General features: G+C 40.2%; 6 protein-coding genes and 1 long non-coding RNA gene across 11 annotated transcripts; 3 read left to right on the forward strand and 4 right to left on the reverse strand.

Annotated features, from left to right (window-relative positions):
* Positions 1-268: 268 nt before the first annotated feature.
* LOC144536957 (uncharacterized) lies at positions 269-2,940 on the forward strand. Its single transcript, XR_013503792.1, has 7 exons — positions 269-361; positions 1,350-1,406; positions 1,507-1,570; positions 1,808-1,880; positions 2,373-2,430; positions 2,655-2,709; positions 2,844-2,940. It is a non-coding gene; the product is annotated as an uncharacterized LOC144536957 (long non-coding RNA).
* On the reverse strand, positions 2,934-8,662 carry mcmdc2 (minichromosome maintenance domain containing 2). The gene is made up of 14 exons (XM_078280320.1): positions 8,458-8,662; positions 8,206-8,336; positions 8,063-8,122; positions 7,770-7,965; positions 7,472-7,594; positions 7,256-7,357; positions 5,752-5,880; positions 5,342-5,579; positions 5,037-5,242; positions 4,724-4,890; positions 4,077-4,256; positions 3,816-3,955; positions 3,354-3,463; positions 2,934-3,267 (listed from the first exon to the last, which is right to left on the reverse strand). Exons 1-14 carry the CDS (start codon positions 8,552-8,554, stop codon positions 3,101-3,103), a joined length of 2,046 nt encoding a protein of 681 aa, XP_078136446.1. The 5' UTR covers positions 8,555-8,662; the 3' UTR covers positions 2,934-3,100.
* A 94-nt stretch (positions 8,663-8,756) lies between these two features.
* On the reverse strand, positions 8,757-20,615 carry sgk3 (serum/glucocorticoid regulated kinase family member 3). 3 transcript variants are annotated; one of them, XM_078280318.1, is made up of 17 exons: positions 20,356-20,615; positions 15,448-15,630; positions 15,228-15,311; positions 14,948-15,020; positions 14,725-14,800; positions 14,404-14,479; positions 14,062-14,111; positions 13,773-13,830; positions 13,347-13,430; positions 13,121-13,252; positions 12,481-12,593; positions 11,886-11,922; positions 11,318-11,404; positions 10,914-11,009; positions 10,492-10,647; positions 10,112-10,201; positions 8,757-9,661 (listed from the first exon to the last, which is right to left on the reverse strand). In XM_078280318.1, exons 2-17 carry the CDS (start codon positions 15,541-15,543, stop codon positions 9,491-9,493), a joined length of 1,479 nt encoding a protein of 492 aa, XP_078136444.1. In that variant the 5' UTR covers positions 15,544-15,630; positions 20,356-20,615; the 3' UTR covers positions 8,757-9,490. The 3 variants fall into 3 exon arrangements, with proteins under 3 accessions (XP_078136444.1, XP_078136442.1, XP_078136443.1); XM_078280316.1 differs by having other exon boundaries at positions 20,351-20,615; XM_078280317.1 differs by lacking the exon at positions 20,356-20,615 and adding an exon at positions 17,346-17,502.
* A 3,197-nt stretch (positions 20,616-23,812) lies between these two features.
* On the forward strand, positions 23,813-38,159 carry mybl1 (v-myb avian myeloblastosis viral oncogene homolog-like 1). Of its 3 annotated transcripts, none has more exons than XM_078280987.1 (16): positions 23,813-24,244; positions 27,888-27,987; positions 28,244-28,315; positions 28,603-28,695; positions 30,093-30,313; positions 30,412-30,613; positions 30,699-30,770; positions 31,053-31,163; positions 31,982-32,215; positions 32,307-32,699; positions 32,826-32,965; positions 33,118-33,232; positions 33,393-33,509; positions 34,565-34,669; positions 35,056-35,247; positions 35,375-38,159. In XM_078280987.1, the coding sequence occupies exons 1-16, from the start codon at positions 24,222-24,224 to the stop codon at positions 35,498-35,500; spliced, it is 2,316 nt and encodes a 771-aa protein (XP_078137113.1). In that variant the 5' UTR covers positions 23,813-24,221; the 3' UTR covers positions 35,501-38,159. The 3 variants fall into 3 exon arrangements, with proteins under 3 accessions (XP_078137113.1, XP_078137114.1, XP_078137115.1); XM_078280988.1 differs by having other exon boundaries at positions 32,325-32,699; XM_078280989.1 differs by lacking the exon at positions 31,053-31,163.
* Positions 38,160-40,715: 2,556 nt separating this feature from the next.
* On the reverse strand, positions 40,716-44,076 carry LOC144537456 (uncharacterized). Its single transcript, XM_078281207.1, has 5 exons — positions 44,010-44,076; positions 43,708-43,739; positions 42,995-43,166; positions 42,326-42,398; positions 40,716-41,583 (listed from the first exon to the last, which is right to left on the reverse strand). Exons 1-5 carry the CDS (start codon positions 44,074-44,076, stop codon positions 41,334-41,336), a joined length of 594 nt encoding a protein of 197 aa, XP_078137333.1. The 3' UTR covers positions 40,716-41,333.
* A 2,270-nt stretch (positions 44,077-46,346) lies between these two features.
* rrs1 (ribosome biogenesis regulator 1 homolog) lies at positions 46,347-47,952 on the reverse strand. The gene is made up of 2 exons (XM_078280877.1): positions 47,321-47,952; positions 46,347-47,101 (listed from the first exon to the last, which is right to left on the reverse strand). The coding sequence occupies exons 1-2, from the start codon at positions 47,912-47,914 to the stop codon at positions 46,616-46,618; spliced, it is 1,080 nt and encodes a 359-aa protein (XP_078137003.1). The 5' UTR covers positions 47,915-47,952; the 3' UTR covers positions 46,347-46,615.
* A 12,383-nt stretch (positions 47,953-60,335) lies between these two features.
* Positions 60,336-67,017, forward strand: crhb (corticotropin releasing hormone b). The gene is made up of 3 exons (XM_078280518.1): positions 60,336-60,571; positions 65,590-65,665; positions 66,082-67,017. The coding sequence occupies exon 3, from the start codon at positions 66,102-66,104 to the stop codon at positions 66,609-66,611; it is 510 nt and encodes a 169-aa protein (XP_078136644.1). The 5' UTR covers positions 60,336-60,571; positions 65,590-65,665; positions 66,082-66,101; the 3' UTR covers positions 66,612-67,017.
* Positions 67,018-67,569: the final 552 nt, after the last annotated feature.

The raw sequence follows: 67,569 nt of genomic DNA on the forward strand, positions 1-67,569 counted from the left end.
AAATGATTAGGTCGTTTATTGTGTCTGTTTTATCTAATCTTGTGAATTTCCACTATAGATCACTAATTCGTCACAAACTGGTGCTTTTATGTAATGTAATAATTAGCCATTTTGCTATCTTAAATATGAGCGTCAACTAAACAGGATGTAGCTGGTGCTGACAATATAATTATTGCCCAGCTGTGCACTACATGAGCTTCAGTACGTACTGCGCAGCTCTGCGGCGCATTTAAGAGAGGTCGGATCCGGAAGTCCATCCTCTTACCTTGGAGGAGACACAACGATGAGCAGAGACGAGCGCAGCTCCGCATAACCTGAGAAAAATAAGAAGACTGCGTCATGTTTAGTCTTCATTACAACGGTAGGCAACAGTGGGATGACATTATGTTCCCCCAGCTTTATTGTTTGCATGTGGTAGACGCGTTCTCCAGGCGGATTCGCAATTAGCTCTAAAACACAACCATAGCTTGTTAGCTAGCTAACAGCTAGCTCATGTCTCGGCCACGTGGGGGGGAGAAACTGCTGGTCAATTTGATTTAGAGGAGTCTTCCTCATGGCACAAACCAAACACGTAAGCTTAAGTTACTTAATACCAATTCTATAATATAACGCGCACTTGCCTCAAGTTTAACATTGCAAGTTAATGAGTCTCAGAAGGCGAGCAGCGTAACGCACGTGGATTTAGATGTCGATTCAGTGCAGGGCCTGCTGTGAAGTTACACACGTTAATAGTATGCCATACAAGACTTGTCTTAGCCTATATACAGGCAGCCTGCAGGAAATAAAATGACTAATCGGTGACTTTTATGCAACTTTACAACTGACATTTAGCCATACCTAACGTTACTAGTTAACCGGTTTCGAGGTCTCTCGAGACAGGTCTAACATGCAAGTAATGCAATAAATCATTCTATTAGACAGTTAAACAGAGAAAACGCCCTCCGTGTCACACAGCCCTGACCATATCTGGTTCTGTGCATGGGTCAATGGATGAGCTGCTGGTTAGGGAATTGTCGTCCCATTATTTCACTGGGCCAAGTCATCATGGCTCCCCCTGAGGACGTAAGGTCGTGGCAGAGGTGGTGACCTGCTGTTGAACCTGCGAGGTGTTAGCCAGGCTCCCAAGCTGGGTTCCACAGCTACCCTCTGACCTCCGGGTGATCAGTCATCTGGTCTTGCTGTATTGGCTTTTTCTTAAGTACATCTTATTCATGCAAGCGGAAAATCAATATCACTCCAGAGATTAATTATTTGTGGCTTGGAAGTTACCATGACATACTTGAACAAGTATTGCAATTTTTAAAGATGACTGAAAATGTGCACTAACTTCCAGACCTTCTTGTGTTTAGCTATAGATGTGTGGATGAAGATGGAACATTTTATCTATGATTGGTACACCTGATAAGGTAAGGTTACTTCTAGATATCACTGTTAAAACAAGTTTGCAGGATTGGTAAAATTTGCTTTGAAAGGACTGTGAATGAAGTGGAATCTGTTATATTTCAGATGTCAAGTCACCATTGTCTACCACAGATGGCCAAATATTGGGTTTCACCATGTGGACCTTAAGGTGAGCCCTAAGTATTTGATAACGTTTGGCCTGTGCTTTATTGTAAAGGCCAGTTCTGCTGCTGGAATAGTGATGACTTCACATTTTGCCGTTTACCCATCAGACAATAAAGTGGTGAAACTGTGACTAACTGAATCACCAGCATGAGATCAGCTGGGACTGGCTTTAAAAAAAGCACCAATATGATGTGGATAATGGCATAGACTTTAAAAAGGTTTGTCCTGTTTTTCCTTTCAGCTGCTTCAGAAGTCGCCCTGTGGTCAGGGACATGTACCCGACTTAATCCGTTGTCTCTTGTGCTGATCTGGAGGTGAGTTCCTTGCTACAGTATTGTACTGATTATGCCACTGGGACAACGTTATCATGTTTTTGGTTCACCCACAAGACGTGATAGGTGGTTAAAGTGACAGACTTGAGTAATTAACTTTGTCGTGCTGTAAACTGGACTTTGGAAGGCAGTCCTGCATAGTTTATAAAAAAAAAACCCTGGTTATTCAACTTTCTGTGGCAGAGACATGGCTTGCTTAAATGATTTTCTTAATGTGGAGCACTGGCAACTCTTGCAGCTGGAATAGTGATGAGATTACCTTTTACGCCGTTTACCCATCAGACAAGAGAATGGTGAGATTGTGTCTACTGAATTACCAGCTGCTGCCTTAGTTTCACTCCAATTGCACTGTTGTCCAAAGGATCTGGATTTTTTTTTGCATGCACCACCGTAAAAGGTGTCATGTATGACAGGAAATGTCTCAAATTATGGAATTGCAATATGCAGAACTGAACAATCCACGTTCTCCTACAGATGAGCAGTTGGTGCAGCAGTGGAACAAAAACGCATGGTGTTCGCTTCATCTTATGTGGTATGTAAAGCCCATACTGAACTTATTTGTGTCCCAACTTGTCAAGACTGGCCTGTTTCATGTCCTGATTAAAGTAATGATGAGTTCACCTTTGCCGTTTACCCATCAGACCAAATATGGGTTGCTGAGACTGTGACTAACTGAACTAAAAGACAAGTGGTAAATCACTGGATTTTTTTTTTCTTCACATGTACTGATTATGTATTAAAATATTTCTTGGCAAGGTTACCGGACCAGTTGGCCGATCAGAACGTCTTACGGTGTAGCCTCATTTGAAAGGTACAGAACCCAACCGGTCAAATGTTATTTATGTTGAAATCAGGTTTTAGATGTTTAGACATCATACCCCAAATTTAACAGTCTAACTGCAGTGATTATTTTATTTTTTAATGGTTCTATTTTTGTGTTTACAGTGTTGCTGGAGCTGATGGATCTCCAGTTGGAGGAAATCTGGAGATTTGTCTTTTTTGGGGGGGGGGTGATGCACCATCATTAAACTTATTAAATCAATGTTTCCCTGCATATCTTTTCTGTTGCATTTAGATGTACTGTATCTAGATCCTTAAGATCACCAGTGAGTACAACTGAAGGAAGGAATGGGGGGGTGCATGCTCATGTCATATCAATTGGTTGTGTGATCTTGTGCTACCTGTGTTTTGAACGTTGAGGGCTACTCCTCTGTGATGTATGTCTCTGCTCCCGGTGCGTAGGCATAGATGAAGCGTAGGATATTCTGGTGCAGCTCATCCAAGGTCTTGTCTCTCTTGTGCAAACCATCCACATCTCCCAGGTCACAAGGAAACACTGCGTCAGGTGGAATAGTGAGGGCAGATGTCCCTGTAGGAAGAGGCAGGCATTTCTTGAAACTGTTACTGGCCTTGATTGCTTTAACAACAAATACCCAGGGCCAGGATGCAAATTACCATGCTTGAGAGTGACTGAGTTTTCACAGAGGAGCACAGCAATCACAGCGTCTTCCTCCTGTACTTGTGCTCTGAGACATAACTTGCAGTGGGCCTCAGCCAAAGAGATTCTTCAACAAAAAAACATTTGAGTCAACAATTGCCAGAGTAGCTACATTTATTTTTTTTAAGTTATCAGATTTGTATAAAATTGGGTGGCAACAGATAATTGAAGTAATCAAAACTAACAGGCTATGTAGATGTTTGCAATTTATAGCTTAATTTGACATTATCCTGCAGTAAAACATTTATTTTCAGTTTTAGTTCAACATAAAATGTCTCCAGTGGAAAAGATTTGTAAACATTGTCATAACAAAATTGTGGTTTGGAGGATAGTTCTCCACCTAGTGGATGATTGGACAAGCTTTACACTGGTTTAAGAATGTAAAACGGCTATTAGCATTTTTGCAGTACAGTGCTTACAGTAGTTTGATAGAGGCCACAGACATCTTGACACCCTGACTCTGTGTTCGGACTCTACGGCTGGCCATGTAGTAACCGTGAATGATTTTCTCTGCACCAGGGCTGAGCTCCACTTGTAAAGTCCGTGCATGAGCTACCAGCTGGAAGGCATAGAATTTAGGACAGCAAGTGTAATTTAAGGTTGATGTATAAACACTTATCAAGTCAGTGTATTTTATTAAAGTAATGCCAAGTTCTTGGTAGCAGAACACGTTCGTTAACCTCGTGGTAGTCTTGTGTAGAAAACTCCCAGCAGGATGGGTAGAGGGGTTTTCCAGGCTGCACTGCCTGCTGGAGGGTGTGGATGGTCTGAGCAAGTAGGGCCTGCTCTCCCACCGTATCCCTACACTGAATCACCAGGCCAAAGGCATCTGCCAACTGAACTGGTACGGGACCCATTTCCTGCTCCGAAAGAAGAGACAGGCCATTGGAGAGCTGTCTAATTTCTAACATGCTGTTAACCTGCCAGGACAATATGCCTTTAAGTCAGAAAATAACCTGGAATCTAAGCCATATCTGAAACTTCTATTTGACTGGTTATAGTCTATTGTTAACCTTTCCCCTCCCTGCAAAATAAAAAAAAACAAAGCATTAATTATCCTCAAGGGCCCTGCTGTGAAGTAATGTTTGGGCAGGGCATTTCCTTCAAGAAAAGTAAATAGTTTCATATTCCTGTTAGTTCTCTACAATCTACAAACATCTGTGTTGAGTAAAATGGGACATTTCTTAGTGTTTTGTACCACACAAACTTAAGTTCTGCTAACATATTTTCCAAAAAGTCTCCATTCAGACCTGCTAGTGCACATTCAAACCATGTTTTAACTGAGCTACACAAAAGCAACACAACACCATGTTGAGTTTGAACCCACTGCTGTTCCCAGTAGAGTACAGTCTGCCCTCCCAGACCGTCGAGAGGCATCCGTGGCGTCTGCGAGGGCCCAGAAGCTGCAGTGGACTGGGAAGGAAAGCTGCTGGTCAGCATCCTCACCATACTTCTTCCCTGGGATGAACACAGACACTGTGCAGCTCTCCAGAACTGAGAAACATTCAGAGAGTGGGAGAGCATTGTACAGGTAGACTGGCTTTTTTTGTTCGAGAAAGTATACATAATGTGAACTGCTGACAGAACGCTCTCATTATAACGAATGCCATAATTTATTATTGATGACTTTGGTGCTCTACCTGACTGAATGGCATCCAACCTGTCCTTTTTGTAACAGCCCAGATCTCCCAACATGCAAATGCCACCGGTGGCTAGCAGGGTGGAGCCAGCATGGATGTTAGCAGTGCCTGCTCCGTGTTCGTCCCGGGACAGAGATGCAAACATCTCCCCCGAGGCCTGATGCCTGACCCCTCGACACGCCAAGCTCAGGCTGTACGTCATTAGTCTGGCACAAACACAGGGGTAACGAAGGACTAAATCTCAGGTTTCATATGCAGTGTGTCCACTTAGGACGTGCAAAGTTTGGTCAAGCAGACCACCTTACCTGTCTAGTATGAGAGTGTCAGTGGTGACAACTAGGAGATCCAAGTTGTGATATGTGTCTTTTGCATCTGCTCTAGTCTGCACTAAGCTGAGCAACAAGCTCAGCTTTAGGGTGTTGTATGTGCCTGGAGGAGCTACATCCAACCCAAAGCAGTGAGCCACAATGGCAGAAAACCTCCAGGGAGAACCGGCTGTTGCCTTCAACAGCTCCTGAAAGCTGGCACTGATTTTATGGGGATCTGTAGGTAGAGGTAGAGAGAATTGTAAATGTTTCAATATAGTAATGAAAAAATATGAAAATTGTTTAGATTAATCAGAATATACTGTGTCAAGATGTGCCAAGATTCACGTTATCAGTATGCCTTTGGCTTGGATTTCTGTGGATTTGGAGCAGGACTTAAACTGCCTTACACTCTGGCTCCCACGGTTGGACGCTATTTGCCTCTACACTCCAGGTAATGCTGGGCCACTGGTGCACATGCGCAGGAATGCCTAACACCCTGTAGAGTTGACCGATTCTCATTGAGTTACACAGCTCATCTGTATGAATAGGGAAAACAAAGCAATAACACTCAAAGGGGTTGTTCTGTGCTGTCTGGTGATTATTGTAGAAACATGCATGCCACCTACAAACCACTGCCAAGAGAAACAGAGGGAGGCCTTTAGAACAAAGATTTCTCTGTGTGCGAATTGCACAGCCAGCTAATGAGTGTTCCTTGCACTTATTAACATATGTGTTTAGTAACGGGAACCCAGTGTATTGAATTCCTCTACAGCACTGGGTCAACAGAATATGTTAATCCTGGTGCTGAGATTTGCTAAGCTCCCAGGGGTTCTGGCTGGACAATGTTATTAGAGGGGACAGAAACACTTAATATCCCACCATGAGGCACTGTGTGCGGCTGGCTGCACAAAAAATTATTTATTTGAACTCTCCCCCACTAAGTTTGTGTTCCAAAGTGAGCCTCATTTAGTAAGCCAGAGAAAATGAATGACAAACCTCGATACATCGGACTGTGTGTAAATATAAGCTATTACAACCACATTATTCAGGACTGGGAGTGACTATAATGGATGAGAATGTGATTTTACAAATAATACCCTTTAAAATTTTGAGGGTGTCAATCTAGAGTACAGGATCTACTTTAAGATTTGACTTGCAAATGAAAACTGAGCCTTTTAACCTAGTTAAACTTAAAGTGCTCACTTGTTCTATGCTGTGCAAACAAACTGGTTGATGGTCTCCGCCAGTCTCCATACCAATGTCTTTGCTCTGCATCTTTTAGCTGTCATACAGTATACTGTCAGACCAATCAAATAATCCAGGGGGTATTCATGTCTAACCCTCTAACAGCAAAGGCTTTAGATGATTCAAGTTTGAATCAATGTTGTTTATTTCATAACTATGTTAATGGTTAAGTTAAACAATATCACAGACTCTTAAATGTGACAGGGAAGCCTTTTTATACTCCACCAGAGGGAGATCAACTGATTGTGTGCTGATTAGTTCAGAAGTTGTAAAGGGAAGTAGTCCTGCTTGTGTTCTGCAGCTGTTCTCAAGATTAAAGAGGCTTGAAGATGCCAAAAAAACGCAAATTCAAATCCTGTTTGAAAGATCAGAGGGGAACTTGTAACACTCTGTACTGTTAATGCTATCATTTTGTATTCTTTGTTTTGCTTTGTTGTTGATTATGATGTGCTGTAATACATGCTGCTAGTGCCTACTCTCTCTCAGGTGGAATAGGATTGGAGCTATTAGCTTTGTTTTCTATAACATTTTATGTTGCTACAACAATTAATTTGTTGGCTGGGTGACATTGTAATAGGAGACACAATTATGCAGTTATAGAGTAGGCCTGTGTTTGAGCAACATAAAATCCCATACAATCTGTAAACTTGTCTAATGTAGACCTACCTCTGAGAAACAGGGTGACAGACTGGTACCTGAGTGAGCTTTGCTGATGGGCACTTAGAACACCCAGTGCTTTGACGTGGATCAGCTCCACAAGCTGTTTGTCTGTCTCCACAAAGAAACATTCGCAAAAACACAATCAATGCACGGTTTTCTTTTAACCTTGTGTACCAATTCAGATGTCTCCATTCCAGTGGCATTCAGAGGCATCACTCTCACCTCCCAACACTCTAAACTTCACATCCTCTTTCAGTGGGGAGCTGCAGATCATGCAGGTGAAGTTGTTTCTCAGAGTAGCTGACTCTGTGGCTCCAGGTGCATGGACACGAATGTGGTGAAACCCTAGAGTCGCCATCCAGGGAAATGAAATTAAAAGTGAGTCCAGTTTTAAGTCTGTGAATGATACTTGCCAGAGACATTTTATGTGTGCAAACCCAACTGACTCTGATCTGTCTTTACAGTTAGTCCTACTAGATGCTAAGAGAGGTGACAATGTGTCTTCCTTGCAGTGACTTACCGGTAGAGCAGGAACAGTCATCATTAATGCAGAGGAACCTGGCACCCTGGGTGTATTTCGTAACCCTTGTCATGGCAATGACCAGGCCCTCCATAGAGACAGGCCTCACGGGCCCATACCCGCGAGGAAAACTACAAAGGTCCAATGTGTACTCAGGGAAGGGAGGCAGATGTGTCAACTTCAGAATCACATTCACCTCAAAGGGAACAATCAGATGACACATTGTTTACAGGACTGAGTCAGAACCAGTGGTAAAGAAACAGCTATAGCTAGCTACACCAATTTATTCATACCTGACTCTCTGTGTGTATTTTTTCAACAAGTGAAAGTGTCTTTATGGCCAGGAAGCAAACCTGAATGAGGAATTAGGCAAATGTAGTTAACCTTATAGTAGAATATCACATTTTATTTAAGCTAGCTCATAGTTTTCACTTACAGACTGAAACAACGCTGTTGCTCCTATGGGATCATGCAGAACACGGTCACCCAATACGGGATCCACCTCTATCACATCAGAGGGATTCACACTGATACAAAACCTGTAGACTGCCTCAATTTGTTGGGGGTCTGGAAAGGAGGGGCAAAGGTTAGCAAAGTTGAAATCCTAGCTTGAATGTAGTGATTTTAGCTTGTAAGGGTTAGCTAGCTAGCTAGCTTTCCATTTCCCTCACAGCAGGCCTAACGTTACCGTTGAATGTTTTGCAATCTTCGGCCAGTTTCTGAAGGCCACCACTTCTGTCTAAATAGACCAGAACTGATTCTTTCAACGACAAAATGTCAGCCATTTTAACTTAGTGGTAAGAAAGTAGTACGTTTATTTTTTTTAAGAAAGTAGCTAGTAGCTACTTTGCTAAAGGTAACGTTGGCATGACGACATTCACGTTGCCATGGTGACCACCCAGCAGCTGAAGGACTAGGATGTGGTGCGATAAAATGTAATACAACAAATACATTATTACTATTAAATACACAAACATCTCTGACAACTTTTCTTTGATATTTTTGTTTTATTACTGTGCAGGAATATAAGCCTAGTTAATTGCCAGTCGAAGCAAAGCATTGTGGATTTCTAATTTCTGCAATTATGAATACATGTTATAAGGCAAAGCAAAACAATAAACACAAATACAAAAAATCTAAACAAAAAACGATTCACTAAATATTTAAAGACAGACTGAAAAGTAACTGAAGAAGCAGAAGACATCTTTTTCTTGTACAAATGTGACCTATAAACCAAAATGCTTAATTCAGTGGTCTCTCAAGTAATCCCTATTTCCAGCTTAGTTAAAACGATGATGATACATAAGTGTATTTTTACAGTAATTACATGGATGAACACACTTCCATCAGAGAGTCAAATAGTGTGATTTTAAGTCCAGTGAATTGTTCAAGTATTTTCAGAAAACTGCTAATTGATTTCATTTAAGGGACAAATTTAAGGCTTTTTTAGAAACCACCGGAAATACCAATAATAGAGGATGGCTGTCCTTAGTTCTTAAAAATATCATCTGTTATGTATATATATTTATATAAATACAAATTGGTAAAAAATAAAGATTTTCTGGCAAACTTTGTTCCAACCAAAATCTGTTTTAAGTGCTGTTTTGTCTCAGCTGCATGCTTTGGCTTCATAGAACAAGTTAATTCATTGTATAAATTCTTCCCTTTAGTCAAAAGAAGTTATGATGGTTAAGGCAATCGAAGACCTCATTGGGAATGTTTCATAGGAAAGAGTCATCAGAAGCTGGGGCATAAGAGAAGCCCACAAAGGCGTCGTCGGCCTCCATTACACTGGCGTTGACTATGGAATGGTCTTGAGACCAGCAGACGGAGTTGGGGACCATCTCATCTGTGAACTCAGGATCAAAGTTTTTGATGTCACAGTAAGAGCTCTGTAAAAACATTGGGGAAAGAGGGAATAAAGTCATATTAGCGTTCATGGAACAAATTCGGAACAAACTGCATGTGTGAATTCGTAAAAGGGACTTAATTTGATGGCAAAATACAACAATACAGTTACAACTTGATTTTACAAAGTGCTTTAAAATGGGAAAGAGTCAAATATTCTAAACTTCAAACCAAAAATCAACAAACAAGACTTAAAAGAGAAAACTCCAAAACCTCACTTGAAATTCTAATTCTACTAATTGAAAGTCTATAAAAATGCATTTTCGTGAGGTGGTTGACCTAATTAGGCAACCTCCACTGTTAATTAGAAACGCCTGTGCAATACAGTAGAATCAAATACAAGAGCATTGCAATGAAGTTTTTCGTCTTCAGTTTTTGTTGACAGACTATCAGAGAGGTGTTCATTCAAATCTTTTGTTAAAACAAATATTTACCACATTCGGTATAAATGGGGGAGTGATCTTCTTCTGTTCGAGGTCATCCCAGTTGATGGAGGAGAAGAAGCAGTGTTCTTTTATCTCACTCTGAAAATGTAGAATAAATAACATTCATTTTGTATTTATAAAAACAAAATGCAACTCTGTTCTTTTAAATCAAGGCTGAAGACTTCTTTCTCTTTTACTGATGTTTTAAACTGCCATTTAATGTTTCATGTAAAGCACTTTGAACTGAAAACTTTGAATGGCAGTTCATCTGTAATGTATTTACAGCAATGACGTGATGTACAGCGATCGGCCACACGAGGGAGCCCAAACATGAGGAACGCTGCTGTACATGTAGTGTCTGTATAGGTGTACTATATAATTCCACTCACAAAGTCATCCCTGGAACCCAGTCTGTGTGGGCCGTCTTTCTCCAGCAGGCCCTGGAGGAGAGACCAGGCTGTGCTGGACGCCCCGGGGCGCATCACTAACGGTTTGTGGAGAATGTTTTCATACATTTCATGTGTGTCCCTGCTGTAGAACGGCGGCTAGGATATGAATGGAAAAGAGACAAGTAGAGGCATGTATGTGAGTGTGCAATAAGGCGCTTTGACATTTAGTGCTAAAGCAAATTGGCTGCAGTTGACCAGTACATCACGTTAAAACTAAAAAGGGTTATCCATAATTGTAGTCAAGCCTGCCTACCAAAGAATGAAATAATACTAATCACTGTTAATTGTGTGGTATACTGCAACAAATGAGTACAATGCATTAGGGATATTTGAGGAAAAGTAGGTTCAAAGTTAAAACTCACCAGGCCGAAGAGCATTTCATACAGCACTGACCCCAGACACCACCAGTCCACTGTATTATCATACGGCTGCTTCCTCAGGACTTCTGGGGCTAAGTACTGGTCAGAAGGAGCACACAAACATAATAATATAACATTTGCATCTTGCTTCTGGCTAAAATACACCAACCAAATGTTTATCAACTATTTTTGCTAGTAAAAGCCTATTTTTCTCTCTAGAAAATGTGATTCATATCTCTACACAGACAGCACTATGGCCTCAAGATAGAATACACTCATACAATCATTAACCATACTTTATTCCAAAAAGTCTGTTAATGATTATTACTTTTTGACTTCTTTGGAGCGCTCTGGCGCAAAACTGGTAGTAATTAGACATGTAAACATCCAAATCAATGCTGCCATACCTCAGGTGTTCCACAAAATGTAGTGGTGGTATCTGTCTGGGAAATGCCTTCCTTGCACAATCCAAAGTCCGTCAAAATGATGTGCCCCTTTTAAAGAGAGGACACAGGGACGTTTTTAGACATGTGCCACACAAGCAGCTCATTATCCCCAGGGACTGAGGATTATATTGTTGCACAGGAATGTTGGCTGCAGTGTAGCTCAGTCAGTCCCATTCACCATTCCCTCACTTTCTCAATAAGGCTAGGCAGGAAAATCATTAGTAAGACCTAATCCAATCACACAAATTCTGTCCAGCTGGAACTGGAAATGACACTTGTTCACTGGTGGTACAAATGACTGGACTGGAAAAGAATGAAATTTGTGCTGTACGGTCCCATGTAATAAATCTGCAGCCAGTGTTTAGGCACTGATGTTCCATACACTTAAATAAGTATTGTATTGTCAACATAATATCGAATTTGAATAAAGTAGGTGCTGCGCAATCCAGGTATATTCAGTGTAATTACTGCTAGAGTGGTTGTACATCAATTACACAACAGTGTTTAGTTAAAAAACAGGAAAACTCACTTCATGGTCAAGGAGGATGTTTTCTGGCTTCAAGTCTCTGGACAAAAATGAACACAATTGAATGAATTTAAGTAAATGAGACACATGGCCATAGCCAGCATTTGGAAACACTGAGGGCATAACAATGTATATTTTGTATTATATATATTTATTTAACTATTAAAATATACATTTCCCTAAATTGTATTTCCCTACATGGAGATCTAAATGCTACTTCAAATAGATCTCTACAATGCCAGGAACATAAATCTGGTAAAGAACTCTAAAATAATATCAGAATCAGCCTTAGAAAATAAGTGTAAATTGTGTGTAATTGTAGAATATACTTTTGTTTTCAGGTAGTTCAAGCCCAAACACAGAGAAAATGGTAGCTACCGCCCTGAAGACACATTATCATGTGAGTGAGGCCAACATGTGTCACACACATATGTTCAATTGTATACATTGTAAACTTCATGACAATCAATGTCTGATTTAGTATGTGTATAAACGGCAACTAAAATATTGTCACATTTTTTAGACCTTAGTTATGTTTAGGAGATCTGATTAATAAACTTAACACTAAGCATGCGTTCTTAATAAACCCTCAACGTACCTGTAAACAATGTTGAGAGAGTGCAGATATCCCAGTGCACTTGCCATTTCAGCAATGTAGAATTTTGCTCTGGGCTCTGGAAAGGTCCGCTCTTTTTGAAGATGGAAGAAAAGCTGAAATTAAAATGTTCTGTTAGATTATTGGAATGCATTATATATCCACTGTATTGTGGGAGCATACACCACCATGAGAAAATCGAATAATTAACCATGATGTGACAAAGTTGCAAAATGTATGTATGTATGTAATGCCTTTACAAATGATCTTTATTTAATAAATAACTTGTCTGGTAAGTGTAAATACTGATCTGATTTAATTTACATGTTACTGGTCTTTGTAGTCAACATATTCAGAAGAAAGAGGCAGATTTACTGGGATACTGATAATAGTTATTCACTCTCACATAGTCACACATGACAGCTTTAAAATAGCTGATCACACTTGAAGGAGAAACACAGGAATTCACACTCGGTGTGTTTAGTGTGTGATCTCTAATGGGATTGTTAACAAGCAACAGTGCTGCTTTGACGAATGTCATTCAAGCTATGTAATACATAATTTCCTATATTACTGACATCTCAGCTTTTCTTGAACTTGTGACTAATTTCTGTGTGAGCGCATTATTCACAAAACTACTCACTTCTCCTCCATTGACGAAATCCAAGACGAAGTATAACTTGTCTGTGGTCTGGAAAGAATAATGAAGCCCCACCAGGAAAGGGTGTTTCACATTCTTTAGCAGCACGTTGCGCTCTGCCATGATGTGCTTTTGCTGTTTGGAAGGAGAAGTTTAAATTTATAAGAAGAATTATAATTCACGTTTGCGGGCCCTGAAAATGGATAGTCATATTTGATAGTAAAGTTACCTCTTTTCTGTTGAGAATGACCTTTTTCTGTAAAACCTTGACTGCATAATACTTTTCATCATGTTTTCGTTTTGCAAGGAAAACCTGCATCACAAGGAAAAGAAAGCACGTTGAACACTGTATCAACAGTGTGAACCAGAATGATTCCAGATCTGATTCTCACTTCCTACATGGAAAGGCCCATACACGCAGAACTAAAACTTGTTGCTATCCCAATAGAAAAACATTTCTAAACAAAACAAATGTAACTCAAGTATGAAAAAAATATATATCAGGCAACATGATTCTTTCTACATAATGAAAGTACTACATTGAAGACATACTTTATCTTAACATATTCATAATTTGTGTTTCTACCCGTAAAAGTTCTCGCTCTGGGATGAACACAAAGCCACTGTACTTTCCAGTATTGTGTTGTTCACATACCTTCCCAAAACTCCCCTTTCCTATGACTTTTAAAAAGTCAAAGTCTGTGGGCTTGGCACTGAAATAAAAATGACAGCACATTAATATCAGTGCATGTAAAAATGTATTGTATGTGATTACACAATTGCAAGTTTAATAAAAGCAGCAAGGCAACCTGCTTTGTGCTATAACATTAGATTTCCCTAAAGTGTATTTGAGAAAACATAAGATCAGATTTTTTATCCCGGGGAAAACTGTTAACTGTAATAATTTGCCATAAAACAGTTGACAGTAAACAGGTTGAACATACTGTGGATTTCCAGAGGGTCCCAGGTTAATGTTTCTGGAGGTAGAGTTGTTCTGTTAAACAGCAGAGAAAACATTACCTAGATTAGGCTAAAACTGAGACACACTCAACACTGATTCACTGCTAAGGACAGTTCTTGGATCCAAGAAATCAGTCCTTTATCTGTACTACAATAGTAATCTGTGTTTATTTTAAGCCTAGATAGACTTTCGGAGGTAGAATACCTAACTTCTCCACTATATCTGGGCTATCCAGCACATCAGCTGAAAAGATGTGGTTAGACAGCAGGAAAACAAAAATATACACAAAGAAATACAGATATTGATCCATTGGTCAGTCACTCACTTTGTCGTCTTCGTCCTCAGAGGCATCTGAAAAGTTTTGCATTTTGTCCATCAGTAGAAAGGCGCTCACGTCTGGCCTGTAAAGTTTAAGACGGACCAAGCAGTGAAATAACAGAAATAAAGTCACAAGTTAAGCATGACAAAGCAGAACATACTCCATCTTTTTTTTGTTTTTAAATCTAATTCATGCCAAGTGTGAAGTATGGTTTAACAAATTTGATCTCATTAGATTTTTGGATTCAGATCATTGAAGCCATTCATCGTGATAAAGTCAGCGATGTATTGTAATATAATGACAGTGAGAACACCAATCAAAACTTACTGGTTGCAAAGCTGAGGATGTGAGACAATTCGCTTGATGAACTCATGCAACCCTGCTCTTCTTTGCTTGATGAACTCTTAAAATAAACTTAAAATTAATAATCAAACACTAGGCAAAACAACATGGATTGGGCAAAACAATGAAATATTTTTTTGTTTTTTTAACATCAGGTACTGGGATTCTGATTTGATGTATGTCATACATCAGCCTAGTGAACACTTACCAGGTTCAAAATTGTCCCCAAATATCCTCTTGGCAGGAATTTTCAAGTTCATAGATGGAAACTGTTTCCTTAACTGCATTAAAAGATAAGAGAGCAACAGAGAAAATGATGTTATGGCTGGGAAACATCTATGGTCACAATCATTCCAAATGTCAATGTGAACAGCATGTCACAAAAGCCGGTAAATCAAAAGAATGAAACACTCGTGAACAAGATTATGCTAATGTGTTAGGTAAGGCATATGGTGTAAAATCAAAAAAGACATTGTTCCACCACTCACTGTGTTGTAGAGTTTATCAAACTCTGCATAACGCCTGAAGACAAACCATTCCTGTTGTCCAACATTGACTATCACTTTATAAACCTGAAAAAAATCACAGTATCACATGCTAATATGGTCAATAAATATCATGTTATGCTCATTTTACAAAATGACCTTTGTAGAATACATTTTTACTCAGAACTGTATACTGAACAATGAACTGAATGTTTGTACGTACTGTGTAACGCTTTTTCTTGTCCCTCTGCTCGTTGTGGCAGGGTATGCTGACATTGGGGAGACTGGGTTGCTCCTCCATCTTAAGGGCTGTCGGCATTCAAAGGTGCAAGGTCATAAAGTGATGTGTCCTCCTCAAGATGAGACTTCAAGTATACAACTGGCCCATCGCCATCATGGGTCACTGCTGCAGAGGAGAAAAGAGAACAGACCACTCTGTTATTCAGGAAGTGAAACTGGTGTTCTTCTCCTCTCGACACATTTCAGTCTGCAGCGTTTATGTTGTCTACACATGATATGATACTTTATCCCAGACTATAACTTTGTAAGCGGTTTCTAATTTATTAATTTGATTCCTCACGGTTTTGTCAGTTGCTTGCTTGTAAGGGCATTGCTGGTTAAAAGCATCATCTTGAGGTCCCTGAGCTTTTCTTGGAGAGTGAAGACTGTAGCAAGTGTAACAGGCTACAACAGGAGGGTCAGTGAGCTGCAACATTGCAGTATCTGTGCAGACGCTTCGGCACACGCAGAGACAGAAAGACACACAGACACACACACACACGCACACGCACACACGCACACACACGCATGCACGCACACACGCACGCTCTCATACCCATGCTGCGTCTGTGACATTCTCCCTTGTTCCGGTCAGTAGAAAGGTATTTTTACATAACCTTCCAGGGGTCTTTGAAGCTGGAGTTACACAATAGGTTAAGAGTAAGACCCCCGGAATTTCTCTTCCCCAACGTTTAAAGAGAGAAATAAAGCTTATTGCTGAGGTGCAAATGCAATAGACTCCTCACCCCTGACAACAGTAGCAACCAAAGATGAAGACCTCGGATCCCTGAAGGTGAAGAAGGGGGTCAAGTTCATTACTATTGCAAAAAGTCTAAAAAGTGAATTATCAATTGGAAAAGATGTTATCTCCTGTATTCAACTCACATGAGGACATAATAAAGAACTATTATGTATAGGGAAAATACTAATCTAAATAAAATAGACACACAGAGGCAGATCTCTCTTTTCCTTCACCATGAGTTATGTAAATGTGTTGGTTTCTTTTAGAACAAAGCTCTTTGTCCGCTGCTCTGACTTGTCCATTGTTTTTATCTCAGTGAGGTCAGCCTAGTTTGTTCAGTAGTTTTTGTCTTTCTAACTGCAACCCTTGTTACTCTCACTGTTGTTTAGTCACAACACACAGAAAACTGGCTTTGGGTCAACATTCTCCTTCTGCGTAAGGATCCTGAACGCATCCTGAAGCGATGTCTCATTCTGCTCACGTTGGGGTGAGGGTACAGCAAAAGAGCGTCCCTCTTTAAAATGCATGTGTGCGATCAGAGGGACCTTCATGCCCTCTTCATTCACTAGACTCTTTTTTTCTCTTTTGTTCCGTTCAACTTTCTTTCAATTTCATTTTCACCCACATGCATTACGACAAACCACAAAGAGACCAATGACATAAACATTTCCTTTATCACAATTGTCTTTACTTATATGCTTTAAGTGTTAAAACTAGGGTTTCATTTACCATTATTTTCATTGGAGCAGTCTGTCAATTACTTTCTCAATTAAATCGATAAACTGTTTGGTCTATGAAAATGAAGCCCATCACAATTTTTGAGAGCCCAAGGTGACATGTTAAAATATCTTGTCTTGTTCAACCGAAAGATATTCATTTGATGACATAAAACAAAGAGACACCGACCATTCTCACATTTAAGAAACTGAAAGCAGAGCAGTTTTGGATATTATGCTTGAAAAATGACTTGGAGCTATACATTGATTATCAAAATAGTGGCAGATAAATGTACTGTCAATTGATCAATTCATAATTTAAACTCATGTTAAAACTGTATCTTCACCAGCAACATGTAGATGACAAACGTTGGCTGTATTTACCAGTTCTCCACTCCATGGGGGAAACAGTCAGATCGGTTTGTGTTTTTAAAACCTAGCTTTTAAATACAGAGAGCTGGTGAGGTTGGTACTCCTGTGGCTGGTGCACATAAAAAAACGGTTGGCTATGTCCCTGAGCTGCTACACATCTGTGGATGTTTTCCTGGTTAACTGACTGTACGTCACTGTGTAGGACCCGCTTTTTAACATTCCAGAAATACTTTTGTTCACGGGAGAATTAACCTACAACCATCTAGTACAACTTACATTTTGAGCTGACACTGCTACTCCTTCATATGGAATGCTCCAGCTCACCACACCCGCTCACAGACATTGTCAAGTTTATTTAGAAGAATTGAAAACAAAGCTTGGAAAGGCATACGGAGTATAAAAAGGAACACAATTAATGTTAAGCACATTTCCTAGCTGCAGTTTAAGCCCAGCATGCCCTGCATTTTCACCACAGCATGAATTAACTTGTGCTGACAGGCACAAATACGCTGAACTACTACACAGGATCAAAAATAGCATTCTTCCTGCTTAGCTCAAACACACATCCTTGCATGTGGATATCCTATGAGGATGTTGAACATGTTTTTTTTCTACGTGTGTGGCTGTGTATCATGTGTGACAAGCCATTTTAGCAAGAAAACAAAGCACAAGTCAGCCTACAACGTTAAATCAGATGTGAAAGCTCAATCAGGCATGCATCCACTAATACACACAGAAACACAGACCTTTGCAAGGCGAAATGGTTAGTGAAGATGAAGACACAAAGACCTGAAATAGGAAGGCAACCTATTTCAGAGGACCTGTCAATTACAACCTTTATTATGTAGGACTGCCGCCTCTTAGTCGACTAAGAGAGTCAACTTTATTGTTCTTAACGTATATTATTTCTTTTCTGTCAAGCAATTCTAATTCTATTAGGTTTAGATTCTTCTCTTTTCATAGTCAAAGTTAATATTTAATAATAAGCTATTGCACTGATCAATCCCTACACTGTTCTCTTTTGCTCTACCACCATAGCACACAGTCTACCTTAGCACCTTTAACTCTTTAAATTTCTATGAGTCATTTTTATGTGAGATATATGTGTGCATGCGTTTGTTGTGTTATGTTTGTCTAAGCTACTGGATGCCTAAAATTTCCCTCAGGATGAATAAAGTATCTATCTAACTATCTATCTATCTATCTATCTAATCGGTCGTATTGGTCTTAGTCAACTAAGATTTCTTTAGTAGATTGATTAGTCATTTTTTATGCTTTTTTGATCCTTAATGACTTCTTTCCGAGAAACTTATGAGCACATCTCTGGTAAACACAAGATGTAACAAGGTGCTTTGCATGATTCTTTGTGGAGAAACTCAGTTTCACAGATCTGTCGATTAAATCAACTAATCGATTAGTCGACAAACTCGTATGAGTGTTAGTTGAATAAGGATTTCTTTAGTCGAGGACAGCTCTATTATAATGACCAGGTACGTTTAACTGTAAATAAAAAAGAATACATGTATTAAAAACTGTTTAGGTTCACATCAAATGTTTAAACATTGACGATGCACCTAGATTAAACAGGTTGGACACATGCAAATCGTTACATGTGGGATAAACTGAATAAAATAAACATTATTGTAGTTTAGACGTTTCATATTATAATGCAACAGAGACAGATATCTGATTGAGGAAGTGCAGCTGGTGGAGAAGTGTGAGGGGCATGAACTCAGACAACCCTGGTGCGTGCAACTGACCTCAGCATCTGGACAAATTCCTAACCTGACCTGACTGTCCAGACAGCTCACTTGCAAACTGTGGTGCTGACTTCCTTTTAGAATCAGCTTGTGCACTGACAAAATGACAGGTTCATCAGCCTTAAAAAATTTGAGATCAAAGAATGTTAGACGCTCTATGTGCAAGCCCAAGCAACTTCTCAGCATATCAGGTCTACCAAGATTTGAACTAATGTTGGTTGGTGTTTTTAAACTCCCACACCACAATTTATCACAGATGTAGCTCTCAAATAGTAAAATGCATCTTGCCATCTTGCATAACATGTATTGTTATACAAAACATGTTCTTCATAGCAACATGTTACATCAAGGAACCAGTTGTGAACCTCCTCAACTCACAACAAGTGGAAAGTAAGCAGATTTCTACACAACAAAGTTAAAATATTGTCAACAGGGAACAGAGGAATAAGGATTATCAAGAAAAGCATCCTTCTTGTCACTACAGACTTATTAACTGGGCTATATATAATAGCATCACAGGAGGAAAAACATTCATATACACATCACCCAACTTAGAAATGGTTGTGTGCCACCACTGTCCATACCACACAGCTGAACCAACATCCAATGTGGATGGAAAATCATTTTACAGCATATGAGGTCTGACACATGATTTCTACAGGCAGAGAACAATTATATGGGGGAGTATAACACGTCCATAGAACACAGCATTGGGAAGGCCTCGCCTGTTTAATTTTGGCTTTGAGCCGTTTGGTATGCTAACACCTGAGGCTATGTGTGTTTTGTTTTTTTTAAATCTCAGCATGGACGTGTATTACAGGAAAAGCATACCTTCTCCAACCGAGGAGAGGAGAACAAAATGAGCTGGAGGAGGGAGGAGCTGAACACACACGAATTGAAAGGTTTGACATGCTCTAACAAGCTCCCATATGTAATACAAACTGTAAACAATACAGCAAAAGCTTACAATTACACATATTCTACGTTTCTCGGGTGTGCTACACAGCAACGCTAACTTTGTTTATTACGTTTTGCTTCAGTTGAACTTCTGTTTAGTGTTGTCTTCGAGCAGAAAAAGTTAATATTGTGTAATAGCCAACAGTTATCCTTTACTATTAACGTTTCTTCCTTACAACGTTTTGTTTCTTATATTGTTAACGTTACAGGAGCTTCGTATGCTAGGTTGATTACCCTACAGCTAACCAACGTTACGTTAGCAAAACGAGAACAAGTTAATGTTACGTGAACATCACGTACCTTACAGTATTTTGATGCGGTGTTCATCTATTTCCGTAGGTCCAGTGAGAATGTTTCGCTCTACAGCATTTCATCTGTCAATACAGCGAACATTTCTCCAGTTTTGGTTGTAACAACAGCCCCTAAACTCTCAAAGTGAATGTGTAGTTTCTTGCTGTCCATACGCGTCTGTCAAGTAAGTGAGAGAAGCAGAAAACATCAGTCTTTCCTGGCTGTAGAAAGTTCGAATGAAATTTGTCACGGGACTTCACAACTGCAACCGCTAGCTATCATACTGGACAGAATACACACTGTACTTCCGGTACTGCATTTCAAAACATAACCAGAGAAAACACAAGCGGTAGCTGGTGGAATGTATGTTGCTTGTACATTAACTCAAATACAAAAGTACAATTTTGTAGTCCTTGTGCTTTTTTGTGAGTATTTCCATTTATTGTTATTTTATACTTCTATTCCACTACATTTTAGAGAAAAACAAATAGTACATTTTAGTCCACCACATTTAAACTACAACTGCAGTTACCAGTATAGGAACGTACAACTATTTTATGAATGATGATGCATTAGTTATAATTAGATTCACCACAATCAGCACCACAATGATATGCTACTTACACATTAATATTATCTATCCAATAATTTGATATATAATATAACCTTCACTGCATAATGTGTAGGCCTACTTTAGCTGTTCATATTCTGCAGTTTTACGTTAGGAAGATTTCCTTCTGCTCTGGACAATATGGTTGGATGATATTTACATAAGGAGTAAGTTAAACATAGTGGAAGTCTTATCAAACTTGAGTTTTGTAGCTTTTAGTATTTGTATAAGGAAGATGTTTACCCAAGGAGTAAGTTAAACACAATGGAAGTCTTAACAAATTGAATTAGTTTAGTTTTGTAGTTTGTAGTATTTAAGGAAGACTACAGAAAAAACAAGCTGTTTTAAAAGGTGTTTGATACTTCTCGTATCATACTTGGCCCAATATATATTTACTGTATTAAATCCAGATATTAAGGAAATACTATCTTTTCTGACAACAATGCTAATGCCAGTATTTTCTCCTTTGAAATTTCCGTTTCGTGACGGAATGTCTGTTTATCATGGCTACTAGGGGCGGGTGTTTTCAGCCATTTCAATATTTGTGTACTCACATTGAATTATATAGCTAGAGTACTCGAGTTGGTTACTCGCAAAAACAATTGAGACACAGCCAGTGAAGTGATCCCGACTGGTCCTGGCTAACACTGCCATGCTAACACGCGATAACTGCTAACCTTACCGGAGGACCAAGCAAGCGGGCCACGGCTGTTTACAACCACCTTGACAGACCTATATGACAGAAACCACAAGTTTGACTTCCTCATAATGGAAACATGCAATTTAACTTTGGCAAGCAACCGTGTAGTGTGTTCAGTGGCTGTAGCCGACCAACGGTGAGTAATTTTAAGCCAAGAAAGTGTGTCTGTCAGTCGGATAGAGAGGGCTGTGAGTGTGTAGTGTATTTAGCGATTGTTGCCGTAATTTTAAGATGAGAAAGTGTGTCTGTTAGTCAGGTGGAGAGAACAGCAAGGTTGTGGTGTTTTTAGCGGTTCGTGCCATCATTTTAAGTCAAGATGTGGGACAGTGGTGACCTAAAGGATAAAGATGCGAGCTTGGGACTGGGAGGTTGCCGGTTCAATCCCCAGACCGGCAGGATAAAATCTGGGTGCTTTTGAGCAAGGCCCTTAACCCCAACCTGCTCAGTGGCCAGCAGATAAGACTGTGGTTGTACTGGGCAGCTTCCAGGTATGAATGTGACAGGTTGTTATGACTTGTCAACATAGCCAGCATCTGCGCTGTGGAATAATGTCTGACTATGTGAGACTAGCGTCTAGCAACATTGTTGGATGCTGCGTTCTCAACCTGGCAACCCGTGAACTTCGAGTCTCCAGTATTTTGAATTTGGACTGCAGTAACTATTTTAAACGCTAGCTGTCAGTATTACATATTGCACCTTTAATGTAATTACTTGTTTTGAATTGACATAAGTTGTGCTTTTATTTTTTAGAAGCATAGTAAGTAATTTCCGGCCTTATTGTGGTTGGCTTAGGACAGCTGACCCAGGATTGACAACATTGATAAGTCAAATAGTTAAACAGTGTCACCTACAGGTAAAGACGACATGCCTAATATCAAAAAAATCGTCCACATCATACCTTTACCGCCAGAAAAATAAATGAATGGATTTAGAACTACGGAATACCTTAGAATGATGATACAGTGATTATACAACATTAATTGACAATGAATGAATTACAAGTGACACGTTTGAGATAATATCTCACAATTATTAGGTGGTTCATAATTTTGACCAACGAAAAATAAGAAATATGGTTTTGAACTTCCTGTGTTGAACTCTGTTTAACATTATTAGTAGGCCTAGTCAACATCCAGACGCATTGCACCACATCCCATAAAAATGTCCCGAGTCAACCTACCTGCTTGGAGCTGCGCAGACGAATAACCAGAGATGTTGTGATGAATTAAAACGAATAGTGCACCATATGAACCGTTAATATAGTTTCAAATGTTACATTACGCTCATAATGAACGTAATGTAATATTTGAACAGAACATATTTTCAGTGGTAGCCTAAATATAGTAATTTTGGCCTGATATGCATGAAACCAATACACAGTGCAGATGCCAAAGGTTTGTCCACAAGGTGTCAGCAAAACACAATTTAAAGGAGCTGCAGAGTGCACTGTTAAAATGCAAGACCCATCTGTCAAAGGAAATATTGTATTATTATCTATGTCAGAGTTTGAATGCTGTCCATATCGTCTATAACTTCTGCATGAATCTCAAGATCTCGATCTTCTCAAATATGACCCAATTGTGAATCATTATCATAATTTCCCCTACAAGGAACCACAATCATGTAATGTAAATTCAAAGACCTTAGCCTTTTGAAACAGCATAAGGTGGCATAATCAATGCACAGTGTGCACCATCTGGTAAAAAATAAGCTATATTCCATGTGAGATATCTGCTTCTATGAATATGTGTTGTCAAATATTAACACAGAATAACATCTCAGCACTGTAGATTACATGGACAAAATTAGAGAGAAAATTGTGGGGCTGGGAACCCCCTGAAGGGCCCCCGAAAGTCCCTCACCCCTCTTTGAGCCGCACCACTGCCTTGATGAAAAGATCCATTCTGCTGCAGAAGGTGACAGTACAGTTGTCTGACTTAACGCCCGCCTCCTCAAATTGTCAACCAATTAAACCAACCCTCCTTCAACTTCTAACCAATTACACACGAGGCTCTCCTCATTTCTGCCCTATCAGTTTCGAGTACCGACTTCTCTTTTCACAGCCCAGTTTATAAACCAATCAGGAGCGAGGCCGCCTGCGCAGAGGGCTGGGCGCGAGAATCGGCGGGATGGACAAAAATCATAACGCCAAATGAAATAGAGACCACTGGTAGAGACAAGAAAGGTAGAAACAGCACGGATAGCAGCAAGTAATGCAAGCAACGTTAACGTTTTAGTCTCTTCTACTTAATATCGGCTTTTTATGTTGCGATATTGACTTTTCAGAAACACGTAACAGAAGAAGACAGTGACGTTTTTCTTTGGAAAGATGTTATCGACAGAGAGTAACGTTAAGGCTTTTCCAGAGAGAGCGTAATGTTATGGACTGTACATTAAGTTAGCTCACTGGCTAGCCAAATACTGCTAGCTAGATGCGGCCGCCGTCTCAGAAGAAACCAGCGATGACTTACAGCGATTTCTATGGATAAACCTATGTTAATGTGGAATTTTAGACAGCTGCCAAACCACAGGTTCATCTTTGAAAAGGTTCAATCATTCTACCAACTGTCATGGACAACGTGAAACCACGCAGGTGAGTGAGTGCCAGCAATACTAATGCAGCGCTGTTTGATTATGAAGATTTGTTTGCCACAGTCTCCAGTGCGTCTATGCACCTTTAGTAAAGATAACATCAAATGTGTGATGATACCAGTGTCCTGATCTGTGTCACACTGCTAGTTTCATATTTGAAAGCATGACGTACCCTGCACCTGCACAGTCATACTGTAACGAGGTCCACCAAAGAGATTTATGAATGGTAACGTTAATTGATAAAGAGTACCAGTAATAGATATATGATATTTAATGGTTAATAACTTACCTCGCCCAGTAGCATCAAAATAGGTATGGATAGTGTAGAATATAATCGACACTGTAAGATGAAAATTATAGTTTGTAAATCCCTCTTTTTAAAACATGGGTTGCGCTGTTGTTTTCTTAATAGTGTTGGAATAACACAGTATAGACTGCATAATATGTTTGCTATGCATGGGAGGCGTGCAGCCCATTGTCAAACAGCAGTTATGCAACAGCAGCATCCTTGGACACACATCACTTGAAAGTGACAAGTCAGTCAGATTAGTTAACTTTCAATCAATATAACTGGTAAGATATTGTTTTCTGTTAATCAGAAGACAAAACGTATATATATATACAGCTGCATCATATATATATTAAGTAGGGCTGTCAATCGATTAAAAAATGTTATTAATTTTTCTTACTAATTACATACTCTGTGATTAATTAATCGAAATTAATCGCATACATAATTAACGGTGCTTGAACCGATACTTTTTAAGAAAGTAAAAAAAGAAAAGGAAAAAAAAAAGGGTACTAAACAACAGTTGGTGACATTAAAGAACGGCTTGTTTATTGCTAAGGCCATATGGTCAAAATTAAATGATTTAATAATAATGTATAACAATAACTTATTTCACTAGTAAATTGCTGTTGAACGACAAAAACAACCACCAGATGGGAAAAGGACATTTACAATAACTTCAAATGCACCAGGAGGCTGTAGTTTACCAGTTTCATTGAACGCACCGTCTGTGTTGTTTCTCCGACGGCAGCTGCAGATTGTTACATACCGGTGTTGAATCCTCTACAGTAAAACACAGTCAAACTTTACACTGTTTAGCGTTAGCTGTCAGCATAATCCAGCTACTAGCTAGCGGTAGGCTAACGTTAGCTGCTGTCGAGTATAGGGTTAACTAGCGTGCAGCGATGTTTGTGTTGCCTGTATCATCTTCAGAGCATCAGAGAGAAGCGCAGACATATCAGTGGCACCAGATTTCGGTAGCCAGGGTTGGCAGGAAGAAGATTTTTACAAGTAAATGTTCCAATTAATGATCCAGGCAGCACATTGTCTCCCTCCTTCATTTTACAGTGCAATGGTGGCTAGAACGGCTCCGGGTCAAACGTCAATATGGAATGGATTAATATGCGTTTTAACGTGTTATTTTTCTCAGATTAATTAATCGAAATTAACGCGTTATTTTGACAGCCCTAATATTAAGATTTGCTATCATTTGTTCTTCTTGGAGCACCTTGTTTCTGCCAAATGGAAAAAAAACAATGAGGAAAAAGTACCTAAAAGTTTCAAAAACCCAGTGCCAAAAAGTACCTGAGAAAACAAACAGATGTGTTGGTTTGTGATTAGACTTGATGAGTTACTGGCCTGTTAAATTAAAGTGACCAATGTAGCAGCGCATTGATTATTTACAGTCATCATCAGCAAAGGTGCACATTATTTGCTTAAGTGTTATTATTATTATTCATATTAAAAACACAGTGCTAAAGTTAATTGATTGATTAGTTCATCAACATTGCCAACAAGTTTGATAATCAAGAAATTATTTTAGTCATTTATCCAGCAAAACATTTACTGGTTCCAGCTTATCAAATGTGAGGATTTGCCGCTATTCTCATTTTTATCTCATTGTAAAATAAATCTTTGGGTTTTTGGGTGGACAAAACAAGCTATTTGAAGATGTGACAATAGGCTGTGGGACATTTTGATTAGTATTTTTTCACTATTTTCGGCATTTAAGCTTGAACTAACAATTGAGTTGTTTGTATCTCATCCCTATCACAAATCCCATCCTTGTGTTCCCATCTGGTGAGAGATGGGTGGCTCTTTTCTCTCACAATTAGAACAGCTCAGGGTTTGACCTGTGGAATGCAAATCCTGTATTTTACAATATCCTATGAACTGTTTATGACTGATGAAATATTACTTAATGCAGCAAACTCTGACAATGTAATGTTTGGTACATTGGTGTCTATTTGTTTTACTGCTACTGAGGCCTACAGCTGATACTACATTTCAATATGTTATTTTTCCAAGTGCAAAGAGGTTATATAAGACTGCCTGTTTTTTGTTTTGTTTTTGTTTTTTTAACTTTTTGAACAACTGGACCGTTAGGGCTTTGCATTCCCCTGACCACACCCCAGCGCACCGCCCTCTCCATCTCACACACACTCACACACCTCTGGAGGTGAAAGAGCCTGTTGATGTGGGATCTCCCCTTTCCTCCACCCCTTGTTGCTCCCCTCCTTCCTGTTTAGCCATAGGTCCAGACTCACTTTCCCACTTCTCTTTGCTCTTGAGAGGGAATCAGGCCACGCCAAAATTCAATTGCCATGTTCAAGTTTCCATGCTGAAGAAGACCTTTCATGCACAGTCTGATACAAGACCGTTTGTGTTTAGTTAAGTGTATGCATGATCGGAAAGGTCTGCTTCATAGTAACAGCTCTCAGGAACCAATGACTTAATATCTCCTCTATTATCAAACTCTTCTCCACTACCACAAAGAAAGTGTTGCCCAGCAGCAACTTTTATGGGAACACATAACAGAAGTACAGTGCTACCTGCCAACTTCTTGTGTCAGTAGAGAGGAATTTCATGTGCAGTCATGTATAAGTACAAGTTGTTTATTTACTTTTTATTCTGACAAACCCATTTCTATTCAATCCATCATTATACATTATTTATTTAATTAATCATCTGATTGTTTGTTTACCTATTCACTAATAGCTTATTTGAATCAGCATAGTCAGAATGAAAGCAGAGCAGACTATTGATTAACATTTTGTAAATTTGTAATATTTACAATTATTTCTGTATATATACTTTCTTGCTGTAGTCTAAATTTATATTTATTTAGTCTAAATAAATATCATATATGCTGAATGTTTATATTGGTTACAGTGATTAGTCATCAGTGGCCACATCTTTTTCCACACTTCTTTGGTCATGCATTACAGAAAGGAACCAAAGCTAGTCAACTTGAAAAATTCATTTGAAAAATCTACTCAAAGCTGAGCCTATGTACACGTAATAGTTCATCTTCTTGCACATTTCTCTACTACTCCTTTACCATGAAATAGTGGTAAAGCATATCATTTACAAGCAGAGAGTTTTCCATGTTTATATTTGCCTAAGCATATATTTTTATAACTAATCTGGATACATTTTTACTAAGCATTTGAATACATTCGGTACTGATAGAAAAATAGTGAATCAACTGTATTTAGTTATTTCCATGCAATACCAATACTATATTCATATCACTGTTCCTGCATACAGTCATTGACCTCATAAAGAAAAGTTTTGGCTCCTCTAACAAAATCTTCTTTTACTCCCCTTCTACATTTGCCCTGTGTATTTTTAGCAATGATGAGGATGAAGAGCCACACTCCACAGACCAAGAGAATAAAGAGAAGAGCAAAGATAAAAAGACCCTGTGTAAAGTAAAGTGGTCGCGAGATGAGGTAAGTTTATCAGAGGCACATGTGAGGTCTGGACATAAGGGGTTTTGTAGGTTATATGAGTAAAATGGGGACTTTGTACTGCATGCGATTTGTATTTCATCTTCTTACAAATAAGAACTTGTTTAAGCGTTTGCTCCACAGGGGAACCTTATTAGTCACTGCTGTTATTTTATTAAATACTACCATGAAAGTCGACAGCGTGTTAATGTGGATGATGGAAGTTCCTTAGGAGGTCTCTTTATTCCTCCCTTCTCAGGATGAAAAGCTGAAAAAACTTGTAGAGCAGAATGGAACTGAATCCTGGAAACTAATAGCTAACGTTTTTCCAGTAAGTATGGGATGTAATGTGTCTGCATTCATTGTGTAATACAATCCAGGCAAAACTTATTTGAATATTAAGAGAGTAGTATCTTGCTGCTTTATGCCATATTGGTCCTCTTTCCATTCTAACACTTAATGACCATCCAAACCATTTATAGTAAACTCATAATTAACATCGTTCCTCAATAGGATGTTTTTAGCCGTGATGGTAAGTCATGGGTGCAGAGGCAGCTGTCAGGAGTAGGTGTAACTGTGTAGTGGTGTGGTGTAATGATGTGTTGTGCTCTGTCACAGGGGAGGACAGATGGCCAGTGTCAGCACCGCTGGCAGAAGGTGCTCAACCCAGAGCTGGTGAAAGGACCCTGGACAAAAGAGGAGGATCAAAAGGTAAGAGGAGCTGGGAGTTTCCTGTGCTTGGATATGAAGCAGATGACAAAATTGGTAAATGATAGGGGAGACGAAGAAAAAGAAAAAACAACAAATGCAACAATATGCAATGTATTTTTTACCTTCAGGCTAACAGGGCTGTGCATACTTCCCGCAAAAAACTTTCTTTGCCTTAGCTTCCGTTTCTTTTTTTTTTTTTTGCAAAGTAAATGCTCCACTACGTCATCCCTAATAAAACACAGACTCTCTCAGTCACTAGTTTTGAGCCCAGCCAGCCCTTCTTTGTACAGAGTGAAGCTGTGAAATCTTCCCCAGCTCTAAGATGAACAATGCATTCCTTAAATGGATCACGATTCTTCAAGAATGTAAAGAATGGCGCCTCATTCCTCCAAAATCTTGGCATCATAACAGAAATACAGACCTATCGATAACAGCCTTTGCTGCCAACGATGACATCATAACATTTTTCAGCCTTGACAGAAACAGTAAAACAAACTGTGCTGCTGCTGCCACAGTCAAAGCTTTCTGAACACTGCTGCTGCTGTTGGCTATCAATGAGAAAAGTAGAGCAATGTGATTTCCCTCTTTAGACAAGCTTGTAGTTGAACTTGAATGAATCCAATTAGGGCCCTACTCGAGCCATTAATAAAATAAAAGATATGACAAATACATTTCTTATTACAAAGAAATAAATACAGCCTACTACTACTTACAGCAACTGCAGAGTAACGCGCCATGAGTAGGATGCTGGCGATCATGGACAATGACCGCCACCCACTACACAGCACGTTCATTAAACAGAGGAGCATGTTCAGTGGCAGACTTCTGTCACTGTCATGCTCAACAGACAGGTTGAGGAGGTCCTTTGTCCCCAGGGCCATCCAACTCTTCAATACCACACAAAAGGGGAGGGGAGAAATGGACTTTTAAGCATGAGCCTTATAGTCTTATAGGCTATATTATCCCTCTTACACAATCTGGACTTTGGTCATAACATCTACATCTTATAACTTATTCCCTGTTATATATTGTTCTGTTAATATTTAATAATAAGCTATGGCACTGTTCAATCCCTGCACTGTTCACTTTTGCACTACCATCATTGCACACACTCTACCATAGCACCTTATCATGGTCATTGCATCACATGATCAGTCCATACCAGACCTTTGTAATCACTTCACAAATTGTTAACTATTTAAATTTATGTGAGTGATTTTTATGTATGTGAGATATATGTGTGTATGTGTGTTTGTTGTGTTATGTTTGTCTAAGCTACTGGATGCCTAAAATTTCCCTCGGGATGAATAAAGTATCTATCTATCTATCTATCTATCTATCTATCTATCTATCTATCTATCTATCTAAATATCTTTCCTTTGGTGACATTTGTGCAGGTTATTGACCTGGTACACAAGTATGGCCCCAAGCGTTGGTCTGTGATCGCCAAGCACCTCCAGGGGAGGATTGGAAAGCAGTGCCGTGAACGGTGGCACAACCACCTTAACCCAGAGGTGAAGAAGTCTTCATGGACTCAGGAAGAGGACCGAATCATTTATGAGGCCCACAAACGCCTTGGCAACCGCTGGGCAGAGATCTCCAAGCTTCTTCCTGGACGGTAATATAATCTTGTGCACACATTGCACATCTCCACTTCCAGTTTGAGTCATGAAACAATGTAATTTGCTCAAATATTACTGATCTTCTCTCCAACAGGACGGACAACTCCATCAAGAACCACTGGAACTCCACCATGAGGAGGAAGGTGGAGCATGAAGGGTACCTGCAAGATGGCAGCAAGAGTTTCACCTCCTTTCACGCTGGAGGGAAGAGACGCCACCACAGGTCGTGCCCTCCAACTCCAACAGAGCCCCAGCACTGTGATCACAGTCCCATGCCTATACCGGAACCCAACCAGGTCCACTTCCCTTCCACAGTCCACACCATAAGGTGTTTTGATTTCTTGATTTCTTTTTATTTAAGTATGATTCTTTGCATTTTAGATGGGGGGATATCCTCATGATCCTCACAGACACTTGATGGAAGGTCTTCCCGATAATTCTGGCTTCATATCGGTGAGTCTTTGTGTATTTCTTTGCATGCTATTGGGAAAACTTGTCACACTCTTTATTTTCTGGACTTTCTGTAATTATCTTTGTGATCCCTAACTGTGGACTTCAAATCAAGCACTTGAATGTCCTGTTATTTTCACCTAACATTCGAAATCTCAAATGCTCCCGTAAATAATTTATGTGTTAAATCTGTTTTGTTTTGTTTTGTTTTGTCTGGTTTTCTTAACTTCTTCCTTTTTCCTCCTGTCCTCTCAACCTCTCCTCCCTGACGTTTGTTTATTTCAGCCATCCTGCCTGGATGATCCTGACAGAGAGCAAAGAATTAAGGAGCTTGAGCTGCTGCTTATGTCAGCAGAGAATGAAGTCCAACGACAAGTGCAGTGCAGAGGTCCACGTGTAAGAACACACTCCGAATGTGTGTTTGCATACTTAGCCAGCATAGCCTGCGTGTGTTTGTATCCAACATACACTGTAAAAAGTCATTTTTAACATTAAATGTATTCTCTAATTAAACATTGAGTCTTAAAATCAAATCAAAGTGAGATGACGAGAGACTATTATGAATTTTCTTGAACCAGGTGATGTTTTCTCCTCCTTACACTTAACACTTGTTTATAGAAAATTCTCAAATCCCATCTCCTCAGTGGACTTTTCCTTGCTTTAAGGAAAAGAAGATTTGAAGACTTCCTTAGACCAAATGAACTTTTTGCAGTGTATACATGTGGAAAAGAGAATGGCACACATGTATGCGTGTCTGTATCCTGATTTTCTCTAGTGTTGCTATAGTAACTACCTTCCCCATCTCGCTACTCATTCAGACTGGCCTGTAGCTGTGCTTGGTAGCCACTCTACCTCCCCCCCTCCCCCATTACCATCGTTCCAAACATGAACCCGCTCCTTCATCCCCTCTAGTCCTCACCCCTAGCCCACGCTCAGCCAGCAGTTTGAACCAAGCACTCTCCTCTGTCTCTCCTCTTCCTATGATGTTCCTCCCTTACACTGTTTTCACATTTAATTCACTCCATTCTTGTAATGGGTCATTCTTCACAACAGTGTTTTCCACATGTTTCTTAGTCACAGATCATTTCAAAACTGATGCCAATTTAGAATAATTTTAGTCGACATCTGCCAATTTTCACACCATTTATTCAGACACAAATCTGTTGCTGGAGCCAGAGATGTAACACCAGTATTCTCTCATCCTGCCCCCTTAGAGTTTGGAGCAGTACTGGTCCGACAGTGTGTCGGATGACACATTGACTACAAGTAGCAGCAGCCTAGAGGAGCAGGCGGAGAGAAGGCCCTGGAGGGGCCCTGAGATCCTCCAAGGACCTCCACCACAGCTTCCTGTCTCCCCCAGCAAGTTCCTGGCTGTAGAGGCCAGCACTGTGCTCTCTACCCTGCAGACCATACCAGAATTTGCAGAAACCATGGAGCTCATTGACTCAGTGAGTAACAGAAGGAACACAACAGAGAACAAATACATTTTAGTATGAATATGTTGAACAAAGTCATGAATGTATTAAAGATATCCTGTAGATGTGTTTTGCTCTGCAGGACCCTGTTGCATGGAGCGATGCGGCCAGTTTCGACTTGTCAGAGACAGCGACACCACCCAGGCACAACCAGGCAGGCTACACCACTCTCCTGCAAGAGAGGACGATTGACAATTCAATGGGCTACGCTGTCAACACTCCGACTGCCATCTCTGGTCGCGATAAGAACTGTGCTTCATTTGGTCTGGGCGGTGTCACCTCCCTGACTCCTATCAACTCATCCAAACCCACCCAGGCATCCATTGGGAGGAGGAGGAGAAGAGAGAGGGGGGAACCGTCTCCTTTGTGTGACAGGACCTGCTCCTCCTTCTTGGAAAATATCTCAAATTCTCCCAAGAAAACGCCCACAAAGTCACTGCCATTCACCCCGTCACGAGTAAATGGCATCTGTTTTTCTTTTTCACACACCCTAATCTTCACTTCAACTGACTACTTCCTCCTAGAGTTGAGGTACTGAGGTTGCATTAGTCATGTGGCTAATGTGCCTTTTCTGTTTCCCCAGTTCTGCAACATATCAGGTGCGGAGCATCTGAATCTGGATAACCCCGCCCTCACCTCAACTCCCGTGTGTGGCCAAAGGTGTCTCCTCAACACGCCGCTTCACAAAGAAAGCACACCGAAGCACCAGAAAGAGAATGATGGGTAAATAAATATGTAAAAGTATTCCCACAAGAGCTGGCATGAAAGCCAAAAGTTTGCTATGCTTTGTGGGAATTTTCCAAAATAAATCTTAATTTAATCAGATTATTAGGAGGAGAGTACTCAGTGTGTAATATTCTCTGTCAACTTTATAGTGCGCGGACCCCCAAATTCCGTAAAACTGTCATGATTCCAACCCCGAGGACACCGACTCCCTTCAAAAATGCTTTGGCTGCCCAGGAGAAAATGCATGGGCCACTGAAGATGGAGGTAACAAGTCAAATTTGGCTGTGTGCATTTTACCTGTATGTTTTCACACTTTTATTTATCTTTATTTATGATAACGTTTTCTCAATTATTATTATTTTTTTTACAGTATATGGCTGTACGATCTTGTCGTTGTATTTATGTGTGTGTTTGTGTTTTTCAGCCACAGCCGTTGGCATTTCTAGAAGAAGACATTCGAGAAGTTCTGAAGCAAGAGACTGGCGCAGACATCTTTAACAAAGCAGACGTGCAGCCAGACTACAGAGCATGGAAACATAATGTATGTGTAGCATGTACATTTTCTTTAATTATTGAAATATACTAACCTTCTCTCTGTTATTTGAAGAAACAAATACTTAAAGATACACAAACTTTAAAAGTTTTGACTAACTTCCAATAGTGGGGAAATGGGAGCGAGAGCTGAGCCCTGAGGGCAACGCAATCAATTGGGAGACAGTTTGGGACAACATTTCCCACTGTTCCAAAAACCCAAATCACCAGCAGATCCACTTCAACATATGTCATAGGACATACTGGACTCCCAGAAGAGATGGGTCTCTAAAGTCATTCCTACTCCCTATTGCACCGTCTGTCAACCTGAACAAACTGGAACTTTCCTGCATATGGTCTGGGAGTGTGAACAGGTGCATGAGTTCTGGAATAAAACAACATCAATAATATCTGATGTGATAGGATGTCGAATTCCTACTGACCCGATTGTTTTGTTACTTAACGCCGACTCTAAATTACACCTGTTTGGGAGACCGAGGAAAATTTGGCTAGCCGGCTCAAATGCAACCAAGAAAACCAATGAGATTTAATCATTCTGTCGTGCTACTAGCTAGAGCTAGCTACTAAGGTTAGCCTACAGCTTCATCTCTCATCTACGTTACAGGCTTTACATCCATCCATCCCCTAATGGTAACTCCTCCAACCTCAGCTCCAGCGGCATCGCTGCCCCCCCCACACACACACACACACACACACACTCGCTTTGTATAAAACAGTGGTTTGGCATACTTTCTGGACATAGTTATGCTTGAGCTCTTTACAGCAAGGATTAACAAAGCTAAATCATCAACTATCAACCTAGGGAAAAGTGCAGCAGCACAAATATAGACCTAATGACCTCAGCGCCACAAGAACTAGAGGAGAGTGACTAGGCAAAGTGTGATTTCTGTTTGTTTATTTGTTGTTGTTTTTTTCCTCAAGACCGCAGAGGGTTGGGGGGTGGCCTAGGGTTTTTGTTCTTGTGCAGTCTGTATTTCTCTGTTCTGTATGTTTGCATAAAAAAAAAGTTTTACTGTAATTTGTGTCTTGGTCCTTTGATTTCAGATTGATGGCCCAGCTAGAAAGGTGCGCAAGTCTCTTGTGCTGGACCCATGGGGAAAAGACTGCCTAAACGTCCAACTCTTTCAAGAGCAACTCAACAACGCACAAGTAAATCACGATACTAGTTTAAAATCACTGGTTCAGACCCTGTAGCTAAATGAGGAAACTAACTCATTAACTACCACTGATATGTAAAGGAGTAGGGCGCGAAAAAACCCAAAGAGCTACTCAGAGGCTAACAGTAGTGAGGTGTGGTTGTACTGGGAAACTGGTTTGTGTGTGCATACACTAAGTGTATGAATTTGGAATGTAGTGTTGTTGCATACACATTCTTGGGCAGCTTCTGGATATTTGATTAACGGCTAAATGTTAACATTTAGAATTGTTGGTAATAGTAGATATCACTTTAAAATGTTATTTTTACATGAAGTTCAGAATCGTCATTTCTTGTATTGTTGATTTAGCTACTCTGTTTATTGAACCTCACATTGCAGATGCCAGATGATAGTCTACTGACGGGCTCTTCACTGGGCAGCCCAATCCCTGAGCAAGAGGAGTGTAGCCATTCTTTGACTTCTGGGCGAGACGAGCCCTCATTAGTCCCCGTTCATCCTCATCGTTTTACTAGCCCCCGGATGAAGAAGCTTCTTGCCTCCCACAAAGCACCAAAACACGCCTCTGTACAGGTACATAAAGAGTAGTCTTTAAATAAAACCACTGATGAGGTGACCTTTGTAAAAAAAAAAAGAAAGAAAAAAAAAAGTGTAAACTACTTTGGCAACCATTGGTAATCGTTGGTTGCCTTTTCTGCAGGTGAGTGAGTGGGAAGCAGTGGTTTATGGGAAGACAGAGGACCAGCTGATCATGACAGAACAGGCCCGTCAGTACCTGAACCCTTACACGTCATCTGGCTCTACCTCAAGGGCCCTTGTGCTTTAAAGCCGTCCCCTCGCTGTGCAGGCAACACTACTACACCCGTCCAACGACTACAACCTCCACTGAATCCTGTAAGAGACAATCCAGTGAAGACAAATGATTTTATTTTTTATTTTGAAGTAGAAATGCACTGCCAAGGACGTCCACAAAAAGGCATGGCTGCTGGTATTGTTTTCAACACATTTGTAGGTCACTGTCCCAAGTAGTTTCTTGTTTATAGGGTTGGCCTGTATTTTCCTTTGAATACACGCAATCTGGCAATGTAAGCAGTTTTGTACAGATATGAAAAGGCTAGAATTTCTTTCTGCACTAGTCCGTAATGTTGAAACAACCTGCACATACAGCAGGCTGTAGAAATAGAGTGTTTATTACTAGCAATGGCTGCTTCTGAGTTGTATATTGTTAATATATTGTTTAAATGACAAGAAAGAAAAACATTTTATAATGTAACTCTACTCATTGTGCATCTCCTCCAGCTTGTTTTGCTAAACTGCCCCATTGCTGTTGTCAGATAAAAACCACGTACTGTACATGCAAAAATGTTAGCTTTTTAATGACACCCATGCATTTTTTTAAATCACACCATAGGTTTGTAACTTGACACATGCGTTACAGCATATAATGTCAACCATGGCTTTGCTATTAGAGAAAAAAATGCAGTTACGTGTTTTTTTTTTTGTGACGGCAGTGTTGCATTGCTGAATGCCTGCCATCAATCTACGGTGATGTGAAGTTTTTGAGGATGGAAATAAGAAACTGTCAGTATTGCACTACTGAGTTGATTTCGCTGCTGAGAAAGCAGCAGAGTTTTAAGGGCAAACTGGATAGCACTTGTGATGGTGACACGTTTCCTTTCCGAGGCCATAGTGTCTGTCAAGACATTAGTTGAATGTATTTCATTGCAATGTACATGTGTAAGAACCTCAAAAATGGAAGGGTACCTTAATGTTTATTTTTGTTTGTTTTATTTATTATCTGACAGCTCTAAAGCTTAGATATTAATATAAATCAGACACCATTTTAAGAATTTTAACTTTGCTGACAAAACAGCCTAAAAACCCTCACTTGCTCTCAAACAGTTCTCAAATGAAAAGTCACCATTGCTTTGACTGACCAGTTTTCATTTCATCAGTGTTCTACAACAAGCATTTGGTCGAGAAGGATTTACTTTTTACGTGAAGGCTGTAGGTTTTATTTATTTAATTTCTACTAATTTATTTATTTCTTAAAAAAAAAAACATTTAAGAGAAATTATTGAAGAATTTTATTGTTTTTCAAAATCAGGATTGGGCTACCATTCAGATTCATTACTCCAAGTTAGAAGAACATGCACTGCCACTAATGACATACATTTGTTTTCTTTCTGATCAGGCAAGATCTAGTAAATAATCATTGGGTAGTTGTATCTGTGATCTTGTAACATATAGGTAGGACATTGTGTTCCTTTGATTCAAATACGTTCTTTGCTATTAGGTAGCAGGACTCCATCTCCGGTTTCTAATCATAGACAAATTGCACTTTTTACTCATCATTTCATTTTAAATGTTTGTTCATTCTGATGATGTAGCTCTTGTCATCTTATTTTATTGTGTGTGTGTGTGTGTGTGTCTGTGTGTGTGTTAGACATTTGTCTCCCTGTTTTGTAATGAATGCTGTCATTACGATCCTGCTGCTTGATTTAAACTTTTCTCCTGTTCTGCTGCAGAAATGTGTGCTTAAATACACTACATTTGAAGCCTTAATTTAAACATTTTTAGACAGATGGCAAAAACAGCTAACACACACCGTCCTATTACAACAAGAACCAAATTTGATCCCTGCAGCAGCCAGTGTCACAACAACCTTGTATCCTGCTGAAATGCCGTTGAGCAAGACCCCAAACCCCTACCTGCTCACTTATTATCTGACACTGCGTTTGAACAAAGTGCTTAAAATGTAATGTAAATATGCACGGATTTTGGTGTGATTCTAAAGAAATGTACTGCACTGTGCTTCCATGTTAACAGGCTGATTCATGTCATTTTTTAACCATCCTGAAACAAACAGTCTAATCTGGTGAAGTTAACACTACAGCTATAAATGGTCTTCTTAGTATTATTGGCATTAGCAGATCCAGTATTAGTTATAATCTGGATTATCCTGCATTTGAGTGAGAATAAGAAAGGAATCTTGTCAGGGAGATCAAGTGGAAAGATCAGGAGTATACAATACACAAATCTGAAACAGAAAGTAGAGTAACCTCCACATAAGACATTGTTTCTGGTGGCTGAGATGTGTCTAATCTGTATATAATTGCGTTATATGTTCTGTTTGTTGGTTTGACTTGTGTTTGTACATTCCATTTGTTAAATCTAAGTTAATATGTTTGTATGTTAACAATATTTGGCCATGTAACATCATAGGTTTTGAGGGAATTAAGTACATATACAGGATAGTAGCCACTGTTATATACTACTGTAGTTATGCATGAGCAATACACAAGATGCTGGACTTTGCTATAATTGACAAGGATCACAAGGTGAATCACAAATGTAACACTCGCTCTGTATTTTTGTAGCATTTTTTCAGATGAAATTATAACCAAGGTACCATAGAAATCCTGCCAACTGTCTTTGTAACCATGTACTTCATTTGGAAAAATAAATGCATATGCTGCATGACATCTATGGCATTTAGAATTTTATATGTCCACATTCTTGTTTTTTAAAGCGGAACTTTTCTCTCTCTGCCAAGTGCCTCTGCACAAATTAGTATAGGTTACATGGTATTTCCCATGTAATAAAGATTTCTTATGATCCTTTAGTTTTTTCTGACATGCTCACAGCAGGCATAGCAGCCTCTTGCCAAAAACTGATTCCTTGAAAGCCAATGTCTTGAGGAAAATGTAAATCCAAATTCTCCATCTTTAATCATAGTGTCACTTTTCCCCAGGTGAAGTTGGCAGCCATGCGGGTGAATTGTTTTGTGTGTGGGGTTGACACCTGATAGAGTGGTTTAAGCTGAACCCCCTGTCATGTGTGTATGTATATGTTGGGATACTGTCAACTTGGCCTGGGGTCCAGGGACATGAGCCCCCTCCACCAGAACAAGAGGCTTCTCCACAGGGTCAGCTGCTGGCCCTAAAGGGGCCCACTCACCCATGACTTAATGCCCCCGGGCTCCTTTGTCCTCAGGGCTGTTGGTTTTACAGGCCCATTCACTCAATTGCCCCCCAAATGGAGGGAGGCAAAGGACGTGACGTCTTGCCTTATGCTGCAGGAGCAGCAGTGCACATGCATACAAACAATGTAAACTCACAGGCGCCGCATGCACGCCATGTCCACTTAATCAATCTGTCCTCCCTTCGCTTTCGTTCTTATACAAGAGGGTCTTTTGTTCTTGAGTGACCCGCACTAAAAGTTGAAAGATGTCAGGGACCTTTTGCCACTTAATTGGTTAATGACAGCTACTCCACCTTATGCTTCATGCATGTATTTAAAGGAAGCAACTCTTAAGAGTATAGTGCCTTATTGACATGAAAAGACATACATGTTGTATGCAGACTAGACTTGTTAAATGTACAAAGCTGTTATTGTGAGATTTATTAAAAGTGAATTACATTTTTCATCTTTTAATTACATATACTGTAAAACTTGACACGCCATAGTGCACCACCCATTTTTAGTATCCAGTACAGGTTTGGCACCCTCTACAGCTCCAGTCCTTGAGACTAAGCCATTATTGGACTAAGTAAGGTGTGTATTCATTTTCCTGTCCACCTTGTACACTGAAGACATGAAACAGAGACTGCAGGTGTCCGACCAAACCTCCCCTGCCTTCCTCTTCTGAGCACACACCCAAAAGCAAGCATCGCACACACACACACACACACACACTGTTTGCCTTTGTATATGCTAGACAGCAGATGGCAGCCCATTATTGGGCTGACAGAGCAGTCATCTGGCAGGCACCCTGTTACCCTTCCTCCCCCTCTGCTCCCCCCATCCTCCGAAGATACCCAGCACAACACAGCATGGATAGGACACTTTTAGGCGGGAGAGTCCACAGCCCTGGGATTGTGTGTGTGTGTGTGTGTGTGTGTGTGTGTGTGTGTGTGTGTGTGTGTGTGTGTGTGTGTGTGTGTGTTATAATTAGACACTGGCCTTTCCGCCCTATATAGGTCACTGTTTCCACTTGTGTGTGTCAGTGTGTGAGGTAAGACAGACTCCCATTTGAGTGGGCATTTGCCATGTTTTGAAGCAACAACTACAGTGGATGATTAACTTTAATTTAAGTATGAACGTAACTTGCATCTGCATACTTCAGTGTGTGACCTTATCTGAATTTGAATGAATTTCTTCCAGCCACTAATCCATTAGACTCCCAGAAGCTGGTATATTTAAGATAAGTGACATTTTTGCTTCTATACACTTCCTATCCATGTACATATTGTACAGTGTGTCTCGTTAAGGGTAGTACATGTTATTTCCTTTCATATCCTGTTACGTGGTAATTGTAGGTCAGAATTTGAAAGTAAACATGCAATATTGTCAATAATTTCCTCCCTCTATTTAAAAGTGAAAGTCACAAACTCAAGATAAGCTGTAACAGTGTTGGCAGTGGAAAGGCTCACAAAAATATCCTCCTCATGAATCAGAGTTTGCTCAGAGGACCAGTGGTGCTGTCTCTTTGTAACATATACAGTGTTGCCTGTGCAAGACATGCCGCCCAAACACTGGCCCCAGAGTGACTGCCTCCTACAGCCTTTATTACAAAGGATTATACAACAGTGAATATCAAACGGAGGGGGAGGAGGAGGAGTGTGTTTCCCTACGGAGGTCACGGCCATGGTTAGGGATTAGGTTTGGTGTTTGTGTCCTCAGGAAGGAGGAAATCTACAGCCCACCCTATAGAGACCCTGCTACGGGGACATGCTGGGAGGCACCACAGATGAAGAAGCCTACATGCGACTTCTGAGAGCTGCTTTAGCGTTGCCGGGGAAACCGGCACAATCCCTGATCCTTTGGCGAGGCTTTTAGCAGGCCTCAATCACACTTCCTTTCGCTTGAGAGAGTTTTTTTTTCCCTCCGGCACTGTTAAATAGAAGGGAGGCCCAGTGTGTTCAAAGGAAAATGAGGCATGAGGTAATATAATGAGGCATGTTTCCACTGGAATAAACATATGTTAGCCAGTAAGGGTTTACTAGTTTTATTATCATTATAACATTTACATAGATTAAGCAGCAAAATATATACATATCAACAGATTCACATGAAGTTGAGAAAAGTGAATGATGGAACAAAATGCGCACAGACAATGGAAAAAACATTTCTCTTAGGTAGCAGCATTAAAGTCGTGGAAAAAATGCTACATTTGATCATTTAAGCATTTTATTGCTTCATTAGTTGCCACTAACTCCTATGTTACTTTACACATATGAGTGCATTGATTGTAATTATATATTCAAAGCGCAAGCCTGGCATCGGATCTTGCTATGCCGAAAAACAGAGCAGAAAACAGCAGCTGCTCAGCTCTCTGTACATCCAAACATGTTTCACTTGTGGACACGCCCCCATTCGTGATGTCACATCAGGCATTAGTCCATCAGATGTAATGAGCAAACACCTTCTGTGACATCACCGATTTATGTTTGTGCACTCACAATCCAACCTCTTGCTTCTAGAAATGCAGCCAAGTGAAGAGTACCTTGTATGGAAATGAGTACCAGCCCACATCAGGATATTCAAGACCTGTCTTTTGACATTTCAGAAGTTCCTCCATTCACCCACATACTCCCCCGACGCAGCCCCACCAAAGTGAACTCAGCTCAGCCATCCAGGACAAAAAGGAGGGCCTCTTAGTCGCCCTCGAAGGCCCCGTTGGTGGCTCCCTGGCATTCACTCTTTTTCCGGCACTTGGACAAGATCCTGTGGAGCAGGCCTGGGGATCTGTGTGTCTGAGGTTGGGAGGCCACGGGCTGAGGCTGAGGGATCTGGGGCCTCTCCACCAGGAAGGGACCCTCACTCTCGCCTTGGCCCTCATCCAGCCCCACTCCTCCTCCTGCACCTCCTCTACTCCCCCTCCTGAGTGCCTGCCGAATGTGTCCACTGGGGGACAAAGAGGAAATAACAAACACAAAGGCCCTGTTTATTCCTCATGACCCAAATTCCACCGCTAGCAGACAAGACAGGCACGTAGCTGTACAGAGGGCTCTGTGTGGTGGTGTGTGTGTTTATGTTAGTGTGTAAGCAGGGTTCAGTGGCAGGCTGTCAAAAATAAATGCCCCCCTACTGTCAAATAAACTGCAAGAGAGATACAGTACCATATCAAACAACTTTTGCTACACTGAATATAGCATTGATAAAAGGTTTCGTATTTGACGATCCATCATAAATATTCCGATAACATTTTGATTGAGCTGTCAAACATTTTCATATCATTTCAGATGGGAGACTAAGGTACAGGGTCTTTCCTTTCCCTCCTGCTCCTCTTTAATGAGATGCAGTGCAGCGAGAGGGTATTGACTAGATGGTGTGTGTGTGTGTGTGTGTGTGTGTGTGTGTGTGTGTGTGTGTGTGTGTGTGCGCGTGTGTATGTGTGTGTGTGTGTGTGTGCGTGTGTTCAGGGGGGTTAATAATCAGTGTGCTTTGTCAACTAATGAGGGACGAGTGGGGCCACCTGTTCAGGGGTGCTGGGCGGAGAGCATGATGGGATCTGGGGATGGGGGATGGTGGGGGGTTCAGTGGTGGAACAGCTGCTGGGTGCTGGCTGTGTGCATGATGTGTATGCGTGCACTTGTTAAGGGGGCTGTGTTTGTTGTTATGGCTGCTGCATGAGTTTTACACTTACTTTCCATGTCTACTGCGTACACGTGAATCATTGTCCCAGGCTGAGCTTCTCACAGATAAAGTCATCCGTAGGGCTTTTGGAGGGAGATTTACCTGAGAATAGAATTAATCAAGTGGGTTAGAATTCCTCTGGTATCTTGTCTTATCTGGATGCTACTTTTCTTTTCGTTAAATCACAGTAGCAACAACAGCTCAAACTCCTACACTGGGCACTACATTTCCCATTATGCAACTCAATAACACCTTTCACTATACCCTCCCTGCCTCCTAAATACCCAGTTATTTGAAACTCCAGTTTGTAATGCAGGCTTTTGGTTGAAATTTTTAAGCCAACACTGAGATAACTCTGCAAAAAGTGCCTGCAGGGCCACATTATACATTATTCATCATTAGACCTTATTTGTGAGAGTTTGCCACTCAACTAACTCTACAAAACATCACAGATAGAAACATCTCAATTAAAATAACCAAAACAAGTTTTGACTTAGAAAATAATGTACAATCCCATTGCTCACAGTAACAAGCTGATTGAGAAACTAGGTTTCCATGGTGTTTAAAAACTACACTGTTGTGGAGGAACAGAATAGAAATCTGCCTTCTGACATTAAGCAGCAACAACAACAAAGTCCAGTAATGCTGCATTGCCGAGCACAATCATCAGTCAGCCAACCAACCTGGCTCAGCTCCATCACACAGGAGGCGGGGAAGTAGCCCTGCTGGCCGTCCTGCAGCCGCCCAAACCACCTCTCCTCCTCATGTCTGGGCAGCACCAGGATAACATCACCCAGAGACAGCTCCAGCTCATCTGGCCAATTGGGCCTGTAGCTGTGCACCACTACCATCTAATGGACAAAGGGAGAGTTACAGCCAGTCATTTTTACTTTGAATTGTGTATCTGTAATGTCATTTTACACTGCATTTAAATAAGGTACAGTTTGTTGCATTCCTCTTTGTTGTACTGTTAAAAGCTGTAGTCACTGTCTATGTTTGTATCTGCAGTCCACAGGTTAGACACGGTGAATGGAGAGGATTATGTGTCAAGACTCAGAGATTAACTGCTGTGCTGTGAAACCGAAATCTGGGTCTACTCTTCATTATCTGTTCCTTCTAAATATGGTCCATATTTTGTCGGAGGAATTAGATGAATGACACATAATGGATCCACAGGAAATTGACTGACTTTACATAACGTCAATGTCAAACTCATATCAATCAACCTCCATCATATATATAAGACTTACAAAACATGAAATAATCAGTTTTGATTCATATTTCTGCTGTTTAAGACCCACATGATGTTAAACTAACAACCTACAGCCAATGATACATTTTTGTCAATGCATATTAGATGGATATTTGAATGAAGGAGAATGTTTAACTTGCCTTTTCAGCTTCTGGTCTGTATCGATATCTCCCTGTTAATCATTGAGAGTGGAAATGAATCAGCGCAAAAGGTTAGCTTTGTATGCAAATGTGAATAATAATTTCTTTACATAAATGCATGTACATAAGCATCTCTACAACCCTGTCCTTCAGTAAATGAACAGTACATAGGGAGAGAAAACAAACAATCTAACCCCATTGTTTATTCGTCATCTGACATTCATATGCCATCTCATTCTCACTAACAATGAAAACTGATGTCCTGCTAAACCACACTTCACTGCAGATATGATTCCACTCACCTTGAGGAGCAAGGACAGTGGTGATGACTTCAAAGTGTTCATTGCTGTGCATGTAGATGCGCTGCATCTTGAAGATCTGACACTTGCACACTGATCGAAGCTCCTGCACTCTCTCTGCACTACCTAAATAAATGCAGCTGACTAATCCACTGCAGCACTGACTGGAGCTGGGCACACGCAACAACACGTCCTTCCTACAGGGAACACACACAAGTACAGCACAAGACTCGGGACAAATAGTCCTAGGACGAAAAGTGTGTGATTATTACACTAATAGTTGGGTTTTTCTTAATTTTGCAGATTAGAAATTTCACCACATAAAGATTTATTTTCAATATTGTTTTGCTCAGCAATGGAATAAAAAGCAGTCTTCATCTCAGAGATCATGCTTGACCACCTCATCTTCATGCCAGTGCCTATTGTTCTTTGACCATCTGGTCACATGCGAGGGAAGTTTAGAGGCCGCTGCCACTGCTCGCCTGACGTAGATGAGAATTCATAATTTCATCTCGTCAAGAGCGCTTGATTGATTTAGGGTTATTGACTGTGTCCCATTTTCCAGTGGCCTGGGTGAGCAGGGACCAAGATGAATGGGCTTGGGACAGGGTGGCGGACTGCTCAACAGATGGTGATTGAACCCTCCCACACACACACACACACACACACACACACACACACAGCTCCCCTCTCCCGCTCTGGTGCGATGGAGCTTGGCTGTGAGCTTGTGTCAGTGATTAAAAAGCATCCATCAATAACATGAGAGATCACTCAGCCAGACAATAACATCTGAGCAGTGGAAGTTTGCTGCAAACCTGCAACCATTATAAATATGCCATGTTATTTATCTCTAACTGCAGAAAGACTTTAATAACTTACAACAAATCTATAGAAAACAGGTGCATTTTATTTTCCCAATCTATTGCAATCAATGTTGAAATCCTGTCAGTAGGGCTATGGATGAGCTTGTCTGTTTGTGCACAGTCTGAAAGTGGAAACACCTGTAAATAGATGAGACAACTAATCTCATTATCTTTGGCCTCAGGATTCCTGCAAAACACATGGTTGGACTGAACCCAGAGGAGTCTCTTTCAAAACAGGTAGCACATGAATACATATCTGTACAGAACAAAATAACACCAGTTAGAGTAATATGCTTACTAGAATGATAGAGAAATAGTATTCAAAGTGTTTTTATGTACCTAGATTGTGTCCAAATGTACTGAATGTTTGGGCTATCTTGACACTTCTCACTGCTCCTAATTCTGTACACTCCATGTTCAAGCATCTATATCTTTAGACAAACCAGGGCAGCACATGAAATTCACCTAAAAAAGCTGTTTTACTTTGCAAGCAGAGATGCAGGTGATATTCTGGAAACATTAGATTGCATTAGCTACATCAACCATCGTCACTTCATTAAAAATAGATTTGATTTGTTGCTGAGATGCTTTCACTGGTCTGAGCTTGTTCCAACCGTTTGCTGCTGCAGTTTTTTTTTAAACAACCCAACTAAGATCTTTCATAGTAGGGTTGGGTAATATGAAAATACATGAAACATTAGAATTGTGTATTTTACCATAGCATTTATACAAGGATGCCTATCACTTAAATATGTGTATATTAAATCATTGTGGATAATGTTGCAAACGGTTAAGCGCGGCCATTTATAGCAATATAGGGTTTATATTGAAGCTTTTGGCATCACTGATGAGGTACCTGGATTTGTCAGACCCTTCATTTAATTATTTGATTACCCAAAAAAAACCTCTTTCTGCTACAAGTTTATTTTATCGAAGAACAGTTTTTTGAACAGATTTTTCAGAAAATATTACATACATCATATATTATAGACGTATATGGACTTTTCCCCCATATGACCCACACCTACAGACTTGCTGCACAGCTTTAGTTAAGCAGCCTGACTCATTAGAAATGTCTTTTCCTCAGCTGACACTTTGACATGTCATAGCAGGAAAAACACAGGGGTGATTAATAGAACAATTGGAATCCATTTGGGTATTCCAGTGCAGCTGCTACGATGTGCGTTTGCTCATTGTAAAAGACTAACTGGGATCACAATGTCATGTTGTCAAAAACATTTTTTTAACTTTTATCTTTGCCATCTGTCATCTTTGAGGAAATGACCATTGCATACAGTTTGCAAGGATTCAGTGAATACATGTAGGATTGTGTTGTTGTAATGCCGTTAGTTACACCTGTCCTCCTGCTATTACAAGTCAAATGTAAAAAACAAAAGAGCTATGAAGGTCTGTAAAGAGGTTTCATAGCTGTGACTTTATAAATTCTGCATTTAATTAAAAAAAACAGGAATTAAAACACAATCTAGTGATTTTAATTTGGGCTGCAGTTAAAGTATTTTTCCATCAATATTACACATATTACCAGTTAGCTTCCATGAATGCTGAGACTGATATTTACAGATGTGATGACAGTATAAACATACAGTGAAATAGACAGTTACAACATTGCATCCATCATTCACAGGTTAATCAAACAGTCATTTTATATTGCATCATTCATGTTCAGTCCAATGTTTTGATGCCAAGGCACAAACAGATATAGCAGGATACAGGATGTTAGAGTCCTCAATGCTTTCCAGGTTTGCCTCGCCTCTTCCCTCCTCCTCCTCCTCTTCCTCCTCCTCCTGCTGCTGCTGCTTTAGCTCCTTTTCCTTTGCCTCCTTTTCCTTTCCCACCATTTCCTTTGCCCTTTCCTGACATGTTGCCTTTACGTCCTTTCTTCCCTGCTCCTTTCTTGTACTTAGCTGAGGCCTCCTCTCTGTCGTCCTCTCTCATCTGCTTATTGACAGCCTTGGTGATGTCCAACTTGGGCTTCTTGCTGTCCATGAGTTTCAGAAGCTCCAGCTGCTTCTGCTTCTCGCTTGAAAAGTTGCCGATGAGGGGCTCAAACTTCCTCTTCTTGCCTGTGTTCTTTGGTGGTTTCTCTTTAGGCAGGCGGTCCTGGAACCTCCCCACAGATGCTGTGGAGGTTTTGGCCACACTTACAGCTTTTGACAGGTCGTCTTTGGACTGCTGGGCTGTAGGCGTCAGCCCCACACCTGGCAGTTTGACCTTTTAGAAGTCAGAATAAAAATATATAGTCAGAAATAAGATGTGTAAAAATATGTACATTATACTACAATTTATAATAAATAGAATTAAGAAATGTGTAAAAAAAAAAGTATACTACAATATATAATCTAACAAATAATGCTGAAAAATGGGATCTATGATTAGGCCTAGTTGAAGTGTACAGTAAACATGTAGTGTTCATGCCAGAGTAAACCAGACCTTCTGCGCCCTGGCGATGTTCTTCAGCCTGTTGAACTCGTTTTTGGCCACTCTCTCAGTCTTGGCTTTGGTGCGTTTGGCGAACTGGTCCTCATTTGGGTCTGCGGTCTCCGGCACCTCAATCAGCCACTCCTTGGTGTCATCCTTGGCCCTCTTGTAGCCCCAGCGCCTCTTCCACTCCTTCGCGGTTTCATCCCAAACCAGGTTGGTCTTCTTCTTCTTCTGTATGCCCTTCAGCTTGGCGAACTCTTCCCATTTTGTTGGAGCTTTAGGCTTCGGAGGTGGCTTCTCTCTGGGCAGTGGGGTCGTCGGCTCTGGTAATTTGGACACTATCGCCTCCTCGACCCTTTCCGTGGGTTGTTTCCAGATCTCGTTGATGAGCAGCTGCGTGTTGTCACGAGCTAACAGCCGTAGGAAGTCGTCTTTCTTCTGCTCTCTAAAGTCCCGCGACTCGATGGTGTTTTTGTCACAAGCTAGCAGGTTACCGATGTCAAACTCCAGGTCAAGCTCTTTCTTCACAGTGATGCTTTTCAGTTTTTCTGCCTCTTCTTGCTCAGCTTTGACTAACAGCTCTTCCACACTGCACGCGGCCATGTTGGTGAGAGCGGAGAATTGTTAAATCCCCACGTGTGAAAGAGAAACACACACTAAATGACTTCCGGGTCATAGTTAGTGTGGAGAAATACCACATTTAGCCACAAGAGGTCGACGTTGTTCAATTTATGTTGTTGTGATAAGATTAGACTTTATTTACCCCGAGAAGCATAGCTGTGCAGCAGTTGCAATACAAAATGGGAAAAGTACAAGAAATATAAAAAGTCGGTCCGTCCGCGCGTGCATGTGAGTGCCTTTCTTAAATTCTTATATTTACATCTTTCCCTTCTCCCTCAGTGAAAAACCCAGAATATGCGAATATGTTTTATTTGAAGTCACCACATCACACTTGTGTAAGTTGCATTCTGGACCAATGACTGGCTTTTTAAACTAGTTGTGAGGTCACAAAATCCTTTCTATGTACACACCGTAAACTGACATTTAAAAGTGCATATGGACCTTTTTCACAGCAGACATTTTTTGACTTGTCATAGTAGGAAAAGCACAGCTGAAATTGATAACCTTAACGATGGCTCAATTCCATCAAGTGTCCCAGTAAGCTATTTCAGTGAGTCAGCATGCACAATACCAGGGCCTCTCCTAAGTGGAATGCAGCCATCATTAATGGTTTTGAATACACCTGTGCTTTTCCTACTATGACATGTAAACATGTGTGAAAAAGGTCTATTAAAACTTTCCCCCCAAAGTGAACAGCCTTCTAGTATCAAATTCTGCGCATACATCCTTCTGCGTAGTGAAGCTCAAACATCTAATTTATGTAATAGCGAAACATATTTTTGGGAGGGACTTTTTAAACTGCTGTTTTCGATAATAATTATAATAATTGTAACCTTTAAATCTAAAATTCAGTTTTTTATACATTTAGCTGTATTCCCTTTTAATTTCCACACTTACAAAAAAGTCAAATCCCCATCATATACAGTAGACATATCTATACATATCAGAACAGTTTGCAAACTTAAGAAGGTATTGCCTAAAATGTCATTCCATTTTACTCCTCTGTGCTGAACATGAAATAAGTGAAAGAAAATAATTCAAAGGACGTTCAGACTGATTTGGGTGTGCAGGCTCTTGTACAATTGAAAAGTTCAAAATACAATCAAACAGTGACAAAAACACTACAGTGCAGGACACTTAAAAAAACCTACATAATGAGACACATCTCTTTAAGTTTCTGCGCTGTAAGTCCTATAATGGCTGCACATCATTTTAAAGTTATGGAGTTGTGATAAACTTTATAATAGGATTACTATAAATGTTTTCATGAGAGATTAAATTCATGGAAGTATTAATATCCTTCCTTGTCTGTCATAGTATATTCTGTATGTGTTTCTCCCATAGATCCAGGGCTCTAATAACTCTATTTTTGTCCTTGTCTCTACTAATTTGGAGAAGGAGATGGAGGGGGGGGGTTCCATTACAATTGACTGGCTGCTGGTTGCTGAAAGACGATGGTGTTATTATTTTGGGCTCCAGTAATTACATTCATCGACCAGACTTGCCATGTGAATGCTAACACTCTGACAGGCACAGAGATAAGGTCACAAGTGATGTTGTGTTTGGAGATGTGAGGAGGAACAGCGTAATTAGTGGCCCAAAGTCCCTGTCGTGATTTAGAGAGGACTATAAGGTCCTTAGTGACGTGAATGTATGTTGTCTAAAATCCCCCAATTTAAACATAGTCTACTAGTTAGCTGCTGGCCTCGCTGCCTGTGTCACCCACTGTCCACAAGCGTTGAAGGGTTTTTGCTGACTTTTGATCCAGCGTGAATTCAGCCAAACAAGATTACTTTTCCATGGTGTTCCTTTTATGGACGAATACACAGCACAGGCAGGATGAAGTTCTCTATGAGCTTTGGCCATGGAGCACTCTCAGTGTCTGCATCTCCACAGCTCCTAAATGTGCTTAAAGGATCAGATTTAGAAATAGTTCTCTCAACATATCGCCGCTTTCATGTGAAAACCCTCCTCACAGGTTAGAATTGTTTATTTATTTTAGCCAAAGGAGCATAAAGCAGATTTCTTTGACTCTTTTTATACCAAGTTCCTGTGAAATTGATATTTTGGACATGCAGGAGGGGTTTAATCTGATATTATACAACTGACTGAGTCCCACCATGGTCCCACCTGAGTTCACAGTGTAGCTAATGCAGAGTGTTATGTACACATAGACCTTTTACTTAAGTAAAAGTAGCGATGCCACAGTGTAGAAGTACTCTGTTACAAGTAAAAGCATCTATTCAAATTTTGAATTCAGTAAAAATACAAAAGTATGTCTGGAACCCTACTCTTCCCCCCATGCATGAGTGCCCTGGTCTATGTTATGAGTAGTGATGTCTACATGTTACGGTCTTTTTTTGTCTTGTTTTCTTGTCTTTATGTTGTCAAAAATGCCTTGTGATTTCTGCTGCAACTTAATTTCCCCACGGGGACAATAAACCAATAAACTTAAAATTACAAAAGTATTAGCATCAAAATATACTTAATATACAAAAAGTAAAAGTACTCGCTCTTCAAATGGTTAATTTCATAAAATTATTCCATTAATGGATTATAATTAACACAATTTATGCACAAACATCATTTTATATGGGGCTAATTTATATGCTGCAGGGTAGATTAATCTATGAATAATGTTGTTGATTATATTTTGTATTAATAATCTGAATCTGTTATTAGTAACAAAAGCTTTAACATAAATGCAGTGTAGCAAAACATACTGTGAAATGCAATGAGGTTGAATTATAAAGTAGCAGAAAATGGAAATACTCAAGTAAAGTACCTCAAAATTGTACTTGAGTAAATGTCATTTTCCACCACTGGTAATGTAACTAGAAATATAAAATATCTTGTTAATGGGGAATGGCTCATGAAATTTAGTAAAACATAAACTTAAACAAGTTTACTATAGTACTATTGTACTACATAGTATTGTATTTTTGTACTGCACACCCTGGGCTTGGAATAATTTACAAGACAAACGTTATGTGGAAACACTATGCTCATATCAGGTATTCAAATGCCACATTTGCCAAATGCCAATTTTAAACAGTCACACTAAAAGAGATCCTGAAATATAATGAAGACTTTAAGCACCTTTGCAAAAAAGAATTTGTGAATGGTTCACTAAGCAGGGACAAACCCATAGCTTTAACAGGATCAGTGGTTTGCATTATTCAAAGGGTTACAAAGACCATTCATGCCAAATATTGTGTCCTATATATAGAATACATGCCCATGTGCAGTTACACTATTGCATTTGTCCACTTTATTTGAAGCTTTTCACACTGTTTTTTAAGCCTAGTTAATATATTAAATGTGTATCTCTATTCTGCATTTCTTCACAGAGAAATGACAATCTGTGCGCTTCACTTTTTGTCATCTTCATCTTTAAATACCTACTGACTGGTGGCCACCACAATCTATGAATCACAGCGGGAAAGAAAGGACAGTCATTCATGCAAAAACTAGCCAGAGGCTTCAAACTAGCTTTTTTGTTTTTTAAGTTGACCTGTTAGCATCAAAGATGAGGTGAGAGCGCTGCAGGGCCAGATATAAAAGAAGGGCAAAATAATCTTAACAGCAGCATCCTGGCATAAATCAGACGTGATTAGCCACTGACAGTTTGCTCGTGTATTTATAGGTATAGGTACATCAAATTCTTACACCTACTTAGCTGGAGGACACACACGTTTGTTTTACACATTTCTTCCATGATTTTGTGGAATACCATTCTGTTTGTTGTCTTAAAAAAGAAGCTTTCTTTTTGCATGATTTACAACAGACCATGAAGTCTGCTTTTCTACAGGAAAAGAAGTGCCTGAGCATGTAGAGGACGATTTTTAAGCTTTACACGTGTCACTAAGGCATAAATAAGGCTTTAAAATATTCCCTGAACATACAGTGAACTATAGATTTGTCACTGTGGTAAAGATCATGGGTAATAGATTCACACAACATGATTTTTCAGAGAAGTCTAAATAAAAGGTACTGTATGTCGAAGTTAACCCACGCAAGCCTGCTCATGCAAAACAAAAAATCCACATGACTGAGCTGATAGCTGATAGGTTTAGGCATGTTTGTAGATTACATTCACTACTTCCTGTTCCCATGGGGAAAGGGAAATGAGCATCCCCTGGCGAACAGAGTTTAGTTGGCTGACAGTTGAGGTCAAGAGCCTTTATTGATCTGCTGTGGTTGAGACAGAAACACCATTTGGCCTTGTGCAATGCCTCACAGCCGCATGCTGCTCTCAGACTATCGTCTTCTCCGCGTGGTATCTCACACTCTGAGAAGGACAAGCCAGAAGATAAACTGCATCATCTGTTTATGTATTTTTGCAGAGTAAAGGGGCATCAACAAGGGCTTGCAGCATCACCCTTCATTTTGCTGCGCCTCTCGTATTCATTTCAAACCATTTAAACATGACAAAAAAGGGCAAGGGGTATTCCTGTGTTTCTGTGACAGTTGTTACACATCTCTCTGGAGGCAGGTCACATTGGTGTGTTGTTTGCAGGTGAGCAGGAAACACAGCTGTGGTCTCCCGGAACACACTCTCAGTCCAGGTGACACGGGCTAAACAGTTAAGCTGCTCCCTAACACCTGGCTGGGTTCCTAGAATCAGCACAGCATGGAGGGGAGAGTCCTTGAGATATCATTCCAACCACATTACGTGTGTGTGTGTGTGTGTGTGTGTGTGTGTGTGTGTGTGTGTGTGTGAGAGAGAGAGAATGTGTGTGTGTACACGATCATGCAAGCGAGTGTATGACGTATGTGTTTGTACGAGTGTGTATGCTGCAGTGGCTTCATGCTGGATGTTGGAACCAGACAGAGCTGGTTAGTTCCTGGTGTCATGGCAACTTACAGAGGTCGTCCCTCAGTTTGGTATTCAGCAGCACTGTGGGGGCTTACCACAGTGACCTCATCGGGTACGCCCTGTACTCTGTTAAGCCAGGATCTGACACTGAGTTGCCCCACAACTTTGTGTGAATAATGATGAAATGATTGGAAGAATGTTTTGTCTCCATCAACAGCTGGCACTTGTTTCTATATTGTTTCTATTTTTTCTCATCAATAGTCAGTCAGGATTTGCAGGTCACAGACTTCCCATCATTTCCATTCAATCAATATTATAATTTTTTAAGTGAAAATACAAATAGTGTAATATGACTGTATACCCGCCTACAAGGTAAGAAAGAAGTGAACTTACCAGACCTCTGTAGCCCGCTCTTCACCTCTGCTTGAGGCTAGCGGCTACATTAGCCGCCACTAGCATAACACACCCGAATCTTCAACTGAAATGTCAGCGGTCAAGTTGCATTGTGGGTAACATTGGCGCCAGGTTTTGACAAGGTAGATATGTGGTGATATGTCTGGTTCTGCTGCATTAGTTTTTACCATTTTAAAAACCATTGTCTATTGTAAGTCCGACAATGTTGAAGGAGTGCAATGCTAATCGATGGAGTACTAGCTATTTCAAAGAGTTAGATGAGAAGACCAATATCATTGTCATGTCTAAACATGTAGCTACCGCCAGCAGCCGGTTAGCTTAGCTTACCACAAAGACTGGTAACAGGGGGAAACGGATAACCTGATGGTCACACAGCCATATGTTCCCACAGCCCTATGTTCCCACATTTCTAAGATTTTTCTTAAAATTAGGCCCTATGTTAGGGTTAGGGTTAGGGTTACATTCCATATGTAGTCCATTGCTACTGGATAATATGTTGGGTGTAACTGGCTACCAAATTGGGAGAAAGGGGGATAAAATCTGATACAAATTTATGAAAAAGGAAATGTGGGAACATAGGGCCTAATTTTCAGTGAAAAAAAATAATTTTAGAAACGTGGGAACATAGGGCTGTGGGAACATAGGCACGCTCCCTCTCTGACTATACCTTGGCTGGGTGCAGTAACTTCCTGAAGTAGCCTCCGGTAAAAAAAATTATACTTTGGGTTTCATACTAATTAAAGCAAAGAGATATAATGTGTTAATTAGTAATTTATTTCACCTTTGGACAGAGCCACGTTAGCTGTTCTTTCTTGTTTTCAGTCTTTGTGCTGAGCTAAGCTAACAGTAATAATGGCAGTTTCATATTTAGCAGATAGCTATGAGAGACATACAGAAAAAGAGCAGAAACACCAACTTTTGCCAAACCTATGCAGCCTAATGTGTCATCCAGCCCCTCGGGTAGTGCCTGAGAAATCCTCTTTGAAGCTTCGGTGCAACTCCAATAATGAGGGCGCTGAGCACCGGGCCCCTACGTGAGGGGCATCCAGGGCCCTTATTGATCCCCTGTTAATTAGTCCGTAGGTGCACATTGGCGCATAATTAGATTAATACTGAGCTTAATGAATGCAGACAACCACTAATTCCTCTGGGGAATTGTTCACTGCAGGAAGGATGTAGAATTCGGTCATTCAATCAATTTTTGGGGGAAAAAGCATGCTTACTTGAGATCTAGTGTACACTGATAACAGCTGAGCAGGATGTATATGATGTCACATATGGCACTGTTTTTAAATGCAATTTAATGATTAGTGATCAGTCCTTGTAAAAATGCTATATTAAACAAAAGAAAGCCACCCTGATAACGTAGGGTTTCGTCCTTTCACAAGACAAGAGGGCTTTTAGCCACTAAGTGCTACTCAACTTGACGGCAACTGATTTGATGGCAATGGACCATGGGGAATGTGAGAAAAAAAAGAAAGAAATTGTTTCAAACAAAATATGCATTCTGACAAGTGACAAATTGGCCTTTTCTGAGATGTACTAAGGACACTGTGGAAGTGCTGTTGTCTCCCTTGTGGGCTGAGAGCCATGCATCGCTGATGCTTCAAGAGGGATTTTGTAGAGTCATTCAGACATTGTATCTGTCTTTTGAACTTCAAAAACTCTTAATCATCTGTGGCCGGAACTGGAAAATGTTGCGTGGGAGATGCAAGTCAGGATGTAAAGGATGATGTGACACAGAGGTCAAGTTTAAAAATAAACTTGTTTTTTGGCCCTTTTTTTGTAGCTCACCATCATAATTTAAGCTGCCTAATTTATTCTGCTAGTGGCTTTAAAGGTTTTAATTTTTTTCTCCATTTCTATCTCTTTTATTAGACAATCCATTAGTCCATTTCTGACCTTACTTACACTTGATTCCCATTTGCCTCTGCAACAGGTGACACGTTGTACTGTTTGCATGCACTTTTTCGTATGATATATTGAGTGCAGAGAACCGGAATAGGCTGATATTCCAAGACACCCACCGGGGATTAGCGACTTTGTTCCTGCGCCATTTAACAGGAGCGACTCCTCCTGTATCAGTCAATGTTGTCGAATGAGTCAGAGGAGCGGTGCTCATTAGCAAAAGGGCAGAAGTCACCTTGGTCCACTCATTCTTAGGGCCACTGTCACTTATCGCTAACAAAGTGTCAGTGTGTCACTGGCATGCTAAACGTCCCTGTATGATCCCATTCATGTCAGAGCAGAGAATCAGTGATAGCCTACAATATACAGTTCTTCTCCTGCTATCATGACTGTGTCCCTCAAAGTGACTCCTGTCAGCCCAGTTTGCTTTGTTCTCCAACAAGTTGTCTGATCAATGCCGTGATTATATGTCGGTCACGCATCACAAAACCCTTTGGCCTGACATGATGCAACAGTCATTAATTGCAAGCTACATTCACCCATCTGTCCTCTCTTGTATAGCATGACAGATCCCGAACAGCGTCAGGATCCCAGGGGATGTTCCTGAGCTATAAATAATATGGATCCCATACATCTATGCAGGGACCCTCAAGCATCGGTATGCTCGCTTTGATATGTAAATTTTATCCTGCTCCCCCCCGTGCCCTAGAGTTTGAGTAAGTGAAACAATTTAGAAGAATTTCACAAGGCATCTCAGGTTTGGAATACTCAAACACCCTTAGTTCCTAAAATAACCTTTGATCTTAAAGTTAAAGCATCATTAAACTGTGTTAAATTGACCAAGAACAATTCATGTTCAACAATTATAAATTACAATTAAAGTTGCCAATCTGTACGTTCAGATTAACGAGTAATGATGTTAAATATATTGTATGCATTTAAAAAACAATCCTTCATGTTTGCAGGTGGTGTACAGAAAGTACCACATGAAAAATTGAATTCATACAGCATTACAATTACAAATGAAAGAAGAAATAATATTACGTTAAAATTGCCTTTTAGCAGAATATATCAAGGTAACAGAATTTATCATCAAGTGCGCTCTTAGTATAATGGTTAAGTACCTCCAATGTACAGCCTTGACCACTAAATTCACATCTGTCACTCAATCTCAGTGACACCGAGGTCAAGTTCTGAGAAAACTCTAGATAGTGGCCTTAGGTATACAAAGTTTGAATATACTGTATATAAGAGCCTCCTTTCAGAAACCTCTTTTCTAATCTAACGCCTGTGCACAAAGAAGCAAAACCTGGTGTAAGGAGCGTAAAACCTGCACCCCCGAGAAATGAAAAGATCTGAACATCAATGAACCTTTATTGGGGAGTTTTAGATCTCAGCGTGCAAAGCAGATTTCACCCTCCTTCATCCTTCAAAGAGGGAATTTTTCCTATTCAATAAACACAGTTTCAGACTGTGACAGCATCTAAAGAAGATTCTGTGCAAAGGCAAAGTGTGACACTGCTCCCCTCTTAGGTGCTTGGTATTATTTGGTGTTTCTGTTAATTTGTCCACACTTGCTCGGGCTCTGAGGTTAAATGTAATGGTGGTGAACGAGCTGTGATCAAGAACAAAAACAGGTCTTTTATTTCCATATGCAGTCCTTACAAACATCCTAAGGTCTGTCACGAGAATAACACACACACACACACACACACACACACACACACACACACACACACACACACACACGCGCTCACACATTCACCTTTTCACTCAAACAAGCACCTCAAAGTGGAAGCAAACATCACCATGTGTGCTACTTCTCAGGATTTGAGTTGTTTTTAAGACTTTTCCTATAATTCACACTCCAGTTTCATGTGCTCATTGCCTGCGTACATGGTGTCAGTGGAAAGTAATGCAGAGCGACAACCACAAGGCCTCAACTCCATCCGTGTGCTCCCAAATAAAAACCTGATGATTCAGTGTCACAGCTGATTTAGAACAGACAACGTATGCAGGATCCCTTTTGTGATTCTTTCCATGCAGCTACAGGCGGTGAGGAGGGGTGCAACAAAGCAGCGTCTTCACTGTAATTGTGTGAATCGCCTCAGGCTATGTACAACCTACTTGTGGTTAGTTAGGCTCCTGTTCCTTCTGCCCTGTTTGAAAGTCATTGCCAACCCAAGTTTAACTAAACTACGTCCACCTCGGGGCTCAGTATTATATCACACAACTCAATCAGGCAGATGGCTGCATATACTTAGTCTCAGCTCAGCTTGCTTCTCTGCTGGAGGTTTATTAGTGTAAAGTATGCATTGTTGTGAGCATCATGACATAGCAACACATACTGTACCCATGCATATATGCACGTGTACTGGGATACAAAAAAAAGTGTGCATAGTGGAGAGCGATGGCTTCCAGCTCACTGCAGTGTGAGATTGGTGTTGTGCCAATATCCAAATCCCTTATTTAATTAAAGTTTACATAACTGTGGCTAATGTAATTCATGCTCACCCATGTTGAGTGGTCAAGGAGCTTGGGGAAGCCCACCTTCGTTGACAATCTGCTGTGTGGGAGTTGTATGCACAGCCCAGTGAACTGGACACATCAGGATGGATTGAGAAGAGTAAAAAACACACTCTAATTACAAAACACAACTTGCAAACAGCAATCACAGAGCAGTTCAGTGATCAAATTGAAAGTTCTTGGAAAACTTGTTGGGCGCAACCTTTTGGCTACGCTCAATGAATATCTGCTCTCCGCACACTGATTAGTATGTAAAAGTGGAAACAACAATAGCTATGTAAATGCAGGTACTCAAATATGACCTGAGATTAAATTAATTTATTCTATTTACAGTATCCTGCAGCAGAACTAATTCTAAAGCAATCACACAGAGCACTCAGTGAGTTTTTAAAAGACGCTGTAATTTAATTGCAAGCAATCGTGAAAGCTAATCTAAATTGCTGTGTCGACAGGGCAGATGAGCCCCTCTTGTGACATGTATTATTTTTAATATAACATAATAAAGAAAACACTTATCTCTATCAGCAAAGTGAGTATATTATACACAAAGCAAGTTCACACATAGTAATCCAGCAATTGTTTGTTGTTGGGTTGTCACAATGGAAAGAATAATTGTGTGATGAGAGCAACACATTTAATTATATATCTAACACAACCCTCAGTTACTTACAGTGTTGGACACACAGGTACAGATCAAAAACGTCATTGCAGTTGTGGATATACAGCAGAAGACATACTGAAGGTTACATCATGATGACGTTTGTCTTAGCTCTTGGCTGCTCATGACTGGGAGCTTTCATAACTACAGAGGTTTACTGAGGAGGATGATTGTTAAAGTGAACTGTAAGGTGAAAAAAATACCCTGCATGGCAAAGATCCAATTTTGGATACTGGAGAGGCTTTTCTAAAGATTAGAAAGATATTATGTGAACTTTACAACAAAAAAGAGATTTAGGAGCTGAGGCAGGATGTGGTAAGCGGCTTAGACTACATACAGAGGTTAGCAAGCAAACCGAAACTGTCAAATCTACAGATTGTCAGCCACACAAAAGTCCAAAAACTCATGCTAACATAGGCCACAAGTATTATGTGTAGTAGTGAAAATAGACCAAGTGGGAAATAGCAGTTGAACAAAAAGAAAACACAACAGGGCTGCAGAGGTCTCGTTCTCTGGACAAAGACAACACCGTATAAAACAAAACAGGCAACTGGCACATCACCAGCAAGATATCCTCAGGTCTGCAAAGCAGTTGAAGCAGAAGACAGTGGATAAACTGAAGAAGCATAAAAAAAGGAGAAGATGGAGTTGCTTGAAATTACATTTTGGGCAACCTGCGATGTGGCTGCGTGAAGACCATGCGTATCCTCCAGGCTCAGACACAGCGGTGCTTAAACATATCAGGATGCAAAGTCTTTCACAAGGTCAATATGCTTGGCAGCATAACAAGAGCCTGGCAGCTGCAATTGAGAGCATATAAACATAAACTAATTTTGTTTACCCTTTAGCACTACTGAAACCAGAAAATAAAACTTACTTTAGAGAAAGAGTTTTGACTATTGGGCTAAAGTTAAGGTAGCTAAGATATGTTAAGTATTAGGAAATCCTAAATGACTGAGATAAAAACTATAATATATCATATAAGAAGGTATCCATCGTCACAGAGACATCTTAAAAGTGTAATCTTCAACTGTAGAAAGTCCTGCTCAGTACATATCTTGGTCACAATTAATTTCGGTATCTGCCTTAAAAACCCAGTACTGGCTCCTGAGAAGCTTTGTGCTGGGGAGGGACGTGTATGATGGGTATGTGGTGTTGTCGTCATTCACAGGTTTATTTGGTTTCCAGATTGTTTGTTTTGTTATTATTTTGTTGTGTGGTCTTATATATTGTTGTTATTGGGTCATCTTTTCTTGGTTTTTGTCTGGGTGGGTGGGATGGCGAGTGGGGGAGTGATATGTTCATGTTGCGAATTGTATGTTGTTAAAAAAAACAGTACGGGTTGGGCTCTTGTGCAGATGAGTGCTTATAGTAGACGCTGACTGTGGAAAGGCAAATTTCTGCATCAAAGTTAGGTTTCTAACAGCTCAAGGGACGGTTACATCAGGTCCTCTGTATTGCTAAATGTTTAGATGACCTCCCATTATCACTGGATGAAAGGGGACAGTGAAGGACAGAGCACTTCCTGGCACCTCTTGTCTGTCTGACAGCTGCCTCTCTTCATTGCTCATCCCAAGAAATGATGTCACTCTCGAGTCATCCAATCACTCACACTGATGAATTTACTAGACAAAATCAGTTTTGCGCGTCTAACTACCTGCCATTCACACTTACTGCATCTTCCACCTCTCTGTCTCCCACTGTTTTTCTGTATCTCTGTTATCATGAGCATCCGTACTGTGCATTCACACTCTCCCTCTCTCTGGAGGGTTAAGCCTGATGTTGAAAGGCTTCTGACTGAGGAGCGCTCCAGATTAATGTGTGTATCTCTGCTGATTGATTCATTACATTAGTTTTATTTGACTAGTTCAATTGATTGATGCCAAGCTCTGGAGGCTTTTAAATTACAGCCACTCAGTCAAATTAATCACAGAGAACAAAATTCAGTCCAGCAATGATCCTCTGATACATTCAACACCACAATTTTATTTTACCAAAAGCCAAACTAACATAGTTTGTACATTTCTACTGTATTTGCTCCTTTTTTCTTCTATCTTTTCTTGTGCTGTTCTCAGATTTTCCCAGAGTGCTGCTGCTGCTGTAATTGTCTCATTTTTGATTTTGCCCTGGAGCTTCTGTGTGATCAGTGCCTGTTAGCTCCTCACTGATGATGAGATGATCAGAAAGAAACCGAGGAGGGAACATAGACACCTACACAAACAATTAGAGAAGAGGAATGCTTTGCAACTCACTGCAGAAAACCCACGGTCATCTTCTGATCTCAACCAGTAAAACAAAGAAAAGAAAACAATGGGTGAGTCATTCGATTTACTTGGGGGTAAAAACACGCACAGACAAAGGAGGTCAGTTATATACTACGTGTTTTTATTGGACAGACACTTTTCTAATTATCCTCTGATGTGATAAAGACAAAATTAAGACTATGTTTTTTGAGTTGTCCTTTCTGCACAAGGGCTATCAAGATATTCTTTGACCCCATTTGCAGCTCCATCACAATATATAACAGCCCAGCCCATTGTTTTCCTCATTAGACTACTTTAAATGCATTTTCTGAAAAACAACAATGCATCTCTTGCTGCACAAACACAGCTGATTTCACTGCATCTTCACGGGCTTGCATCCTGTCTCTAATGTGCTGGAGGACATTCATTATGCATGCTATGAGGCCCAGCGCGATCATCTGAGAGGACTGAGAGTTTGGCGACATGGCTTTAAAAGTTTGCACACACATATAGATGCAGGGCAAGGCTTTCTTAGAAACAAGCAACTGTCAGTCAATTCGATGAAGCCGTCACCACTCAGAATGAGTGCCCTAAGAAACTCTCCAGTTTCTTAGGGCATGACATTATTGACTAAACTGGTCACTGCTGTGTGGTGATGGATGTGCATTTCTATTATGACCCAGCCTTGGCTATCCTCATGCTGAACCGTAACTTATTGTTAAGTCGCTGCAGACATGCTTGGTTGAAGAAAGGAAGAAAAGACCACACTGCCTCCACTACACTGACTGTTTTCTCTCATTAGCGCTCCACTTAAAAATACATCCCACATCTACCAAAACTCCTCCAAACAAAGCATACAACTGGGAAGAGTGTGCCATACATGTTAGAATATTACATAAGAAAAAGATAGTTATATAATAGAAAGCATAACCATTTTGATCTGCATAATGGCAACTTTGATTGGTCTGATGATCTTGTTTTGGACCTTAACCCAGATAAAAAGTCCCTGCATGAACAGATCTGAGTTGAGACCAAAGTGACAAGACATCAACAGAGACAGCAAGAAACCCATTCAACCATTTCAGCATTTACGCCTCTGATTGTTATATGGAATGAGGGGTAGAGGCATTGAAAGAAAAAGAGAGATTTTTAAGGTCAAGGTCTTTGACGCTCAAAGACAAGCCAAGTCTAAAATGAAGAAAGACATTTGAAATGTTTTGTTTCTGTGGCTGCCTTCTGTCGATGTCGACCTGTATGGTAACTGTCACTGGCCTAGAGTTACTTTATTCTCCCGCAGCTGATCATACCGCATAAAGAAATGACAAACCCAGTATTGTGACAGAACTACTGAGTTATAAATGATTGAAACCTTAGCCATGAGACTACACAGGGGAGACAGTATCCACATTATATGTTTGGATTAGGAGGCCCCTTAGAGCCAATTATGGTCAAAGTGTTTTATCAAAAAGCCAAGAAAACTGGGTTACAAGTTTGGTAGAATGTTTTTGCCCTAGATTTCTCATGAGATGGCAATTTCTGTCACAGTATGAAGCAGTCAAATCTACACAAGAGTGGACATCTGCTGCATTTAAATAAATCCTTATTCAACACTTATTACTGAAATAAAAACATCACTTAAAAACATGAAATCATGCACAGAAGCAGAACATTTATTTCCTGAACATAAAACATAAGGATTAAATAATAAAATATTTATATTTTGAACATCTCAGGCTACACCTTTTTGTCCTGTGAAGTCGTTTAAATCCAGATGTGGACCAGTGACATGACCTAGCCCTGAAAACATTTATAGTCCTGTTCCTGTTGTCCTTTTCCAAAACCAATATATGAAACACATTTATTTCCAGCATGAAAACATCTTGGTGCAGTAAACAGTAACTAGTACACCAAATGTGTGTTATATCCTTAACAAATGCAACATTTACGCCTCTTGTCTGAGTAACCTTTGCTAAAAACGTTTATAAAGGTTTTTATAAAGATGGAACTATATGTTGTTTAAAAGATTTACGCCTTCATAGGAACAAATAGGCTTGGGGCTGAGTGCCATAGACAGGGGAGAGACGACAGAAAGCAATGAAAGATGGGCTAACACGTTGTTAGTTTTGGTGTTTTAACAGGATTTGTTGATAAGAAAAAGTTAAAGAAACACCAGACATATCCTATAATTCAATGTATTTGGTACATTATGCTTTAGACAGCTGCTTAGATTTAAGTATCCACTATCCAATCTAAAGATAAGCTTTTTAAATTAATGTTATTAGGATGTTTACTCTCCTAATTGTAAAATATGAACTGGGAAAATCCAGCCATGGTTGTGAAGAAATATAAAAGGTAATTTAGACAAAGATTAAATATGGTCCTTGCGGACATTATTTTCCTTCCTCAACAGGAGATTGGCCTCCACTATGTGAACAAGCATTAAGGAAGCCTATAACTTAACACCTCCACATTTACACAAGCTAGATTCATATAGACAGAATAGCCCTTGGGGGTGTCGCTGCATTATGGACAGCTTTGCAACACACGTTCTCATGCAGGCTGTGTTGTATGCAAACCATAGGAGAAGCCCAGGGAAGCCATCTCACATTTCATTTTTTAAAAGGTAATCATTTCAAGAGCCTCAGAAGATTGTTCAATCTTATCCCAAATGGCTTGCTTAAAAAACATGCATCAAGACTCACAAAAAGCTCCTTTTTAAAGGTAGCTGCACTGAAGAATACTTGAACATCAAGTAACCCGGAGGGGAAACTGGTCAGCAGCGTTCATTCTGCATAATTAATCAGTCTGTTTAGCCTTAAACTGCCCTGACTGAACATTATCATACATTTAATTACTTATATATCTAGTGTGTTGGTTGAATGCACGTTTTGTGTAATTTTGCGGTCAATTGTAAAACCAGAAATGCCATTTCTGTAAAACCTTCCATCTCTTTTTTCTTAAAATGAAAGGCCAAGCTCTCACTTCTATTAGAGATGTGTTTTTATAACAGGCTATATTACTGGACTATAAACCAGAAGGACACCTGAGCTACAGGTCTAAGTGTGGAGCCCTGGGCTCTGCAGTCCCAGCGATCAGCACCAGAATACCTGTTCATACTCACTGAAACAGCCAGAGTGACCTTGTTTATTAAAATGAGTCTGTCAAAGTCGAGCAGAACACCAAAATTATTAGAAAAAAGACAGCTCAATACGCCGGGGAGAGCTGTCTAATTATTTAGGAAGGGACAGTTCGCAGAGAAGCACTTGTCCCTCCACAGATCGCAATTAGAAAGTCAAATGATTAATTAAAAGAATCTGTTGCCATGGAGAGTTTGTGCGTCTGACATTGGTTCTGTGAAATCCTTTCTCAGAAGCACTTCAAAGTGTCTGGTATGGAATTCACTTTAACTCAAGTCCAGATTTTTTATCTAATCATTTTATGGTATTATCTACCTGCATTAAGAGGTCAGACACAAAGGTCATATTAAGTGGCAACATCCCAATTTCCCCAGGGGAATCATTAAAGTTGTATCTAATCTAATCGTCTGAGAGACTCGCCTTAATTGAGGAAACAAAGGGATGACGATTTAAGCCTGAGTCTATTCTGGTGTGGCGTCACAAGAGAGGATTTCTCTCCCAGTGATCTGTGCAGGGACAGTGATTTGAAAATGAGGTGACATGAGTTGACCACGAGCAGTCACTCTCTCATCTGGCGGTGTTTTCTATTTGTGTCAGCCAACATGTGTTTCTCATGATGGGACCTGACACCTCGCCCGGAGCAGCACGCATGAACAGCGACAAAGTGGAGAGGCTAATAGGAGAAACAATTTCACGTGGACTGCAAATTACACTCTGAGTGATCACCTAAAATCTCTTAAGATAAGATGTGCATTTTCGAAGATGGCAGATATTCTGAAGAAAAACCCCCCTTGTACATTTGAACTACATTTACAAATGTTCTCCTCTCCTCCTCTCTCTTAAATTGCCTGTTTTATTATGTTAGTGCACACTTTAAATCTGCATACTGTATGTCTGGAACTTATATTTTCCTGGGTTGAATGTCTGGGTAAAATGGATTTACCATTAGGGATTAATGAAAAGGGTTTTACCACATTGTGAAAGGTGACTTAACAAATATATAGAGTCTATGCTTAAAGTGGAAAAGTGCCAACTTTTAAAACATTATTAGGAATTCCATTGTATTGCACAATAGCTGAACTAAGTGTGAAACAGACAGAGGAACAGACAAGTCAGAGTTCTACTTTTTATCATCAAACTATTCAAGATTTGAATAGTTGATGTTGGATTAAGCTCTCCATTCTGAATGCGTGGCTTGGCAGTGGTCCCCTAGAGGTGGCCAAGGCACCCGGAGGCAGAGGTGGTGACGTATATGCATCAGCAATGAATCACTGGGAGACAATGCCACTCAGAGATGCACCGTAGATGCACATTCACTGAATACAAGACAGGTCAGCTGGGAACCTTCTGTGGAATCATTAGTGTGGTGCAATATGCACCAACAAAGTCAGTCCTGTAGATTGCACCAAAAGTACCTGTTGTACCTGCAACTATTTGATGCATTTCCAATATCTTTAGTCTCTTAATTATTTATCATTATTGCATTATAGCACTGTAAATGTTGGCAATTTGATCAAAAAGTTGTTATATAATATTTTTTTCTTTACATTTAAATCTGATTGTGGACACATAATTCAGAAAATGAGCTGTGCCTGTGACTGAGAAGCAGAAAAAAGGCATATTTTCAAACTTATCTTGCCTTAATACTCCTTTCAAAACTGCGCAAATATTTGCAACTAACTCATTCAAGTGAAAATGCCAGCAGGTGTGGCACCTACAGGCCTATTCTGAAAGCACAGTGGTAGACGCTGGTGCACGCGCGCGCACGCTCACATATGACTCATCTCATCTAAACTAAAGCACTTTGTCAGAGGCGTCCATTCACGTTACACACCCATGCAAGAACGCGCAGACTCAATCTCATCTTGGAGCGCGACACTTGTAGTGAGGTCGGCTATATAAGTCCATTCTGCATCTACTCTTTAAGTAACTATATACTTGTTTCTTCAAAGAAGTGAAGGAGGGCGGCATCTCGCCAACTACCTGGCAACCTACAAGGCTGTACTGGACCTCCTCTAAAGGTTGAAGGTATGAAAAGCTTCAGCTTAGTTGATGTTTTTCTGCATGAATTCTTTGCCATGTTACATTTTCTTATTTTAACTCACCAAGTAGATTTTGTCCTTAGTAATTGCACTGTATTTTCAAACTTGGTTTTGTTTTATAGTGCTGGAAACAATAACAGTAATACTTCTAGTTTATCCATGAATGATCAAAAAAAATCCAATCTCTCTTTATGCGCAAATATTACACATTACGGACCAATTTACCAAGACTATTTCGTTGAATTACTGTGGATGGAGGTGAATCACTAAATCTCTCAAAACAACAAATAAGCTGCAACACTTTATTCATAGTTACCACACCGTTACATTAATGCGATGCCTGTTTTTACGTGCGTAAAAGTTGTGATGAAAAATAATCCAAGCATTTGTTTTTCTTCTCAGATTCCTGTTGATATCCTGACATGAAGCTCAATTTACTTGGTACCACCGTGATTCTGCTAGTTGCCTTCTTACCGCGCTACGAATGTCGGGCTATTGAGAGCCCTGGCGGTGCCCTGCGCGTCCCAGCTCCCCAAACCCAAAACTCCCAGCAACAGCAGCAGCAGTCTGGCCCCATCCTGGAGCGGCTTGGAGAGGAGTATTTCATCCGACTGGGCAACGGGGACTCTAACTCTTTCCCATCATCGCCCATGTATCCCGGCGGAACATCTGCCATCTACAACAGAGCGTTGCAACTCCAGCTGACGCGGCGTCTTTTACAAGGGAAAGTTGGAAACATCAGGGCGCTCATAAGCGGCTTCGGAGACCGCGGAGACGAGTCGATGGAGAGGGGAAGGAGGTCCGAAGACCCGCCGATATCCCTGGATCTGACTTTCCACCTGCTGCGGGAAATGATGGAGATGTCCAGGGCGGAACAGCTGGCTCAGCAAGCGCAAAATAACAGAAGAATGATGGAGCTCTTCGGGAAATGAAGACCTCTTTCCAGACGGCCAAAGATCTCCCTTCTCTTTCTTTCTTTTTTTGTTGTTGCATTTTTACCATCAGCACAAAACATGCTGTGTACAATATAGTGCTGCTTTATCACTTTATAATTTAAAGCTTTAACCTCAAACTATGGAGCGTAAACGGGCTTGACTTATAATGATCCGATTGTACCTGGCCATTTTAATGTTGGTGTCAAATCTGTAGAAATCACACGTTCTTCATATTTGAGATGAAATGCTTTTGGTTGAGACATGAATCAATGCATTAACAAAGTTGGCGTTTTGTTTTAGATTATGAATCCCTGTATTTATGATATTTATGTTTGTTAATAAACTTATGTGCAACCAGTCATTTTCTGTTGTGCAAGAGAACGTATTATATCTATATTTTTTAATAAAAAATTAAAAGCAATGCTTACACTTCTCTGTGGATATCCTTACATATCAGTTAATAATAACTCCCATGAAACTAACTATCCCCAGTCACTTTATTTAGTCATTTGATTAGCATACACTTTCCTAATGTTTTTCGTGACATAGATTTGTAATCTTACATTGGAGAAATTGAAAATATATATGTTTACAGTTGGAGAGAGCACAAATGGCCACAGCATCTGGAGTTTTGCCTAGACAAATATTGATTAATAGATGAAGTTTTTTTCTAACTGAATATAAAAACCTTATATGGTGTAACCATGGCATTGCTCTGGAGCCAAGTCGTGGTTAGCACCGTGACTCCTCTCTGACACGCACAAAAAGAAGTTGTTTCTAAGGATGCTGTAAAAGCACCTGTAGTCATGGAGGAGAAGAACATTCATACAGCATCCTTTCTCCTAAACCGTTAATCCTCAAGAAGCATTATACCAGCAAGAGGCAACCACAGACATCTGAAAGATGCACAACTGTTAGCTAATGAGTGTGAAAGACTGTGTGTGTGCCTATCTGT

Source organism: Sander vitreus, chromosome 22 (genome assembly GCF_031162955.1).
Source record: "Sander vitreus isolate 19-12246 chromosome 22, sanVit1, whole genome shotgun sequence".
Taxonomy (NCBI): Eukaryota; Metazoa; Chordata; class Actinopteri; order Perciformes; family Percidae; genus Sander; species Sander vitreus.

Coding starts and splice junctions, on each gene's coding strand:
- mcmdc2 (XM_078280320.1), bottom strand. CDS start 8,554: ATGGCTGACATTTTGTCGTTGAAAGAATCAGTTCTGGTCTATTTAGAC. Junction 7,358..7,471: donor GAAGTTTAGAGTGTTGGGAG/GTGAGAGTGATG, acceptor TTGTGGAGACAG/ACAAACAGCTTGTGGAGCTG. Junction 5,580..5,751: donor CCAACCGTGGGAGCCAGAGT/GTAAGGCAGTTT, acceptor CTCTACCTACAG/ATCCCCATAAAATCAGTGCC.
- sgk3 (XM_078280318.1), bottom strand. CDS start 15,543: ATGCCGACAGCCCTTAAGATGGAGGAGCAACCCAGTCTCCCCAATGTC. Junction 13,831..14,061: donor GGACCCTCTGGAAATCCACA/GTATGTTCAACC, acceptor TTTTTATTTCAG/TGCCAAGCCCACAGACTTTG. Junction 10,648..10,913: donor ATGAAATGCTCTTCGGCCTG/GTGAGTTTTAAC, acceptor TTCATATCCTAG/CCGCCGTTCTACAGCAGGGA.
- mybl1 (XM_078280987.1), top strand. CDS start 24,222: ATGGACAACGTGAAACCACGCAG. Junction 30,771..31,052: donor ATAATTCTGGCTTCATATCG/GTGAGTCTTTGT, acceptor TGTTTATTTCAG/CCATCCTGCCTGGATGATCC. Junction 31,164..31,981: donor TGCAGTGCAGAGGTCCACGT/GTAAGAACACAC, acceptor CTGCCCCCTTAG/AGTTTGGAGCAGTACTGGTC.
- LOC144537456 (XM_078281207.1), bottom strand. CDS start 44,076: ATGCAGCGCATCTACATGCACAGCAATGAACACTTTGAAGTCATCACC. Junction 43,167..43,707: donor ACAGACCAGAAGCTGAAAAG/GCAAGTTAAACA, acceptor TTTGTCCATTAG/ATGGTAGTGGTGCACAGCTA. Junction 42,399..42,994: donor GATGGAGCTGAGCCAGGTTG/GTTGGCTGACTG, acceptor TCCCTCCAAAAG/CCCTACGGATGACTTTATCT.
- rrs1 (XM_078280877.1), bottom strand. CDS start 47,914: ATGGCCGCGTGCAGTGTGGAAGAGCTGTTAGTCAAAGCTGAGCAAGAA. Junction 47,102..47,320: donor ACATCGCCAGGGCGCAGAAG/GTCTGGTTTACT, acceptor GACTTCTAAAAG/GTCAAACTGCCAGGTGTGGG.
- crhb (XM_078280518.1), top strand. CDS start 66,102: ATGAAGCTCAATTTACTTGGTACCACCGTGATTCTGCTAGTTGCCTTC.